Source organism: Bidens hawaiensis, unplaced genomic scaffold (assembly GCF_021521415.1).
Source record: "Bidens hawaiensis isolate Kalapana, Puna unplaced genomic scaffold, B.hawaiensis_p1.1 tig00011901_1, whole genome shotgun sequence".
Classification (NCBI taxonomy): domain Eukaryota; kingdom Viridiplantae; phylum Streptophyta; class Magnoliopsida; order Asterales; family Asteraceae; genus Bidens; species Bidens hawaiensis.
The window spans coordinates 352,800-407,733 of record NW_027491954.1 but is presented as its reverse complement, the minus strand read 5'-3'; the positions used below and the strand labels follow the sequence as shown (position 1 = coordinate 407,733).

The window sequence follows — 54,934 nt, the reverse complement described above, 5'->3', positions numbered from 1 at the left end:
CTTCAAACTCTTATGGTCTGTATAAATAGTACACTTAGTGCCATACAAGTAATGTCTCAAAATCTTGAGAGCATGCACTACTGCTGCTTGCTCCAAGTCATGCGTCAGGTACGCACTTTCATGAGCCTTCAACTGTCTGGAGGCATACGCTATGACCTTTCCTCGTTGCATCAACACGCAGCCTAACCCACGATGCGAAGCATCAGTACAAACTACTAAATCCTCATTACCATTGGGTAAACCAAGGATTGGAACCTGTGTGAGTCTTTTCTTCAATTCTTGAAAAATGTTTCTTCCTGATACTTACCCCAATTGAACACTACAGTCTTTCGGGTCATACCGATCAACGGTGCAGCTACCTTGGAGAAACCTTGAATGATTCTCCTATAATAACCAGCCAACCCTAAGAAACTGCGTATCTCAGTTGGGTTTTGTGGAGTCTTCCAATTCTTTATTGCTTCCATCTTAGCTGCGTCCACAGTAATCCCTTAAAGATTGATTTTATGACCTAGAAACTGTACCTCTCGCAGCCAAAATATGCATTTTGAAAACTTAGCATACAGTTTCTCTCCCTTCATAACTTCCAATACTTCCCTCAGATGCTCAGCATGGTCAAACTCGCTCTTCAAATAAATCAATATATCTTCAATGAAGACGATAACTACTTTATCTAACATTGGCCGACATACCCTATTCATCATATCCATACCGCGTCCGAAACGCTGTCTTAGGGATGTCTGCCTCTTTCACCTTCAACTGATGATAGCCTGATGTCACACCCCAACCTAAGGCGGAAATGCCTGGGCGTGAGCATGATTGTTCACAGCTCAAGGTAACTGTCATAAATAAATGTGGCAATAACTATTAAATTAATTTATTTCATTCAAAACACACTATCATCCAAATAAGAAAAATAATCCAAAAACAAACAATAATAATCCAAATAACTTAAAATAAATTGTCTTTTAATAAATCCTAGGGTCTCGACTAGTTGTCCATAACTTCAATCTTCAACTCAAGCGATAACCTGCATATGCATAGAAAATAATATAGAGTTGTCAACAATAAGTTGAGTGAGATTTATCACCAGTTTTGCAATGATATATAATATGAAAGATAAGCAAAACGTAAATAATTGCGGTAAATATAACCAAACCATGAGCAAGTAAAGTGTCAAGAGACCATTGCCAAGCGAATCGGGTGCCGGTTAACATGACAGTCGTATGATCATACTATAATGAGAATATGTTGGATCTCTCTGAATGCGTAAAAGTAAACAAGTAATCATGTAGCAAGTATGTTCGATTAATCACACACAACATCACGTTTTCTAGTTTAAGATATGTATATAACATTAAATGCTAATATGTACGCATACGTCCCCAAAACGTTTGAAAACATGTAAAATAGGGGAATGACAAAACTCACCTTAATTAATAGGCAAGTAATTAAAATAAGAATAAAACAAACGATCTTCCGTTAACGTGCCAAACGAGATAAATCAACAGAACCTGAAACTTTGAGATAAGAAACTATAAGTAAAAAATGAACTCGTTGCCACCGGAATCAATCCAAACGGATGAGTAGAACTCAAGTTATGTTAAATTTAATTTTAAACGAGTCGGTACTGACCAGAATCCGAACAGGGAGTTAGAAGTCGGGTTTTGGTCAGTAGCTTTAATATTTCGTTACGAAAATAAAAGTCTTTTGGACTGAACATTGGTTCTGACCAGAAGTATGAGAAAATGAATAGTCAAACTTGTTGACTGTTTTGCCCTTTAACGGGTTTTAAGCAAATTGACCAGTCAACACCCTTCAGCCATAGAAATTGGTTGAAGGTTATTGACTAGGGAATATGTATGAACAATTACTCAGTTTACAACTTACCCAAAAAGTGAAAGAATCAACAGAAACGAAGAGTCAATGTCCAAAAGCAAGCAAAGTCAAACGTGCATGCTTGTATCTTCAACAATAATGCAAAAGCCAAAGAGTTTTATGAAGCAAAGAGTGGGGTGATGGCTGAGAAGGCTCTATTATGGTTAGATTAAAGTTTGTGGCAGGTTTGAACGAGATGTTTATATAGGAATTACTAAAACGAACCAATTATGGTCAATATGCTCATTTAAGCAACCAAATATGAAATTAATGACTAAATCAATGAAATAATCTGTAGATTCCATGCTTGATTAGTAAGTAATGAATATGAACATGTATTTTAGTTATACTCCTTTTCTTGGACCTTAATTTACTCGATTTATGCCAAAAATAAGCGATTTACATGCTAAAAACGAGTTAGGAAGGTGTAACAAAGTTATAATCTGATCAGACATCTCATAGCGCCACGCGGCCACCTAGGGTGGCTGCCGTTGCGCGGTGCCTCAGCCTCCAGGGGGATCAAATTTCATTTTTGGCAAACTAGGTCCTTGTTGTTTGAGAATTGGGCAAATATTGAATCTTTTATGCATAAAACAAGAAATGAGCATCTTATGAAATATAAAGGGTATAAAATGAACACGAGAAACTTAAATACTCATAAATGCTTCATATTATTAAGAATTAAGATCCGAATAAGGTTCGCACAATGATAAAATGAAAACAAAACGAATACGGTGAAACCCGAAATGTTACACCTGATCTGAGGTCTATTCGTGAGAACCAGCTAGCACCTTGTAACTGATCAAACAAATCGTCAATCCATGGCAATGGATATCTATGCTTCACCGTAAGCTTATTCAACTCCCTGTAGTCGATACACATCCTCATACTCCCATCCTTCTTCTTACCCAATAACACCCAGTGCGCCCCACGGGGAAACACTCGGCCTTATAAAACCTTTATCGATGTTTTCTTGAAGTTGGGACATCAATTCTTTCATCTCTGACGATACCAGGAGATAAGGTGCTTTCGCAATGGGCTGTGCTCATGGTATCACTTCTATCTTAAATTCTACTTCTCGTTCCGGTGGTAACCCCGGAAGGTGCTCATGGAACACTTCTGGATAGTCACACACTATGGGAACATCTTTCACCTCTTTCGTCTCGGTCGTAGCCTTGACAACGTACGCCAGGTAGGCACTACACCCTCTCCTTAACAAATCTTTGGCTTTTATCATCGAAATGACGTTAAGCCCTAAGCTTTCTTTATCACCATAAACCGTTACCGTATCACCATCCAAAGACTTCAGTCTTATCAATCTACTCTTACACACTATCTGAGCGTCAAACTCAGACAGCCAATCCAACCCCAAAACTACATCTAACCCTACTAAGGTCATCACATACAGGGTAGCAGGGAACTCACATCCCTCTAACTCTATCGTACAACCCTTAACCATTCTCATTATTCTAACCGAGGTTTCACTAGCGGTTTCTACCGTAAAAGTTTCAGGCACACGACAACAAACCATCTCAACTATCTTACAAAATGACGTAGCTACAACACTCCTATTTGCACCTGAATCAAACAATACTGAAGTAGAAATAACGTTTACTAGAAACGTACCTGTCATAACATCTGGGATTTTCTTGGTTTATTCCCGTGTCAGCATGTAGGCTCTAGTTCTTGGCATGGGTTGGTCAGCATCCTTTTTCCCACTTCTTCCAGCTTCACCATCAGTGCACTACCTTGCCATATAGCCCGTCTTACCACATTTGTAACACGCGGATTTTGCACGGCATTCATTGGCGTAATGCCCCACTTTTTAACATTTGTAACAGGCATTAGACCCTAGCATGCATTCCCCTCTATGGGCTTTTACACACCTGTGACACACATCCGAACTAGCACCCCACTTGCATTCACCACCGTGTATTTTGCCACACGTCTTACAGGGATTTCTCTCACTCACCCTCTGCTTCTTATCCTTGGGATTCCACATCTGAGTACCGGGTCGCTAGGCAGGAGCAACCCATCTCTTCTTTTTCTTTTCTTCCACCACCACATCGTCCACCGCCAGATCATTATAAACCATTTCTGCGAGGTCAACAACGGAATCAAAAGTAGCAGGTCTATTAGCCCTGACTAGGTGCGGACGTTCCATGGAAGTCCTCTGACGTAACACTTGATCCTCTTTGCCTCAGTGTTCACCATATTAGGCACAAGTCTGGACATACGATTGAACTCAGTGGTGTACTTGTAACACCCCGACCAAAGGCGGATTATACATCGGGGCGCCACATATTGTTTCATTACTCGTGACACTATTAGGTGTCAATATTTAATAAATATATTCATTCACGCATGCGCAACGTATACACAAGATATAATTAAACCAACATAAATCAATATATTATAAGGCAAAATATTCGATCAACAATAACTTGTCTTGATACATTTTAATCTAGGTCCAAAAGTAAAAACGTCCTACGTGTCCACAAGCTCCAAAAGTAGCTACAGCAAACCTGAACATGTGTTAAAATAAACGTCAAACACTTGCGTGTTGGTGAGAAATCAAGTTTAATAGATAATAGATAACAATAAATCTGCGCGCAACACGTGTATGTCTGGTGTTTAACAAGGGTGTAATCAGATTGTGACCAAGCCTAAATAGATCATAGCTCATAGTTCAATCCGTGCTCCCAAATGAGCACAAAAACAAGAAAACATCTGTGCAAGTGTAAACAAAGAAAACCGTAAACGATAGGTCTCCCGTGTTCATCTAATGGATCCATGAAAACTTCGGAATAGGCCGAACAAAGCGGTTAATGATACACACATACAAATAAACAGCCAAGTAAACGTCCTCAACACATGGGATACTGCGCGACTAAAGATTATAAACAAGTTTAAGACTCTAAGTTTGTACGAACACATGAACATCCCAAAACATTAAAAATAAAAAGGGATTAGATACGAGATTACTCACTTGATAAACGATGCGGTGTAAGATAAAGCAAGAACCAACTTTAAACAAGCACAAGTTAACCTATAAATAAGAGTACTGTTTTAATGATTTGTTTTAAGTCTTGATTATAAGTTAGCATAATTAATAAGTAAATTATTATATATAATATATATATATTACCGGAAAAGCAGGGCAGAACAGGGAGGAAGACGGAGGCAGAGAGGGAGGCGGCTGAGGAAGAACAACGGCAAGGAGCAAGAGAGAACATGAGAGTTTAAGTGCCTTGTGTGTGTAGTGTTAGGAAATTAACATTATTATTTATAGGAAAACCCTAGGGAACACAATCCCTAGAAAAGAGGAAAAGATCTTTAAAAAGTAAAAGATTCCAAAAGCAAAAGATATCAAAAGATATGGCAGCTGCAGGGGGCAAAGGAAAAACTGACAGGGAACAGTAAAAAGGCATGGGCGGTTCAGATAAAGGTACTGGTCAAGCATGGAAAAGCAGATCTCAAAAGATAATGTCAGTCACTTTTTCTGCCAACCAATGGGGTTGGTGCGCATGCTGCGCCGAAAGTAACTTTTCAGACAAAGCAGATTAGGTCAACAGCTCAGAAGATAAGATAACACAAAAGCTAACGGCTAGTTTAAACAGGAGAAAAGACAAGGGTTAAGCGCGAGAAGGCATCGAGCGCGAAGGCAAAAGTGCGCGAGCGCGAAGGCAGACAGAACCAACCTTAACGCGTCGCGGGAAGAATTACATTTCTAAGCGCGCCGCGGGAAGAACTTCAATTCTAAGCGCGTCGCGAGAAGAACTATATTCCTTAGCGCGTCGCGGGAAGAACGGTATCCATAGCGCGCCGCGGGAAGAACTAAAATCCTTAGCGCGCTGCGGGGACAGTTCGTCTCACGTATCGCAGTAACAGGTGGTCTTCACGCAGGCTTCCTTGTAAGGAGTCTGGCGCGTGGAGCTGCGCAGACAACCTTAGGCGGGAAGAAACAAAGGACAAGGAGTAAGGAGAAAAAAAAGAGGGAAACAAGGCTTAAGGGCAGGACGGCGACAAGAGGGAAAAGAAGGCGGAAAGAGAGAAGAAGAGGGACGGGACGGCGGAAAGAAAGAGAGAGAAAGAGGCGGGAAGGAAAAATTATTAAAAGTAAAATATAAGTATAAATAAATCATAACAGAAAGAGATCGGATAAAAGAAACGGGTACCTGGGTCGGGTCGGATCGGGCAGATGTCACAGTCTCCCCTACTTTAAGAAATTTCGTCCCGAAATTTATCTCGAAGTAGGTTGCGCAGAGAACAGGTGCGGGTACTTGATCTTCATTTGATCTTCCCTTTCCCATGTAAACTCGGCTCCGCGCTTGGACTCCCAGCGAACTTTCACGATAGGGATACGACTGCGCTTGGTTTGCTTAACCTCGCAATCCATAATCTCAACAGGCTTCTCAACGAAATGCATAGATTCATCAACTTGAACTTCATCAAGTGGAATGTGAAGGTTCTCGTCAGCTAAACACTTCTTGAGATTGGATACATGGAACGTTGGATGCACATTACTGAGCGCGGGCGGTAGGTCAAGTCTATAGGCAACTTTTCCTATACGCGCGAGAATCTTGAATGGTCCAACATATCGAGGAGCAAGCTTACCTTTCTTCCCAAAGCGGACAACACCTTTCCAAGGCGACACTTTGAGGAGAACAAGATCACCAACTTGAAATTCGAGAGGCTTTCGCCTGCGATCTGCGTAACTCTTCTGTCGGCTTCTGGCAGTCAGCAGATGATCACGGATCTTGGCGATTTTATCGGTTGTCTCTTGAATTAGTTCGGGTCCTGTGATTTGAGTTTCACCCACTTCGCTCCAACAGATCGGAGAGCGGCACTTACGACCGTAAAGTGCTTCAAATGGGGCCATACCGATACTGGAATGATAGCTGTTATTATAAGAGAACTCGACCAGAGGTAGGTGCGAATCCCAATTACCTCCAAAATCAAGAACGCAAGATCGGAGCATATCCTCAAGAGTTTGAATAGTTCGCTCAGACTGTCCGTCAGTCTGAGGATGATATGCAGTACTTATGTCCAAGCGAGTTCCTAACGCAGATTGGAGAGATTTCCAAAAGCGAGATATAAAACGGCCATCGCGATCAGATATGATGCTCAAAGGAGTACCATGGCGGCAGACAATTTCCTTGACATAAAGCTGCGCGAGTTGCTCAACACGGTAGTTTTCACGAATGGGCAGGAAGTGAGCAGACTTAGTCAAACGATCCACTATTACCCAAATGCTATCATGTTTGCTTGCTGTCAAAGGTAACTTGGTAATAAAGTCCATCGCTATACATTCCCATTTCCATGTAGGAATTTCTGGTTGTTCGAGCAAACCAGATGGGCGTTGATGTTCAGCTTTTACCTTAGAACAAGTCAGGCATTTAGATACGAACACAGCAATATCCTTTTTCATACCGGGCCACCAATAAGTAATGCGCAAATCCTTGTACATCTTATCAGCGCCGGGATGAATAGAATATCGAGATTTATGCGCTTCACTCAGGATATCAGCGCGAAGATTCTCATCAAAGGGAATCCAGATGCGATTAAGATAGCAGAGAATTCCACTCAGATTGGGCACAAAATGCGCTTCCGCGCCACACGCTAACTCGGCGCGAAGGTTACCATTGCTGATGGATGCGCGCTGCGCGTCACGAATACGCGATTCAAGGTTGCTCTGAATCGGCGCAAAGTGAAGCTGGGTGCGCGGCAAGATATAGTTAAGCTGGCAGGGTTTTCGGCTGAGCGCATCGGCTACCACATTAGCCTTACCAGGATGATACCGGATCTCACAATCGTAGTCGCTGATGAGTTCGTTCCATCGGCGTTGTCTCATGTTAAGTTCCTTCTGATCAAAGATATGCTGAAGGCTTTTATGGTCAGTGTAGAGGATACACTTAGTACCATAAAGGTAGTGTCTCCAGATCTTTAAGGCAAAAACAACTGCACCAAGTTCGAGATCGTGAGTTGTATAATTCTTTTCATGAACCTTGAGTTGCCTTGATGCGTAAGCGATAACCTTGCCTCGTTGCATAAGAACACAACCGAGACCTTGGTTGGAGGCATCGCAGTACACGACAAAATCATCATTACCCTCAGGTAGCGCAAGAACAGGAGCTTCACACAACAATTGCTTGAGCGTCAGAAAGGCTTCTTCTTGCTTCGAGCCCCAAATATAAGGTTTACTTTGTGCGTTAAAGCTGTTAAAGGCAAAGCGATCTTCGAGAAGTTCGAAATGAAGCGCCGGTAATAACCAGCTAAGCCCAGAAAGGAACGGATCTCGGTAGGAGAAGATGGCGTCAACCAGTTCTTGATTGCTTCAATCTTGGATGGGTCGACATGAATACCCATCTTGTTTACAACATGACCAAGAAACTGTACTTCATCAGACCAAAATTCACACTTGGAAAGCTTAGCATAGAGTTGCTCAGCTCTAAGCTTCTGCAATACCAACCGAAGATGTTGCTCATGCTCGGCCTTGGTCTTAGAATACACCAGAACATCATCGATAAACACGATCACAAATCGGTCCAAGAAAGGCCTACACACCCGATTCATTAGATCCATGAAAACGGCGGGTGCGTTGGTTAAACCGAAGGACATGACCAAGAATTCAAAATGGCCATAACGAGTTCGAAAAGCAGTCTTCGGAACATCTTCATCGCGGATACGCAACTGATGATAGCCAGAGCGGAGATCAATCTTGGAAAAACAAGAGGCACCTTGGAGTTGATCAAAGAGGTCGTCAATACGCGGTAAGGGATACCGGTTTTTAATGGTGAGTTTGTTCAACTCGCGGTAATCGATACACATGCGAAACGAACCATCTTTCTTTTTAACGAACAACACCGGAGCACCCCAGGGCGAAGAGCTAGGGCGAATGAATCCTTTAGCAGTCAACTCTTGAAGTTGGCTTGCCAATTCTTGCATCTCAGCGGGCGCAAGACGGTAAGGAGATTTAGCTACGGGGGAAGCACCAGGGACAAGATCAATACGGAACTCGACTTCACGAGCGGGAGGGATACCAGGAAGATCATTAGGAAAAACTTCAGGGAAATCACGCACAACAGGGATATCGCGAAGCTTCTTTTCTTCAGCAGGTTTGACCACATGGGCTAAGAATGCAACACACTTCTTCCGCATAAGCCTTTGGGCTTCGGCGCAAGACATAAGCTTAAGACCGCGGGAGGGTTTCTCGCCGTAGATATGAAGATCACCATATTCTCGAGGTATGCGAATCATCTTCTTGGCGCAAATAACTTCGGCGCGATTATGCGAAAGCCAGTCCATACCAATAATAACATCAAAACTTCCAAGAGGCATGGGGATGAGATCGATCAGAAAATCGTTTTCGTTAAGGTTAAGCGTGCAATCCTTGATCACAGAGTTTATTAAAACAGTTTCACCATTAGCCAATTCAACTGAAAAATCTTCTTTTAAGTTATCGCGCGGTCGCGCAAGCTTCTGCTCAAAGGCGCGAGAGATAAAACTTCGATCGGCGCCAGTATCAAAAAGTATAGAAGCATAAAATCCGTTAAGCAAAAATGTACCATTAACTACGTCATTATTCGCTTGCGCTTGGTGCGCGGTTATGTTAAAAGCTCGTCCACGCGTTGCTTGGTTGGAAATCTGGTTCACCGGATTCGCTTGCGTAATCTGAACTTGTAGTCTCGGGCACGCGTTCCAGAAATGACTGGGATCACCGCAGTTATAGCACGACCTGGGTCGTGGGTTTTGGTATGTTGGTTGTGGGTTCTGCGGGTAGGCTGGTGGTGTTTGTGCGATTGGGTTGACGGGAGGGACTCTACAGAACTCGGCAGAGTGACCAACGCGGCCACATCGGTTACATTGTCGACACGGGACTTGAGGTGGGTGGTGAAGTCTACAGGTTGGGCAAAAGGGTTGAGTTCCTGTGTAAGGTTTCTTGATTGGCGGGGCAGGGAGTGCTGGATTGGTTAAGGCATAGTTGTGGACTATAGGGGGAGTTGGGTAGGCTGACAGGGGTTGAGGGGCGTATACTAGAGGTTGGTAGGCGGGTTGCTGGGCAACAGGCGGGTTGGTAAGCGCGTAAGCTTGTCTGCGCTTACGTTTCTGGTTATGGTTTGAGGGTTCTGGTTTGGTTTGTGTTGGTTCAGGGGCAGTTTTGGTGGGTTTGGTCTTTTCAGCTCCCCGCAGGAACAATGTTCCTGCTCTGACATGGTTGTCGCTGAGCACAGCGGCCAACTCAATGGCGTCAGGGAGGGTTAGTGGGTTTCTGGCCCATACAGAATCTTGAATTTCCATGGGGAGACCCCCAAGGAATTTCTCGATTGCTCAGCGTGAAGGGGTAACAAGGTGAGGGACCAGTAAGCTTAGCTCGTGGAAGCGCGTCGCGTACTCGCGCGCTTCTCCACCATATTGCTTCAGGTTCCAAAATTCTTCCTCCAGGCGCTTAACTTCGTTGGGAGGGCAGAATTCTCGCGTCAGAATTTCCTTGAATTCCTCCCATGTCATGCTAGAAGCAGCTTCTGCGCCACGCGCATGAGCTACTCCATTCCACCATGTAAGCGCTCTGGATTCCAGGACACTGGAGGCATATAGGGTTCGTCTGACTGAGGGGATTGGGTATGGAGGAAAGTGTTTTCAATTTTCTCAAGCCACTGGAGCATCACGGTGGCTCCTTCAAGACCTGTGAACTTTGGAGGGTTACCCGCATTGAAGGATTTAATGTTGTAACCAGAGGTGTTGGTATTGCTTTGGCTCAAAGCTTGGGCTATTGCGGTGGCCATTTCCTGGGAACGTTGCTGCGAACGTCTGCGCGAGGCTTCTCTCTGATGACGGCGAGATAACGGAGGCATTCTATAAAAGTTTTAATTTTAGTTAAAGTCTTAGTGCAAAGTAAAATCTTATAAAGCTTAGTTTCGCGGAGTTAGATACTATCAAAAGTTAAAGTAAAATAAATGACTTTAAATGCAGACTTAATAAAGGTAACAAATTCGAATCGAGAATCGACAATTCATGTATCACCATGACCTTCCAAATTCTCAATTTAAAATGTACGAGCAAACGGGTATTGGAGATTGACGATTCATGTATCACCATGACTTTTCAATCCTCAATATAAAATATACAAGAAAATGAGCATTGGAGATTGACAATTCATGTATCACCATGACTTTTCAAGTCTCTAACCTCAGAACATAATCGTAATTGAAATTGAAAATCAACTATTCATGTATCACCATGACTTTTCGGATTTTCAATCCCAACAAACGAATATGTAAGCAAAATCTATAAAAATCGAAATATCGTGGAATAAAACATAAAATCATATACTGCGTCTGCGCAAGCATATTTATAAATAACGAGTAATTAACAATAAGCGCGCAAACATGAGATTTCTCTCATGCGCGAGAAGGGACTCTTAGGTATTCTAGGCCGTTACGTCTAACCACCTATCCTAAAGTCAACGAGCTCTGATACCAATCTGTAACACCCCGACCAAAGGCGGATTATACATCGGGGCGCCACATATTGTTTCATTACTCGTGACACTATTAGGTGTCAATATTTAATAAATATATTCATTCACGCATGCGCAACGTATACACAAGATATAATTAAACCAACATAAATCAATATATTATAAGGCAAAATATTCGATCAACAATAACTTGTCTTGATACATTTTAATCTAGGTCCAAAAGTAAAAACGTCCTACGTGTCCACAAGCTCCAAAAGTAGCTACAGCAAACCTGAACATGTGTTAAAATAAACGTCAAACACTTGCGTGTTGGTGAGAAATCAAGTTTAATAGATAATAGATAACAATAAATCTGCGCGCAACACGTGTATGTCTGGTGTTTAACAAGGGTGTAATCAGATTGTGACCAAGCCTAAATAGATCATAGCTCATAGTTCAATCCGTGCTCCCAAATGAGCACAAAAACAAGAAAACATCTGTGCAAGTGTAAACAAAGAAAACCGTAAACGATAGGTCTCCCGTGTTCATCTAATGGATCCATGAAAACTTCGGAATAGGCCGAACAAAGCGGTTAATGATACACACATACAAATAAACAGCCAAGTAAACGTCCTCAACACATGGGATACTGCGCGACTAAAGATTATAAACAAGTTTAAGACTCTAAGTTTGTACGAACACATGAACATCCTAAAACATTAAAAATAAAAAGGGATTAGATACGAGATTACTCACTTGATAAACGATGCGGTGTAAGATAAAGCAAGAACCAACTTTAAACAAGCACAAGTTAACCTATAAATAAGAGTATTGTTTTAATGATTTGTTTTAAGTCTTGATTATAAGTTAGCATAATTAATAAGTAAATTATTATATATAATATATATATATTACCGGAAAAGCAGGGCAGAACAGGGAGGAAGACGGAGGCAGAGAGGGAGGCGGCTGAGGAAGAACAACGGCAAGGAGCAAGAGAGAACATGAGAGTTTAAGTGCCTTGTGTGTGTAGTGTTAGGAAATTAACATTATTATTTATAGGAAAACCCTAGGGAACACAATCCCTAGAAAAGAGGAAAAGATCTTTAAAAAGTAAAAGATTCCAAAAGCAAAAGATATCAAAAGATATGGCAGCTGCAGGGGGCAAAGGAAAAACTGACAGGGAACAGTAAAAAGGCATGGGCGGTTCAGATAAAGGTACTGGTCAAGCATGGAAAAGCAGATCTCAAAAGATAATGTCAGTCACTTTTTCTGCCAACCAATGGGGTTGGTGCGCATGCTGCGCCGAAAGTAACTTTTCAGACAAAGCAGATTAGGTCAACAGCTCAGAAGATAAGATAACACAAAAGCTAACGGCTAGTTTAAACAGGAGAAAAGACAAGGGTTAAGCGCGAGAAGGCATCGAGCGCGAAGGCAAAAGTGCGCGAGCGCGAAGGCAGACAGAACCAACCTTAACGCGTCGCGGGAAGAATTACATTTCTAAGCGCGCCGCGGGAAGAACTTCAATTCTAAGCGCGTCGCGAGAAGAACTATATTCCTTAGCGCGTCGCGGGAAGAACGGTATCCATAGCGCGCCGCGGGAAGAACTAAAATCCTTAGCGCGCTGCGGGGACAGTTCGTCTCACGTATCGCAGTAACAGGTGGTCTTCACGCAGGCTTCCTTGTAAGGAGTCTGGCGCGTGGAGCTGCGCAGACAACCTTAGGCGGGAAGAAACAAAGGACAAGGAGTAAGGAGAAAAAAAAGAGGGAAACAAGGCTTAAGGGCGGGACGGCGACAAGAGGGAAAAGAATGCGGAAAGAGAGAAGAAGAGGGACGGGACGGCGGAAAGAAAGAGAGAGAAAGAGGCGGGAAGGAAAAATTATTAAAAGTAAAATATAAGTATAAATAAATCATAACAGAAAGAGATCGGATAAAAGAAACGGGTACCTGGGTCGGGTCGGATCGGGCAGATGTCACAGTACTCGCCCTGTGTGTTTTTCCCCGCCTTTAAATTCAAAAACCTCATCTTAGCCCGTTCAACCTCAGCATCAGCACAAAATCGCTTCATAACCATATCCTTCAAGTCATCCCACCTCATAACCTTGATCTCTGTAGGGGTCTTTCTTTGCTCAACAGTCTCCCACCAAAACATGGCCTCGTCACCAAACGACTGGGTAGCATAGCCCACCGCTTGATCGGGATGCCACTCGCTAATTCGGATAGCCTTGTCCATTGCGGTTATCCATTGGAGAGTAGCAATTGTATCCCTCATACTAGTCAGCTTCGGTGGGTCACAACCCTTGAACGACTTGTAGTTGCACCCACCCCGGCCCGTTTTTCCTTCACCAACTTTCATAGACCGAAATTCACTTGACTCCTCTTTCTCAGTCTCATCATCCTTCTTACTACTTTCCCATGTCTTCTCAGTGTTCCTTACATGGCTTTCAACCGACTTATCCTGTTGTAGATTCTTCACTGCAGCAGCTACCGCTTGGGCAATGGTGGCTTGAACAGCAGGATCAAGTTGATACCCTTTGTCTCGCTCAGCTACACTTATTTCCTCTTTGAAGTCAGTAACCGGTTCTTTAGAGAGTTCTGGGTCAACACGTGGCCTACCACGGCGTCCCGTGCACCCTCCTTGTCCAGTAACCTTTCTCGCGCCAGCCATTCGAATTCTATAAGAAAACACAAAGGTCGTCACGCTAAAAACTATTTAGTACAAGGATAGTAAGGTAAACAGTTAATGGCAGTGGCCAGCTGTGATTAACTAATCACGTTATTTTTCCGTGTCTTAAACACTTCCCTTTGTGATTCCACTTGTGCTAGGGTCTACTTATGAACAGTTAGACAATCAATCAAACATTTCGTATTGTTACATATAAACACATATCTCTATTTCTAGAAATTAAGCTAACTTTCTTATTCATTCTTTACACTACACATGAAGTAAATCATGTATCTTAACTTTACTAAGCATGCTTGAGTGACACATGGCTTTCTTGGACTGACATCTTTCTTCTTATCTTTCAGTTAATCTCATTCTCTGTTCGAGTCTAAACACATAGATTCTTATTTCTCTCAAACTTATGCTCTGATACCAACTTGTAAGGCCCCGAGCCCGGTGCCCTACATTGGGTGTTGGGTTTACTCAGAAATACAGTTCAAAATATCATATTGAACTAAAACTTGCGCGGAATAATAAAAACTTCAACCAATATATTACAAAACATAAATCTTTGTCTTAAGCTTTCAAATTGTTATAACATAGTGTCATAAAATAAACACCATAGCATTCTCTTCACAGGAGTCAGCCTCCACGGTCCATACCATGTGTCTCCCTCAAGCTAGCGGCCTCAACCTATTTGCCTGCGTGCATACTAAAAGTCAGCTACACTGAGTGAGTTCTAGTTAACCAAACAACATATATTTCATTCACACAATTACATATACGCATCCGAAGATACATATTATATACTTAACCTGTTCATCTTTCATTCATACAAAATTACATAAATACATTCATTCATTCATTCATTCATATTTTCATACTTTCTTTCTTTTTTATACTTTCATGCTTTCATACCTTTCGTACTTTCATGTTTTAACTCATTTAGTTCATACATACTATCTCTACGTTTTAAAGAGCATTTCGCCTTACATACCTCGGATATTATTAGGGTCAGGTTCCCCACGCACCTCAGATATTATTAGGGTCCGGTGCCCTTCATACATTGGATATTATTAGGGTCCGAGGCCTTTCATACCTCGGATATTATTAGGGTCCGGTGCCCTACATACCTCGGATATTATTAGGGTTCGGTGCCCTTCTTCTCGTTCCATACAACCATACATATCTTGTCATACGATCATACATACTTTACCATAAAACCATGCATGCTTTACTTATATATATATATATATATATATATATTCGTATACATCCACGTACATACTTTTAACTCTTTCTATATCATTCATAAACATTATATCGAATACACTTACCACTTAAGGTAAGTGTATTTACTAAACACATAGGAGTATGCACACAACCCCGAAAACATAACAGAGAAAAGGGCTAGAAACTCACCTGAATCCGGTTTCTTTATGAGTTAAATGTAATACCCCTTATTAGCTGTGCACGGCTAACTGTGTAATAATTATAAGTATTAATTAACTAGTTTTAACTATCTCATACTTCTAGGTTAGTGAAACTCTCAACGAACGGGGGTCCGAGGGCAGCGCCCCTAGAAGGGTCCAAGGGGCAGAGCCCTTGGCTGGGGTCGAGCTGCCAGGTCAACTTGGAAAAATTTTAGTTTCATTAATAAGGCTTCATTAAAAATTCATCAGAAAACTGACTTTCCATGATTTTTAGCTAAGTCCAAATGAGTCGAATCGAGTCTTACTCTAGTCGAGTTTCAAACCAATCGAGTTGAGTCACCAAGTAATCGAGTCGAGTCAACCCTATCGAGTCGAGTCATCCCAATCGATTCGAGTCAACCCATTCAACTCGATTCGTTCCAGTCGAGTCATCCATTCGACTTGATTCGTTCTAGTCAAGTCGAGTCATCCATTCGGCTCGATTCGTTCCAGTCGAGTCATCCATTCGACTCGACTCGAAACTTGTTTTTCCAGTCTTTCCATTCTGGTCACTTCCTTACGTCCCGTTATGCCCGTTTTACTGCTAAATGAGCTCTGGGCCATAACAAATTCATTCTCTTGCTTTATCAAGGTCTGAACACCACTAGATCATCCCGACTTAACCCAACAACTTGTTTACCAAAAGTTTATATTTTTCTTATCCTATAGTGCCCGATTTGTTAGTATTTTAGTGTAATTGGATTAACTAGTTGATCAATTTAATCATAATAAACATTAAGCAAGTTCGGGGATGTGTGAAGTACACACTTGCTTTAGTTTATTGTGATGTTAGGGGCGAAGCCCCTAACGAACGGGGTCCAGGGGCAGCACCCCCGGTTGCAGGGTTCTAGGGGCGGCAGCCCCTAGCAAGGTCCAAGGGGCAGCTTCATTAAAAATTCATTAGAAAAATGAATTTTATTATTATGTTACACATAATCATAAGTATTATTTGAAGTTATTTATTAATGATTTTTAAATTTTGAATAGATAACTACTTGAAGCAGTTATCTTGAATACAACTGCCCTGGTGATATATATGTTATTGGATTGATCGATAGACGCTCTGGTTCATCTTCCTCACAAAAATTCCAAACGAAATTTTTGTCTCAATTTAGAGTTTTATCCGATTAAAGTGTTTTGGAGAACCACCAAAATAACTTTTAATCTGAAAGTTATCACACGACTCTCTAAATAATCCAGGTTGCTATATTGAAATCCCCAACACGATTTGCCTTAGTGTCGGATCTTAAAACAAACCAATATCAAAAACCTAACCTTTATACTAAAAACACACCTTTCTTGGATTTCGGTTCGGATATGGACCAATACGTGGATCTAGACGTGTTTTATTGTTGTTGATGATGCTTGAACACAAAATCTTCTTGGTTTCTCTTGGATCTCGGATCCAGATGAGAGGAAGGAGTGTTTGTGTGTGTTTTTGAGTGTGTGTATGGAGCCAGAAGGTGATGGAATCAAAATGTTAAAGTTTTAGGAGGATTTAAAGAGTTTAAATACTCCAGGCCTATGGACCTTAGGCCCGTAACCATTCATAAGTCCATGTATTATTTCTAAGCCTACCACTCAATTTGATTCTTATTTAACATACTTAAATAACAACACATATTTTAAATAATAAAACTTTCGTTAGTTATTATTTTCAAACGAAGGATGTTACAACTGGTGATTAAATGTTGGAATTGGTGTTCTCGGAAATAAATCATGACAAAGATGGTTTTGGAATCCTCATCTTTTCATGGGGTATCCTCGGTTCTCAAACAAGGCGCTACAAATCTACAATGATGGTCTTGGAATCTCCACTTATACTTGGTGGATCACTTTGGTGTGGGTGAGTTACTGGGTACGAGACTTCGAGCATATCGTATTAGAGGTAGCCCATCAGTTTTTGTTGGGATATTTTGGTGAGCCCTAATAAACGAAAGCCTGCACAATAATACTAAACTTGCATGTGGCTTCTTATTGTTCAATAGAGGATGAAAGGTTTTTGGATAGTGCTAGAATTTTCACTGAATAATATCTTAAAATAAAAGTAAGGAGAACGTTGTTGATAAGTGGTTTATTGAAGAGTATGGGGAAAGCCTTGGCATGAATACCATAGTGCTCCTGCTTGAGCTAGCCACATTGGACTTCAACATGGCACAAGCAATTTATGAAGCTATTTCGAATCATTCAACATGTCTATGAAGTTCTACCATTAAAAGGCTACATGAACCATTAAGAGGTGTTTTTTTAATGAACCAAACACACTTTACCCCCTATCAATTTAGATATAGTCTCTTAATAGTTATAGGAGCTTGAAATAATACAAGTGAAAATCTCTCTTCTTCTTTGGGAGTTTGAACTTATTATTTACATAAATTGAAATATTAAAAATTTATTATACTTTGCATTTAATTGCAAAATTCGCTAGAAAAATTATCTACGTTCGCAAAGCGGCCACAAAATGGGATTACGATTGAAGGTTTTTGCCACCGCAATTTTGATGGCAAAAGGCCATTTGCGACATATTTGTGGCCAAAAATACAGTCGCAAACACTAAGTAGCTAAAAAAATAACAAAAAACCATGGCAAACGTCGTAGCAAAAAAAAAATTATCAACAAAATGAATAGCAACGAGCCAAATTTATAGTGAAACTTGTTGCAGGTTTTGGTAGTTGCGATAATATACTTTTATCAAATCTTCTAATTGGTCTTTTAAAAGTTCGTCATTCGGTAATTCGCATAACTGTAAATTTATCTAAATTTCATACTTTTAACTAGGTTTCTTATTTTTAAGAGTGTTTAAAACTCAAATGTAGATTCATACGAGAGCTAGTTTGTTTCTCATTTGAAACAATAATTTGGATTCACACATGAATTTGTATAGTGGCGTACCTTTAGTTAACATTAGTAAAACAGTTTCAATTCAAGTATGAATTGTGGATTTAGTTACACGTTCTCGTATTCATGTGTGATCTCTGTTTAGAAAATATCTTGTATTTTGAGACCCGCCTGAACTTACAGTATCTTGAAAACAACATAACCAAACTTGAACGGCTGTTGAGATATAAAAGTTACGCGCATTTGCATTACTAGGTGAAGACGCATCATCTGAATCCGATGAAACGTCACTGTTACGTGCATATCTGTTATGCGCAACCTTTGAACTAGATGATGAAGGCATCATCTAAAGCAGAATTGATAAATTAAGTGTTAAAAAAATATTTGAAGTATACTTTTATAAAAGCTTGAAACATAAAAAAAGAAAGCAGCCCTTGCTTGGGCCAACCATATGCAGTAAACAAATCAAGAACAGCGTAAGACAGATAGATATACAAAATGTTAAACAAAGTAACAAACACTATCATATAATCCCATAGTTGATATAACACAATATAAACAAAAGGTAGCATAAAATTGTTCAATGAAAAACTACTTAAAAGAAATAGTTGTCAACTCACATTGTATCACCTAGAAAGTAATGAGACTCACAAAACAAGAAAACATCCACCATATGAAGTTTCAAAGCTCAAATTCTTCATCCTTTAGAGCCAACTCAGCTGCTTCTTCATCTTCCTCATCAAGAACAAAGTACTCGTTTTTCTCAACCGGTCTAAACATATAAAACATCACCAAATAGAACGCAAAACTAGCTATCTCCTCTGCCGCATAAGCCACCCACTGGTACTTATAAGCAGCAATCGTCCTCAGCGCAAAAACAACAATCCTTGTAAAGTACAAATAGCCGATAACCACTATATAAAACTGCCTAAAAAGCGTCAATTTCGCCAAATTCCTAGCAGCTTTCCCATCAGTCTTAGACGTCTCCCTCAACGACCTGATCGACCACACAATCGGGAAGATAATCGCGCAACAACAAATGATATCCACCAACAAAAACACCTGGTTCCAAGTAACCCAATCCTTAATAAACGGTCCCGTCTCCCCAATCACTATTGAAGCCACATTAGCCAAAACCTGAAGCGGGATCACAATCATCAAAACCTTCTTCTCCTTCTCTTGCAAGAACGGTTTCAAAAACGACCATCCGGTCCCAATCAACACAATCACCGTAAACAAAAGCACACCCCTAATAAACTGAAACAAATAAAACAACACATCCCACCCATGAGGCGTCCCGGTAACCTTCACATAATGTTTATCCTCCGCCCCGCAGATCAAATTAAGTGCTTTCATAACAAGCAACCCGCCCATTAACAAATGAACCCGGTGAACCGTTCTCCGGTTTTTAAAGCACACAGAGACCCAAAACCCTAGAAAACATAAATAAATTATAGAGAATATAAAATACAAAGAAGGCAACTGAGTCAACCCGGCGGATAGATAATCCTTAGTGGTCCCATCATCGAAGTTATACAGCTCTGTACGAACATCCATGGTGACTAGCGATTGAGGATTACAATTGGCGAAGAAGAGTGAGTATTCGTTAGGGTTAGTAACAGGAAACGATTTATGAAATGAGGAATGAGGCGGGAGCGATAGATCTCGGAAGTTGAATAAGATTGAGATGAATTTGGAATACATAACGCAGAAATTAGGGTTTTGTTGGTATTCGAATTGGACTTGGATGAGTGATTCTTCGGATAGAAGGAAGAAACCTAGGCGTGATGGGTCGGGTTGGGATGCGGGTGAAGTGACGGATACGGAGGTGACGGAGACGGTGACGTTGCCGGTGTGGGTGAACCCGAACCGCTCGAAGAGGATCATGGGGCGGTCGTCGGATCGGATCTTGAGGGATTTGATTTCGGCGGTGGATGGAGTGGTGTGGAGGATGAAGAGGAGTAGGATGGGGAGGAAGGTCCTCATTTTGGGTCGCCGGTGGTGGATTATGGTGGCGGTGGTCCAAATGAGGAGTGAAATAGAGATCGGAAGGTGTGATGTAGATGTGAACCGTTGGATCAACAAGCCCACCAAACTTTATATAATATAAATCAAGGAAAATGGCGAAAATAAACATTTTGACCTATGTAAAATTACTAACATGGGACATTGAATTTTAGTGAGAGGTGAATCCATGAATGTTCGTTAAGGGTAGGGGCGTTTAAACGTTTGAACTCGTTCGTCGCTCGTTAATAAATTGCCCGGAAAATGTTTGCTTGTTTTTTCATATGATTGTAAACGAGCTGCCCTGCTCGGTTTGGTTTGTAAACGAGCCAAGCAACGAGCGAAGGTCTATTCGGTTCGGTTCGGCTCGGCTCGAATATATTTTATTTATTTTATATATAAATAAACAGACACCAAATATAAAATATAAGCATACAATTTTTTTAAACTCTTTTAAATTTTTCATATTCCGCTAATTTTATAGTTTCGTTAGTTCGATTCAAGTTTTTGGAATACTAGAAGTTTGTTTATATGCTCATTATATCTCACTTAAAACCATTTTCTCCTAAATTTACAACTTTCTACACGTTTGTTAAAAAACTGCTAACTTGTTTACAAAATATATTATTTACATTTAAACTTGTTTCTTATTGAAACTTCTAGAGTGAAAAAGAAATAAAAAAATGCTCGAATATCGCTCGATGTTCGATTGAAAAATGGCCGATTCGATTTTCGCTCGTTTCGGTTTTCGCTCGGTTCTAATTTCAGTCGTTCGGTTGTAAACGAGCCAAGCAACAAGCAAGCCTTCGCTCGGTTCGGCTCGGCTCGGCTCGTGAACAGCCCTAGTTAAGAGGGGAAAATGAATTGGATAAAAAAATGGGTCGTCTTAAAAGAGAACTGGGACAACCCATCATTCTAGAGCCCCAAAGCTTAATGAACTTTCGGAACCCTTTTCCGAACTTCATTATTACAAACATACATGACAAAAAGAACGGTTCCAGGTCGGACCGCTTTATAAATGATCAAAACAATTATATAAGAGAATAAATAAACGCTTTGTTTTTGTTGTGAATACATCACCAATTCACTAAACGAGTAAATAATTAAAAAGAATAAATAAAACTTAAAAAAGTGATAACATTAACAACGATTACATAAAAAAAATCATTATAAGTAAGCTTAAATACAAATAAACCAAACCAACACCAATTTAGATGGTTTCATGGTTTAAAACTGAACCATAAACACCCTTAAATATACTTCACTATACTAAACAAATAGAACTAAACCAAGAAAGAAATAATAAATAAACAAATTACAAAACGTTCGGGGATAAATATGACACAAAGTATAATTAAAGATGGGAATATAATATAGTTAAATGCCCTAAAACATTAGTTTAAAATTTAGAAAAAACTTAACAATGTTAAGTTTTTTTTTTTCCTAACAGATGTCCAATGAAAACAATTAATGTGAAAGGTAATACCGCTAACAACTATTTTCTGATTTGAGATTATTATCGGTCAACTTTAAAAAGATTAGATTGCGTATTTACACTCATGATTCCACACTTTAATTGACTTGACGTTGAAACAATCAGGCGGTTGCCACTTGTCAATGGAGAATGGGTTGGAGTGGTTATTTAGATGATTTTTCTAAATTTTAGAAATGAAGATAGATATAGAGAACCTATTAGGAATGCTCTAAGTTCCGTATTTCTAGTCTCTTGATAGATTTTTGAACCATATATAGTCTCACTGTTAGATTGAAGTAATTCAAGTTAATATGCAATCTTAAGCAGATATGAAGTTCTCTAGATAACAAGAAAGTGGGTGAACCCATTAGGAATGTTCCTTTTTGTGAAACAGCAAAGTTGTTGTTTTCATGTGTTAAACGCACCACATGATAATGAGTGAACCATCATAATGATTGTGGTGAAACATATATAATAAGTACTAAGGATCGCTGCATCTTAGCTAAGCTATTACAGATTAACAGAATAACAGTAACTTATTAGTTATCATCAACCTAATTTAATCAACTCTTCTTCCTAGATTTCAAGTATACGGTTGGCGGGATTAACCCTCCAAACCCAACTCGAACTAGCTTTACGTCTGAAACTCTTAAATTTTTTAAAGATCCATATGCTGAAAAGTCGAAGTCGTGTAGACCCAAGATATCATGGTGTACATTAACAACCATTTAATTCTCAGCCGTCCAAAAAGTAGAAATAAAACATTTACTTCGTAAGTTCTGCTGTACATCTCTATTTTAAGTGATCAATGGTATCTCCCTGAAGTTTGATTGCTTGAACCATTGCCTCACTTCGGCGGACGCCACCGGAGAATTTAAAAATGAGGGTTTTATGGTCAACTGTCACCACTTTCCTCCTCATACTTTTCACTGCTCCGTCCACATCGATCAAAATTCAATCCAATAACAAACCTATGATCCTCCTCGAGAAGTTTCCATTCACGCATACCAGCATTATCACTGTCTCCATCTCCAACGTGTCGGTATCGCAACCTGACCCCTCACGCCAAGGTTTCTTCCTTCTCTCGGAAGAATCACTGATCGAATTCATTCTCGAACTTAAACAAAACTCTAGTTTATGCGTCTTGGATTCCAAGCTGGTCGTGCCTTTTTTCAGTTTGCGTGAATCTTTCAACGGATCATACTCGGTGACCTACCACGGAAACTACTCTCTCTTCTTCGCCAATTGCAACCCCGTATCACTCATCACCATGGACGTCCACACGGAGATGATCAATCATGATTTTGCCACAAATAACTATCTACAGCAGAGCTTAAACAGCTTCCGTCTTTATACTTCATCTTCTCCTTACTTTATCTGTGTTTTCTAGGGTTTTGGATCCTTGAGTGCATTAGAAACCAGGGATCTGTTCACCAGCTTCATTTATTAATGGGCACATTTCTTTTCATGAAGTCACTTACCTTGTTATGTGCCGCGGAGGATAAACATTATGTGAAAGTCACAGGCAATTCTCATGGATGGAATGCTTTGTTTTACATATTTCACTTTATAAACTCTATGCTTTCGTTCACTGTGATCCTGTTGGTCGGTTTCGGATGGCCGTATCTGAAACCATTCCTGTTGGAAAAGGAAAAGAACCTTTTGATGATCGTGATCCCGCTTCAGGTTTTGGCTAACGTAGCTTCCATAGTGATCGATGCAACTGGCCCGGTTTTTGAAGACTGGGTGATGTGGAATCAAGTGTTTTTGTTGGCAGACTTTATCTGTTGTTGTGCGGTCATCTTCCCCGTTGTGTGGTCGATCAGTTCGTTTTCGACGACTGATGGGAAGGGTGCTAGAAATTTGTGCGTGGCGGTTGTTGGTTATTTGTTGTTCACAAGGTTTGGTGTTTTTGCACTGAAGATTATTGGTGAAGTTTATAAGGATCCATGGGTGTGTAGTGCAGCGGAGGAAATTGCTAGGATTGTGTTCTATTTGGTGATGTTTTACATGTTCTTGCCAGTTGAGGACTACTTTGTTCTTGGTGATTTAGGTGACCCTGAAGAAGCTGGTTATGAGATGATTCACGGATGAAGAGTTTCAGCTTTGTTCTTGTGTTCGATTTATTGGTGTTAAACTTTACTTTTGTATATGGTGTATAATAACATTCAAATTTTGGATATGTACATGTTGCGTGATATGAACTTTAGAATCGTTTGTGCATCTAATGGTTCATTGTCGGGTAGCTAAATGGTTTTGATCAATTATTCATGCATGGGTTAAGTTGCCCGTCTCATCTTATTTCGTTACAGTGAGGAAAATATTGGAGAATCCCAACTAACGTAAGAACAATTAGGAATGTGTGACAATTCAAGCAATTTCGATAGTAACTTGGATGATTTGGATATCAAGGAATCATATTTTTGATAGCAAACCTTTCTTGTTGGACAATTTGGTGAATGATATCAAAGCTATCTCATTTTTTTTCTGGTTCAAACAAAGGAGAAAAAGATTGAGTTCGGAGTGAAAGTAATTGTGTAAATTTACTTTTATCAGTTTTTGTTTATAGTATGTTTCTTTTTCTGTTTAAATTTTTTTTTCTTTGCTAACCGTCTTTTTTTTGGTTTTATAATATTGGCCTTTAAAAGAATGTACCGTGCAAAGTTACGTGCATGTAGTTTAAATAAGGTAAGCACATGTGGACTATGGGTATGTACTTTCACGAACTATACATGCATACATACATGCGCGTTTGCGCGCGCGCACACATATATATTAGATGGGTGTCTGCACGATGCAAAAGGAAATAACCTTGGTAATCACGTTATAGATTTATGAGTGCTTCTTGTTTCGTTTGTAACCGTGAAACCATTTATTGGGATAAGTAGATTCATAGTTCTTATTTTAAACTCAATTTAATATCGAAGTACAAACAAAAACAGAACCTAACCATTGTTAGTGGTTTGGTTTTTGGGTTTCAATTTTCAAAAGTTTAGTTTCAGTTTTCGGTGACCAAAAACCCGTTAATAATGGCTTTGCTCATTGTTTAATTTAAAACCATCAAAACCGGACGGCAAACGCCTATACGTATAATTTTAATTTTTTAACTGAAAAGAAACTATGACAATATCATAGTCAAATTAAGGAGAATTAAATGCTCGTTTTTATAGTGCAATTTTTTTTAAAAAAAAATATTAACCTACGAAAAAGTTATGGCCGTTTAAAAATTGTGAGTGTATTTGGGTTAAAAATAAAATTATAAAGAATAAATGATTATAAAATGAAACACCAAAGTTATAACTATTCTTTAAATTTATACAAACTGATTAAAGTTAAAGGGCAAGGTTGTAACTATTTTGGAGAAAAATGAAGAACACGTAGATTGAAGGCTAGAATGACCACTTTACACTCATTTGAGGTTGTACCATGAGTTTAAACAATTGTAAATTCCTTAAATCTACGTCTTAATTTGCTCATTACTCTTATATTATATATAGTATAGATATATATTATTTTCGGTAATTATTAACAAATAAAAAATGAAAAAAATAAAAAATTAAAAAATTAATTTTTAAAGCAGTTTTCAATTATTTTAGTGGTTTTTTCATCATGGGGTAAAAGAACTCCCAACAACTTTCTCCCTTTTGCCTATGCGGAAGACTTAGGCCATCCAGATGATTAAACAATATATCCTCAACTTTTCAGTTCTTAAAGCCGGCTATAGTTAAACAATTATCATCGGTTCAAACAGCTTATCTTCAAAAGAATATTCTTTAATCCAATGATACTTTGCATCGATTTGTTTTGTTCTTTATAAAACACAAAATTCTTTGTTGGGTGAATAATACTTTGATTATCACAAAATTCTTTATAAAACACAAAATTCTTTGTATGACCTTTATCTTTGCATAGTGATGTTGAATAAAGCCGGGCTCTATGAGAAATCTTTTCAATACCGGACAAAACAACACACTTTGTAGTGACTTCCATAACATAGCTCCTCTTACAAATTCAACAAATATCCATATCCATAAGTGGATTTTTTGGTGCCCTTATTTTTCTCCATATTAGAATTCTAATGACAAGGATCTTTTTCTCGTTTCCAAATATTGTACCCAATTTAATATATAAAGATCCTCTTAATCGCTTTCAAATGCTTAATTCTTAGCTGGACTAACCATGAATCGACTAATGACACTTGCTACAAAAACAACATCAATGCCCGGTACTAAATTTGTATTAAGTAGGGGCTGAGCGGCTGAGGCTCTTGGATCTCGACAAGGCACTGCCTCAAAATCCGTCAAACGATAATTGGTTTTTTCTTTTTCCCCGGACAGAAGTGACAGTTATCTCATATTTATCTATCGATTGATTATATGTAAGTTAGATTTATCAAAATTATCTATATTAAATTTATCAACTTTTCTTCCTACACTTGATGTTCATGGTTGACGAGATTGACCAAATCCAAACCAAAATTCACGTCTGCAACCCGTAATTTTCAAACATGACGACAAAGTGTAGAAGTGTATAACTATAACATCGAAAAGTCATAAGTCAACTTGACCAAGTTCACAAATTATCATCGTCCACTTAATTGCTTAGTTACTTCTCGATTTGATCCTGCGGTCCATAATATTCTGCCCACTGGCCAGTGGCCACATCTCTATTTATCTCCCTTGTTTTGTTTAATTTGAACAACCACCTCACACCATCGTCACCCACCGGAGACTTCAAAAAAATGAGGATTTTATGGTCAACTCTCACCGGTTTTCTCCTCCTCTTCTTCCTTCTCACTACTCCGTCCACCGCGGAGATCAAATCAATCAAAATTCAATCCGATAACCGACCTATGATCCTCTTCGAGAAGTTCTCATTCACACACACCGGTAACATCAGCGTAGCCATCTCCGGTGTGTCCGTCACCTCCACGGTATCACAACCCAATCCCACACGCCTAGCTTTCTTCCTCCTCTCGGAAGAATCACTGACCCAAGTCCTCCTTGAATTTCAACAAAACATTAACTTCTGCGTCGTGGATTCCAAGTTCATTTCACTTCTTTTCACGTTCCGAGATCTTTCTCCTCCGCCTAACTCGTCGTTTCGCAAATTGTACCCCGTGACCTACCCGAGTGAGTACTCGCTCTTCTTCGCCAACTGCAACCCAGAATCACTAGTCTCCATGGACGTACATACTGAGATGTCCAATCATGATGGTGCTACAAATAACTATCTATCACCCGGGCTTACACAGCTTCCGTCTTTATACTTCATCTTTTCGTTACTTTATCTTTCTTTTCTTGGCTTTTGGATCTATGTGTGCTTTAGAAACCGGCGATCGGTTCACCAGCTTCATTTAATAATGGGCGTGTTGCTTATTATGAAAACGCTTAGCTTGCTTTGTGCCACGGTGGATAAACATTACGTGAAGGTTACAGGGACTTCTCATGGATGGAATGTTTTGTTTTGCATATTTGAGTTTATGAATTCCGTGCTTTCGTTTGCTGTGATCGTGTTGATTGGTTCCGGATGGCCGTATCGGAAACCGTTCCTGTTGGAAAAGGAAAAGAAGGTTTTGATGATTGTGATCCCGCTTCAAGTTTTGGCTAACGTAGCGTCCATAGTGATAGGTGAAACTGGTCCTTTTATTCAAAAATGGGTGATATGGAATCAGGTGTTTTTATTAGCAGACTTTATCTGTTGTTGTGCTGTCATCTTACCCGTTGTGTGGTCGATCAGGTCGTTTGTGAGAACTGATGCGAAAGATGCTAGAAATAATGTGAAAGAATTTAAGGTGTTCTGTGTTGCGGTTATTGGTTATTTGTTGTTCACGAGGATTGGTGTTTTTGCACTGAATATCTTTGTAGTTTATAAGGATCAATGGGTGTGTATTGCAGCAAAGGAAATAGCCAGTATTGTGTTTTATTCGGTCATGTTTTACATGTTCAGGCCAGTGGAGGACTTTGTTCTTAATGATGGAGGTGATTATGAAGAAGCTGCAGAGTTGGTTAAGGGATGAAGAATTTCATCTTCGTTTTGTGTTCGATTTCACATTTACTATCCTTATCTTTGATGTATAAAATTGTGTCTATATTGTTATGATAGTATATTGAGGATGGTTCTAATGAGAATAATGATAACATAACTCATTCCTAAAAAGAGTATTCATTGTTGTAACTAAATTTTGTTCTAATTTTAGTATGCTAAAGGAGTAAAGGGTATTATTGACCATTTACCGTAGCGGATCGAGATGTGCTAAGAAACTTGTTGAAACTTTAAAGAGTCGGCCTAGATGCTCTGTAGCCTTGTCTAAAAGTAAAATAAACGAAGATAGCTTTTGAAGGAGCTTGCAAACCCGCCCATTAGTGTTGCTATGCCTCGGGTCCTGATATTCAGTTCTATGGTGCGGTAAAGTCTATGGCAATCCAATTATATGAAGTGACCAACAATAGCTTAAGCAATAGTTAACACGGATCAGATTACATTCAAACTCAAAAAAAATCATAAATATGTAGTCAAGATGGGTCTCAATGAATCCCATATGTAGATTGTTAATACTTAATTTAGTAGTTGCTATTAAGTGGCTAAATAATGTATTGTTTTTGGTTTTGCAATGAAATACTTTGCATCCAGAATAAGATTCATCATCGTCGTCATACTCAGTATATCCCACCAATAGCAAAGCTACGGTAGGGTCTGAGAAGAGTAAAATATAGACAGTCTTATCTCTACCCCGTAGAAATAGAGAGGCTGCTTCACGTGAGACCCCTGGCTCGTAAAACTGTAGGAATAGAAAGGCTGCATCCAAAATAAGATTGTCATTAATAAAATATAAATAACTTTCTCTGTGGACACCATGAAGGAGGGCAACACTATAACTTTAAGAAATGCAAAAATCGACATATACAAAGGGTCCATGAGACTTGCAGTCGAGAAACGGAGGCGTGTTGAGGCTGTTGAACCAACTTTGTTGTCTGCTAAGAGAGACAACAATCTGTCGCTTATCGACTTTGAACTCATCACGATTGAAGAGTAGAATTTACCCTTTTCCCTTGCCATCGGCTTTCTAGATGCATGTGTTCGATCTTGCATTAACCGGTGGTTTTATTTACAACATATTGTAAGTTTTCTTACCCTTTTACAAGAAATTTCATAAATAGGTATTATAAACTAGTCGTGACGAGTAGTTTGTAGAACCAATTAAAACTTGCCACGTGTCCTTAAACTAACCATAACGAGCACGTTTACTAATCATTTACTCGTCACGACAAGAACCAGTTAAAACTTGTCACGTGTCCTTAAACTAACCGAGCACGTTTACTAATCATTTACTCGTCACGACTAAATAAGTTTCATGTCTCGTAATCAACGCCCACAAGTAATTCATAAGTCCTTTGGTCGCGACGAGTAGATTGTAAGGTTAAACTAGTCGTGACGAGTTAACTACTAATAAACTACTCGTGTAGGGAACGTAAACAGGGTAAATGAGTCATCGCAACTAAAGGACTTATAAATTACTCGTGGGCGTTGATTACGAGGCATGGAACTTATTTAGTCGTAACAAGTAAATGATTAGTGAACCTGCTCGTTACGGTTAGTTTAAGGGCACGTGACAAGTTTTAATTGATTCTACAAACTACTCGTTTGTTATCAAAATTTACTCATCACGACTAGTTTTTAATACCTATTTCTGAATTTTTTTGCAAATGACACCTAAAACTTGAAATTTGTTTTCATAAACGCTTATTTTCGAAAGTTTCCTATTTATCAAAAACAAAATCTATACTCAGTCAAACTCTACTCTATAGGTGATCAAATCGGGTTGGTCAAAGGAACCGGAACCGGTTCAGAACCGGTTCCATTAGTCAACATCACTGTTTAAACCGGTTCCATGGTCGAACCGGTTAGGGAACCGAACCGGTTCCCCAACCCTCGGACCCGGAACCGGTGGAACCGGTTCTGACCGGTTCCTAAACCGGTTCTTACACTGTAACCGGTTCCAACCGGTTACAGTGTAAAATATTATTTTTTTTTTCGTTTTTCGTTTCCGCTGCTTGTGTAGGTGATGATTTGTGTTCTTCTGATTTCTGAAGAGGCTCATGCTACTTTTTTTGTTCACCCACAGAGCAATGGTAAACAACATATTGAACTTAATGCTATGAGTGTCAGCGTGTTTGAATTGATTAGTCTGTATCGTGTATCGTGTAACGGTGAACTTAAATCTGTATCGTGTTACATTTGTTGAGTTTGCTATGTATTATAGTCTTTTGGCTTACGCAAGTCAAATGCTGAATTATAATCAAGAGCGGTGTTATACGATTCGTATTTGTATAACATGTTAAATAAAAAAAACAATTAACATAAAATTCATTTTATTTACTTTAAGAAGTTCAAAAAAAAAATGTTACATGTTTTAAAATATTCAAAAACAAACTAACAAAACATTAAACTTATAAATATAAAGTTGTGACATATTATTTCTAGAAAAGCCTTCTTGTTCGTCGTAATTATTGAGTGGCGACTTATTCATCAGAATTACTTGTAGAAACGCCTTCTTGTTCGTCGTGCACTCGAACATCAAGTGGTGTTTCGTCTTCCAGAGTGGTTACGTGTTGAACACGATCGATTGAGTCCAAGTGATCCTTCAAGCAAATGCACATCTCCACCGACTCCGAATTCAGTCTTGTTCTTCTCACCGATATTACCCTGCCACTAAGAGAAAAAGCAGATTCCGAAGCTACCGTAGAAGCTTGGGCGGTTAGTAAATCACGGGCCATGGTGGCAAGAATCGGAAACTCGGTTTCCTTTACCTTCCACCAAGCCAAAACATCAAAAGTGCCATATTCCTCTTCGGATAAACCGGTAGAGAAATCATATGCACTATACCTTCCTAGTTCGCTTGAAGGGGTGTTACCCCTTTGTTTTTTAGCCGTTACGTTGCGAACGGTGTTCATAAGGCTAATCATGGGGTCTCGTACTCTAGTAGCACTTGAACTTGATGAAGACTCCCCCGGCGTAGGCATGTGTATGTTTGACCCATATTTATTTATATAAAAGTCATACATAAATTTAAAATTCAAGTTAAAATCATTTTGTGCCTCTGTTGAAAAGTTTGGGTCAACTTCATGCATATCTAAGGCTGAAAAAATTTCGTCTATCACACATTCAACCCCCGTAACATTTAACATTGGGTTTAAAGCGGCGGCGCAAGTAAAAATCGGTGGCAATTCAAGAAAGTATTTTTTTAATTTAAACTTCATTGGTAATATGATGTTTGAAAACATTGGACTTTTATTTTCAAATTCTTTAAGATTGTTAACGATTAAAAATAACTCCGAAAGAACCAAGGGACTTGTCGGATAATACGTTCCCGATAGTTTCGTAGTTGATGTTTTAAAAACTTCAAGAAAAGTCGATAAGTCATTGATAATTTCCCATTTCTCTTTTGAAAAGGGGATTGCCAGATCATTCTCGGCAAGACTAGAATGAAACATTTGTAAAGTTTCTCTTTGTTTCAAAGCACTTTGAAACATTATGCAAGTGGAATTCCATCGATGAGGTACATCCCAATTAGCTCCCAAAGCTTTTCTTCCCGTATCTTTACAAAATTTTCTATAATCCATTTGTCTTTTTTTACTTTTCTTAAAAACTTCATGTAGCATTACTCTAAAATCGTTTATAACCGATGTAACCTCATCCGAAGCAAGTCCGTCTTGCACGATTAAATTAATGATATGTGCAACACACCTTGAGTGAAAAAATACACCATTGCAAATCGGCGTATATTTTAATTTTAATTTATCAACCGCCGATGTATTATTCGACGCGTTATCAAATGCAATTGAAAATATTTTATTTTCTAGTTTATAAGTTTTTATAACATAATCTAAAATTTCAAACAAATTATCTCCCGTATGTGGATACTCAAAGAGTTCGAAAGCAATGGTGCGTTTCATCATTTCCCACGATGACGGGTCTACCCAATGAGCGGTGACACAAAGATAAGATTCGGGTAGACCATGTGGAGCCGACCAAACATCACTAGTTAAGTTTATTCCCGTATTTATATTTTCAAAATATGCAATTAGTACCTCTTTGGCCTTCTTCCACAATTTTAAACAATAACGTTTAAGAGTATGACGACTTACGTGAGTGTATTGTGGTTGAAGCGTATCTCGAATCATGGCGGTTAAGCGAGGGTTGTCGAAGTGGCTAAACGGCAAAGCTTCTTGACTCACAAACTTCGCCATACGATCTTGAACTCGATCAATTTGGTATGTAAATATTCCGCCTTCACTATCTATTTGCGTTTGTTGCGACTCGACGTTCTGTTTCAACGCCCTGCAATACGGTCTTTCGATGTGTTTCTTCAAATTTGAATTCGAAAGTGGGTTTAAATAAATCCCACAAAACTTGCACCGAGCCTTCAATGAATGGTCACTCAATTCAACCAAATCCCAATTGCACCAAATCTCTTGATTACGATTATGAGGTACAATACGAACGAAACTTGGTCCGGCGGTGGAACCTTGACCAACCGATGATTGTGAGGCAGCCATAACAACAAATATGAATATAGAAGAAGAGAAAACAAGAGATTAGAGAACTCAGAACGTTGTAATAGCGTTTTTTTGTATTTTTTTGCGTTCGGGTTTGCGTTTTGAGTGTTGTGATGAACCCACTACACCAAATACCTATTTATACTAGTAGTGGGGTGTTTGGGGAGCCAAAAAAACGGCCATTTTTGACCCAACGGTCAAAAAACGGCCATAAAACCGTTTCCCAACGGCTAGAACTACTCCAACGGCTAGAACCGGTTCCGGTCGAACCGGTTCCAGAACCGGTTCCGGTTCCTACCCGGTCCACCTCCAAAAATGTCAAACCGGTCCCGGATCGTCGGGTTGAAACGGAACCGAACCGGTTCCTACGAAAAACGTTTAGGAACCGGTTCGGTTCCGGTTCGGTTTCACCGAACCGGTTCCAGGAACCGGTTTTGTTGTCCACCTCTACTCTACTCCCTATATTTAATGTACATGGTTGGCGAGATTGACCCTCCAAATCCAACACAAACTTCACGTCAAAGTCCCAAAATTTCCAAACATGAAGACAAGATATCATTGTCCACTCACTTCTCTATTTGATCCTGCGGTTCAGACTCTGTCAACTTCTCTATTTATCTCCCAAGTTTAATTAAAACCACTGCCTCACTCGGACGCCAGCCCGGAGACTTAAAAAATGAGTGTTTTATGGTCAACTCTCACCGGTTTTCTCCTCCTCTTCTTCCTTTCCACTGCTCCGTCCACGGCGGAGATCAAATCAATCAAAATCCAATCCGATAACCGACCTATGATCCTCTTTGTTAAGTTCTCGTTCACCATGTTCAATCATGATGGAGCTACAAATAACTATCCATCACCCATGCTTACACAGCTCCCGTCTTTATACTTCATCTTCTCCCTACTTTATCTTTCTTTTATTGTGTTTTGGATCCATTTGTGCTTTAGAAACCGGCGAGCTGTCCACCAGCTTCATTTATTAATGGGCGTGTTGCTTATTATGAAAACGCTTAGTTTGTTTTGTGCCGCGGTGGATAAACATTACGTGAAGGCTACAGGCACTTCTCATGGATGGAATGTTTTGTTTTACATATTTGAGTTTATGAATTCCCTGCTTTCGTTCACTGTGATCATGTTGATCGGTGCCGGATGGCCGTATCTGAAACCGTTCCTGTTGGAAAAGGAAAAGAAGGTTTTGATGATCGTGATCCCGCTTCAGTCTTTGGCTAACGTAGCATCAATAGTGATCGGTGAAAGCCTTTTTATTGAAGACTCGGTTATATGGAACCCAGTGTTTTCATTAGCCGACTTTATCTTTTTTTGTCCCGTCATCTTGCCCGTTTTGTGGTTGATCAGGTCGTTTTTGAGAACTGGCGCGAAAGATGCTAGAAATAATTTGAAAGAATTTAAGGTGTTCTGTGTTGCGGTTATTGGTTATTTTTTGTTCATGAGGATTGGTGTTTTTGCACTGAAGATCTCTGTAGTTTATAAGGTACAATGGGCGTGCATAGCAGCAGAGGAAATTGCCAGCATTGTGTTCTATTTGGTGGTGTTTTACATGTTCAGACCAGTTGGGGACTTTGTTCTTGATGATGGAGGTGATTATGAAGAAGCTGCTGAGTTGGTTAAGGGATGAAGAATTTCAGCTTTGTTTTGTGTTTGTTTTCTTGATGTCACTTTACTTTTATATTTGGTATATAAAATTGTGTATATATAAATATTAATATCAATATTTAATATATAGGCACGCCCGGTTCCAGGGTTTTCAAGATCATGCGTAATGGATGAAGACCTTATGTGGACGTTATGCGTCATGTGCCGCCACGCCACTGTAGGAGCTTTATGGTTAGAATGGGTATAGTGGAGGGAACACTAACGAAAATTGGTTTGTTAAAACAACATAATTATTAAGCTTTTTTCAAACAAAGAGAAGTATTATACAATATAAATTGATAAACTAACAGAAATGAATATCGCGTTGCAAGTCGTCACCGCCGCTACATCGCTTGTGCTTCATACTAATATATACTAATATAAGAGTAAACTGACATCACCAGATAGAACCCAAGATAAGATCCTCAATATGCAATTTCAAAGCTAAATTATTCATCCCTTGACCATCTCAGGAGCTTCTTCATATTCACCTCCAGTGTCAAGAGCCAAATCCTCAACTGGCCTGAATAAGTAAAACATCACCAAATATAATACAATCCTGGCTATTTCTTCTGCTGCACTACACACCCATTGATCCTTATAAACTGCAACTATCTTCAGTGCAAAAACAACAATTGAAGAGAACAACAAATAACCAATAACCGCGACACAATACACCCTAAACACTTTCAAATTCCTTGCACTTTCCGCATCAGTCCTGAAAAACAACCCGATCGACCACACAACGGGGAAGATAGCAGCATACCAACAGATGAAGTTTGACAACAAAAACACCTGATTCCAAGTCACCCAGTCTTTGTAATAAGGGCCGGTTTCACGGATCACTATAGATGCTACATTAGCCAAAACCTGAAGCGGGATCACGATCATCAAAACCCTCTTTTCCTTTTCCAGTAAGAACGGTTTTAGATACGGCCATCCCGCACTGATCAACACGATCACTGTGAACGAAAGCATGGTATTTAGAAACTGGAATATGTAAACGGAAACAATATTCCATCCACTAGGGGATCCTATAACTTTCAAATAATGTTTATCCTCCGACTCACAGAATAAGCTAAGGGCCTTGGTCATAAGCAAGGCACCAATTAGTAAATGAATCTGGTGGACAGTTCTTTGTTTATGAAAGCACAAATATATCCAAATAGCAAAAGCACACTGATAAATGACGTAGAAGACGTAGTATAGAGACGGGACGGGAGCGGCCTAAGCCCGAGTGATAGATAGTCCTTGGTAGCTCCCTCATTATTGAACAGCTCTATGCGGACGTCCATGGTGACGAGTGATTCGGGTTGGCAGTTTGCGAAGACGGTTGAACGAAGCGTGAGGCGGAGGAGAGAGATCTCGGAAAGTGAAAAGAAGTGAGATGTACATGGAATGCAGGACGCAGAAATTAGGGTTTTGTAGAAGTTCATGCAGGACTTGGATCACGGATTCTTCCGAGACAAGGAAGAAGCCTTGGTGTGAGGGATCGGGAGGCGACACCGTATCAGAGGTGACCGACACGTTGGAGACAGCCACAGTGGTGAAACCGGTATGTGTGAATCCGAACTTCTCGAAAAGGATCACAGGTCGGTTATCGGATCGGATTTTGATCGATTTGATATCCGCCGTGGACGGAACAGTGAAAAGGAAGAATAGAAGAAGAAAAGTGGTGACAGTTTCCGTTAAAGTTCTCATTTTGTTTGATTCTCGGTGGCTGAAATGAGCTGTTATGGTTAGCTTAGACTAAAATAGAGATGTTAGGATAAATGGCTATTGGTTAAGATGGTGGACGAGGATACTTTGTCTGGATGTGCATGGATTGGTCTGTGTGACTTATGAATTATCGATTTTGTCATTATGTTTTGAGATTTAAGGTTTCGGACATCAAGTTTGGAAGGTCATCCCACTACCCAAATTGACATCTCCTAAACAATTTTTATGAAATTATTACCAAATATTAATGTTTAGTGTCTCAACTATTGGTCTCTAAAATCTCCAGTATTGTCTTTCTTGCAAGGAATTAGTAGTGTATGTCGATGGAGTTCAATATTGTACATGTTTGATGGAAAATGAAGAAAACATGATGTAGAATAAATGATCTCACCTAGGGATGCAAATAAGCTCGATCGAGCCGAGCTTAATTGAGCCCGAGCCCAAGCCCGAGCTTGAGCCTCAAAATAAGCTCGTTTAATAAACGAGCCCGAGCCCGAGCTTCACTTATCGAGCTCGAGCCGGCTCGCGAGCCTAAACGAGCCTGCCATTTATATAATTTTTTTTAAATATGTATTTAATAATTATTAATTAATATATATAATGTTATGAAAAAATAAATAAAAACAACTAAATAATATATATCATTTTATACATAAAATTATTATAGAAAAAATATCTAAAATTAATTATAATTATATAAAAAAATAAATGATCAATAATAAACGAGCCGAGCCCGAACTGAGTTCGAGCTTCAAATCCACTCACAAGCCGAGCTTAAGCTCTGTGTAAGTTAAACGAGCCGAGCTCGAGCCTAGTCGAGCTCGAGCTTGGTTCGGCTCGGCTCGTTTACACCCTTAATCTCACCAAGAAATATAAAGGGGCCACTTTTGGAGAGTTGAACCGAAATCTTTTTGCGACCGCAGATAACTGCTACGGCTACCAATTATTTATTAAAAGAAAAGAACATAATTTGAGCTTACCTAACCTGGTTCATCTGAAATCTGTTGACGTATTAGTGCCATAATGAACGAGTTTGTCAGCCTTGGTGAGTAGACTAACGGATGTAATGGAGGCTTTATGGATTATGCATTTTTGCATAACCAAATTGTGCAAAAGCTTCTAATTCTGGGAGTTGTGTCATATCCAATTATTAGCAGCATTCCAAAAATATTGGGGTCGAAATATGGTTTTCAAATTAAGTTATGAATAATAGGAAAAAATTGGTGGACTTCATAAAGAAGAATAGTATCCTTATATCATGAGTGAAGGGGGATATGTGATGACCAGAAGGTAAACTTTTTAAACCTAAAAACCTTATATAGGTGTGTATTTAAAGCATAGGACACAATGATTTTACATGATTTTGTACGTAATATCATAGGACATATCGGAAAAGGAAACAATAAGCGGGTATCATTATGTACCACATAACAACGAACAGTTTCTTGAAGGCGCTTGCAAGTGTTGCCATTGAAACCTTGGGTCGCATATAGTGAGGTACTAAGTATGTAACAACCCATTTTTACGAAGTGACCAACAATAGCTTAAACAACAGATAACACAAATCAGGTTGCATTCAAACCGAGAGAAATCAACCAATAAGTCAAGAAAGGTCACAATATATCTCATTGTTTAATACTATATTGGCTGATTGTATTTTAATCATCCCAACTATAAAGGCTATTGGCCGATAATAATCACAACTGAGTTTATCACCGCTGACTGTTCCAAATTTAAAAAAAAAAATTGGCTCTCGGTGGTCCCCCGTTAAAATAACTTAACGACGTTAACTTTTTTCTAAATTTCAAACTGATTCTTAGGGTTTTAATCATAAGGATGATACGAGTCGATTGATGTAAAACTTAGCTTGATTTACCATCCTTCTGATTAAAAGCTCTAAAAATCGGTTTAAATTTCAGAAAAAAGTTAATGCTATTAAGATTTTTTTTTTAACGGGGGACCACCGAGAGGGATTATGTAAGGCCCCCGACCCGGGTGCCCGCTGGTTGGATTTACTCATTCACATAATTCGTAAAATTAGAGTTAATTAAAACATTTCGCGGAATTAAAAGTAATTCTTTCATACATATCATAAACATCTTGTCTTAAATATCATAACATAAATCCATAGAACATAAAACATTAAACGACACGGTGTCCTCTTCATAGCAATGTCAGTCTTCCTCTTATTTGCCACGTGTCCTCATCTAGCAACTTGCCTCATTCTACTCGCCTGCGTGCATACTAAAAGTCAGCTACGCTGAGTGAATTCTAGTTAATTAACATACGTTGCATCCACTTATTTATTAATACGCGTCCGAAGATACGTATTAATTAGTTACCTGTTCTTCTAACATTCATTCATACATACATACAATCTTCCATACTTTATCTGACTTTCTTTAATTAATACCTACGCGTCCCTTCTATATTTAACGAGCCTTTCATCCTATAAACTTCGCATATATTATTAGGGTCCGCCACCCTTTATTCTTCGCAGATATTAGTAGGGTCCGCAACCCTATATTCTTTGCAGATATTAGTAGGGTCTGCAACCCTATATTATTCGCAGATATTAGTAGGGTTTGCAACCCTATATTCCTCACAGATATTAGTAGGGTCCGCAGCCCTTTACCATCCGTTCAAACATACAATCATACAGTCGTTCGTTTCATACCTTTATCTTTCAATTATAATATACTTAATTATAACTACGGGCATACTAAATTAATAAATCCTTATCATTCATATTTATACGCAAACATATATCTAATATACACTTACCATTTAAGTTAAGTGTATAAAACTAAACACATTGTAGTATGAACACAGCCCCGAAAACACAACACATAAAAGGGGCTAGAACTCGCCTGTAGACAATTCCTTTCCGAATTAATAGTGATTCCCTTCTTCAACCGAGCTCGACTAACTGTTAATAACGTACACGTATTGATCCTCTATAATTTCTTATTATTCATATCTTAAGTTAACGGATTTAACTTTTAAGTTAACCGAACCGACATGTATTCTTCTTTATCCGTTCATATTGATTTAATATTCTTAACCTTAACTTATTAATGAACCGTCTTTATTAATTTGTATTCTTAACGACATTTATTATTGTCGTATTTATATTTATTATTATATCACTTCATTACTATTCGTACTTATTATTATTATATAATTATATATTTGTTATATTTGTTTCTCCATTATTTATATTACACTCACTTCATTATTATTAATTCACATTCTTAACGTGTTTGTAAGTTAACTTTCTTAAGCGAGTTCGGGTCGTGTCGGGTCTATACTTATCCTTATTAAAGGTTTCACTGTTTTAACGGGTGGGTTCATGTTTAACTTTCATTCCCTTGCTCGAGTTGGGTCACGGGTTCGGGTCTCACTTAAGCTTCATACACAACTTACATTTATTATTATTATTATTAGATTTAGCTATCATTATTGTTATTATTATTATTATTATTATTATTATTAAATTTAGTTTCGCTTGGCATACCGGAATTTTCGCTTCGCACGGAAATGCGAATTCAGTGTTTCGCTCAAGATGCGAATTTCCCTGTTTCGCTCGGGATGCGAATTCGATGATTCGCTCGAGATCTAGGTCGGTTCTGGTTGAGCCGTTCGCTGTCAATACGGGGGCAAAGGGGCAGGTCGCACCTTGGGTCTGTTTCGGGTTTGGCTTCCCACCTCGGGTTTCGTGCATCTTCTCCATTCACCGGAAACGAGTTTCAACTCGCCGGAATTTTGCTCGCACCGAGCCTCTGTTACGGCCTAGGATGCACAGAAACGTCACTATTATGGAGTCCCCGTCCCGGGGACGGCGGGGGGAGGGGTACGCCGGAGAAACGCCGCCGGGACGTTTCACGGCCGCTTCGGAAAATCTGGGACGGCGCATGGAGGTTTCGTAAACGTATCGTCGAATATTTTGGGGGTATCGTTGAATATTTTGGGGGTTTTTTTCTTGATTTATCTGCTTCCAAAAATAGTGTGATATTTAATATATATAGACATATTATGGAGTATGCCGGTGAGCCGGTGAGGCAGATGTATATTCAAAGATTCTCTTTTTCTTTTCATGTATGTATATATTAATATATTATTATGTCAATGTTTACTTGCCTAGCAATTCTCCAAATCAGCTACTAATTTACGAATTAGGAATTTACGATTTTACAATCAGCTTATAATACAATTATTTTGTTTATCAATATTCATCAATTGATCATAATCAATTAATTGCACTTTATATTTATATAAATCTGTTTTGGACTTTGTTTACTATATTTATATTATATATATATATATATATATATATATATATATATATATTTTGTTGTACCCGTATCTTTGGATTTTTAATTTTTGCCGTTTCCCGTACCCGTAACATCCCCGTATCCTAGTCCCGTACCCGTTTCCGTGCTACTTATGTTACGGCTGTGACAGCCTCAAGCTGTTATGTTTTATTATTATGTGTATTATTTACTTTCTTCGTGTCACATTCCTTGTTATTGTTGTTGCTAATAGATTCAATTGGACCTCGTCCACGACGAGTTCATTAATGTCGGTTTGGTCTCGGTTCAATGTGTTTGTCTTTTAGACTCGTTTGATTATGTATTATTAATTTTCTTAACGAAAAGAGAACGAAATGAACACGAATGAAATGTTTACCTTTCAATGCGATTGAAGAGGTAGGTCCCAGCAGAGCCCAGTTGGACCCGCAAGACTCACATTGAAGAGGGACGTCTGCGCAAAGACCAACTGGATCCGCAGGACCCACCATGCTCAGAGAGATGAAGACCTTACGCGTAGTACGCCAGCTGTTCCCGCAGGAAAAGCCTCCCAGTGGTAAAGTACCCCGCCTGTTCCCGCAGCTGCGGATACAAGCCATGAGGGAAGGCTACCCGCACTAATAGTAAGGCTACACGCACAAGGCACTAACTCTTAATAATTCAGTAATGTCACCTGAAGAAGGAATGAGCAAGGCGGGAATACTCCCGCCCAAATGAGCCAGTCCGTACGCTTCTGGAAGATCTTTTGTATTATACCTGCCAAGGTATGGACAAAATAGACAAGATCTGACCAAAGCAGCCCATGAACCAATCACAGGGTGACAGCTCACCGACAACAGTACGAGGAGGAGCACGCTCTAGTACAAAATGTCACTATCAGCCGCTGCCTACCCACCAACTCCCATCGTGGCACGTACACAGCCCATGGTTGGTGAAAAAGGAATAGTACACAGCCGGCCATGTCACTATCAGCCGCTGCCTACTCACCAACTCCCATCGTGGCATGTGCGTAGCCTGTAGTTGGTGGAAAAGGAATATTATACAGCTGGCTGTACCTGCTTGGAAACCTACCTTCGGCTATAAATACTCCAACACCTTGGAACGGTATCATTATCTTATATGATCTCATATCATCTGATATTATCTTATCTTCCCTAGCTATTTCTCTCAATATATATTTATATTCAGAGCAATCTAGTCTGATTCTCACGCCGGAGGGTGGTCACAAGAAGGAACCCCCCCCCACTTCTCAGTGACGAGCTCACGGTGTCTGTTTTACAGGTCATCAGAAGAATAACAATCTTTGCAGGACCTAACCCTCGTGGGAAACATCTACTTAACCCTAAGATTATCCATAATCCGCCGGGGTCACTTAGTGTTTCTTCATTGGCGCCATCCGTGCATAAAAGCTAGAACTAATTCTTTTTCAGTTTTTTCAAAACCTCTGGAAAGATGGTTAAGGTTACTCCGATGCCAAGGCCAACGAGTGACCAAGAAACTCCGGTAACCACAACCCCAGCTACTGGGGGGAACACCGGCGAGTACACAATTTTTACGAACACTACCCCGGTTACCCAAGCCGGGGCAAGTGCAGTAAACAATCCTTCACTGGGATTCACCGATACCCAGTTGGAGAGACAACAGACGAGGCTCCCCCGCCAAACACTTGATCAAGTTAAAGCGTGGGCGGAAGCACGTCAGAAGGAATTCCAAGCTGAGTTGGATGAACGCTTACGTTCACTCCAACAGGCTGACGAATTCGGAAGCACTCGACAACAGCTCAACATGAGCAATGAGTGCGAATACTTGGACGATGATTGGGAGGAGTCCAGTGACGCAAACCCTCGTCATAGGGCGAAAGGGAAGTGCAAGGAAACGGACTTCCAACCGAGAAGGAATTTTGGAGAAACCTTCAAACCAAGGAACGCGGGGGGAAACCCACGTGACTTCTCCAAAACCTTTATGGACGTCCATGACAAGGAAGAAACCTTTATGAACGCGGGGGGAAACCCACGTCTTTGTGGACGTCCATGGTGACGAGTAATCCAGGTTGGCAATTGGCGAAGAAGAGTGAGTACTCACTGGGGCAGGTCACAGGGTATGTTTTGTTGAAGGAAGATTGAGGCGGAGGAGAGAGATCTCGGAAAGTGAAAAGGATTGAGATGAACCAGGAATCGAAGACGCAGAAATCAGGGATTTGTTCAGCTTCATGCCGGACTTGGATCATGGATTCTTCCGAGACAAGGAAGAAACCTTGGCGTGAGGGATCAGGAGGCGACACTGTTTTGGAGGTGATCGACACGTTGGAGACGGCCACAGTGGCACGGCCAGTATGTGTGAATCCAAACTTCTCGAAGAGGATTGCAGGTCGGTTATCGGATCGGATTTTGATCGATTTGATCTCCGCAGTGGACGGAGCAGTGAAAAGGAAGAATAGAAAAAGAAAAGTGGTGATGGTTTCCCATAAGATTCTCATGTTTTAAATTCTCGGCTGGTTGGATGAAATGGTTAGCTTAAGACTAAAATAGAGATATGAGAGGAATCCGAACTGTTAAGATGAAATGGTTAAGACGGAGTGGACGAGGATAGTTTGTCTGGATCTGCATTGGTTGGTCTATGTGACTTATGAATTATCGATTTTGTTTTCATGAAGTTTTGGACATCCAGTTTTGGAGGGTTAATCCGCCACCCAAATCGACAACTCCTAGGTAATTTTAATGAAATTATTATCAAATACTAGTATTTGGTGTCTCAACGACTGAACAAGGAACCACGATAGATAATAAGAAAAGGTTGAAATAAATAGAAAGCTAAAACCTTATTGGAAGAATTTAATCCGGTTCGTTGTTGAAGATACAAAGTTTAGGATTTGGGTTTATTTAGTTATAAGGTTGTTCATTGTGGAAGGGGCAGCGTTGCTCTTTCACAGTTCCACATCACCGTCATATAGGTTTGTTGTCACTCTCTATAGTGATCAACTGTGGTTTGTCGCCCCATTACACACACACACATATGTGTGTGTGTGTGTTTGTTTGTATGTGTGAGAGAAAGATTCAGACCCCACCACATCGCCCCTTCTTCACTATAACCCCCCCCCCCCCCCAAACAAAAAAAACACCCCTCTATGGTGTTCCTCTCCGATGGTACCCCAAAAATCGCTCCCATGTTGCCCAAAACAGATTTTCTAATGGGTCTAGTTAGGTTGTATCAGGCCTACTTGGTTATGTTGGGCCCATTCCTGATTTATTGAGCCATGTTAATTGTGATGGGTCTGCTGAAACAACATTCGGCCTACTTAAACAGAGGCGGGCCTATATAATCGGTAATGGGTCGGCGGCCGGCCACACAGTATTCGGTCGAACTTAGTGGACCCAGCCCATGCTTCACTATATTAGTAGTTGAGTACACTCTAACATACAAATATAAAATCACAAGTTTCATAGTGACTAAGTGTTATTTAAAAAGTTAAATCGACCTCAAATTTCATGGGTTATAGATTTGGAATCAACTGTATAACTTTTTTTATTTATAATTTTTTTTCGTTTTGAAGAATATGTAGTTTATGTATACGTATTATATTCATGATCCATCTTTGTCATAATATAGAAAAAACACTCATCTAAATAGTTAAACCTTCGAACAGGTAGAACTGAATCGTTGAAAAGCTAGCTCCATGGTCTTAACACGCCATTTTGCCTTGAATCTTATCATTATTATTCTTATTAAGTTCATGTTGGCCGGTCTAAGTCATGTGCTACAATTCGTGTCTCATTATCCAGACCTATCATTGGGTGAAATATCCAAGATTTAAAGTATCAAAGACTCAAATTCCAGTGACATTAATGAAGCGGTAGGCAGTAGTTTAAGATGCAAAATGATCGATCGTTGGTGTTCTAGTTCGGTCAGGAGGAACAGACCATTTTTTTATATGTTTAATTAACAAGGAAGTTAGCTGGGCATAACTAACGTATATGCCTCAACTTGAAAAAAAATGTTAATTAGTGGTTTATTAAAGTTTACTCATATGTAACCTACGAACCAAATGTGCTTTCTGTAAGTTTTTTTTTACTGTTTCCTGTAATTCAAAAGACAATCCGTTCCTTTTAATGTTTAAAATCTTAATTTGAAAGCTTTCACAGTGAACCATTATTAAGACATGTTAAACAAGCTTTGACAAACAAGAAACAACAACTTGTGTGTAAGGCCCCCGACCCGGGTGCCCTAATTTCTCGTTGGTTTGATTTACTCATTCTCATAATTCGTAAAATCAGAGTTAATTAAAACATTTCGCGGAACATAAACATCAATCGTCAATACAACATCAAGTACTGTTCTAATCAAAATAACGTAAGTTTTAAACATTCAATATAAATAACATATGACCCTCTTTCTTTTTCTTCTATGCCAGTCTTTCTTGATTCGCCACGTGTCTCCCTCAAGCAATCCGTCACATACTACTCACCTGCGTGCATACTAAAAGTCAGCTACGCTAAGTGAGTTCTAGTTAATTAACATACATTACATTCGCTTACTTAGTAATACGCATCCGATGATACATATTAATTACTTACTTACTAATACGCATCTGAAGATACATATTAATTACTTACCTGTCCTTCTAACATTCATACATACATACATACATGCCTTCATTCGTACAATCTTCCAGACTCTCCCTAATTAATACTTACGCATCCTTTCTATATTTTAAAGAGCCTTTCGCCCTAAAATCTTCGTAGATATTATTAGGGTCCACAACCCGTTATTCTTCGCAGATATTAGTAGGGTCTGCAACCCTCTATTCTTCACAGATATTAGTAGGGTCCGCAACCCTCTATTCATTCACCCATACAATTCTACCTTCGTACACTTCCTTTCTACTTTCTTCAATTATAACTAAGATAACAACTACGTACATACTAGTTAATCTATTCGTACAATTCACATTCATTCGCAAACATATATCTAATATACACTTACCATTTAAGTTAAGTGTATAATTCTAAACACATCGTAGTACATTCCCTCGCCGGGTGGCCCCTTTTGCCACATCGGAAACATGCTGGTTCTGCATCGCACTCATTGGCGTAGTGTCCCATCTTACCGCATTTATAGCAAGAATTCGATCCAAACTTGCATTCTCCGCCATGAGCCTTCCCACATTGCTGCACACATCAGAACCAGTTCCCCATTTACACTCCCCACCGTGCATCTTCCCACATATTTTGCACGGCATCTTCTCCCCTTCCTTATGTTTCTTATCTCTTGAATCCACCAACTGGGTACCGGGTCGTTTAGCAGGAGCAACCCACTCCTTTTCTTTCTTCTCCTCTATCACCACTTCACTCACTGCCAGGTCATCATAAATCATTTCTGCCAGTTCGACCGCGGAATCAAAAGTGGCAGGTCTATTCCCCTTGACCAATGTGCGAACGTGCTATGGAAGTCCCCTGATATAACACTTGATCCTCTTGGCTTCCGTGTTCACCAATTCCGGCACAAGTCGGGACATACGGTTGAACTCAGTCGTGTATTCGCGGTGTGTCATTTTTCCCGCCTTCAAGTTTAGAAACTTCATCTCTGCTTTCTCGACCTAAGAATCAGCACAAAACTTCCTCATCACCATCTCTCTTAGATCATCCCACCTCATAGCCTTAATCTCAGCAACAGACTTTCTTTGTTCCACAGTTTCCCACCAAAACATGGCTTCATCAGCAAACGATTGGGTAGCGAAGCCTACAGCTTGGTTGGGACGGCACTCGCTGATGCGAATAACCTTATCCATCGCGGTTATCCACTGAAGAGTAGCGATTGCGTCACCAGTACCAGTTAGCTTAGGTGGGTCACAACCTTTGAAGGTTCTATAGTTGCAACCACCTCGGCCTCGCTTACCTCCATTAACCTGCACAGGAGGAGTTTCACTTGATGCCTCATCCTCAGTCTCGTCATCCTTCTTGCTACTTTCACCAGTCTTCTCAACAGTCTCAGTACGGCTTCCAGTAGACTTATCTGACTGGAGATTCTTCACTGCAGCAGCAACAGCTTGAGTAATCGCAGCTTGAACAGCATGATCGAGTTGTTGCTCTTATTCTCTCACAATCATGCTTCGTTCTTCGCTATGCTCATTAACGGGTTCCTCAGAGGGTACTTGGTTAACACGTGGCCTACCACGGCGTCCCTTGCGTCCCCATTGTTTAGTAGTCTTAGCACCAGCCATTTGATTTATAAAGGAAAAACACAAACATCGTCACGTGAGGAACTATTTAGTACAGGGATAGTAAGGCTGCAGGTAATAACAGTAGCCAGCTGGGATTAGCTGCTCACGCTACTCTCCGTGTCCTATACCTTTCCTTTCGTGAGTCTACTCGTGCTCGGTTCTACTTAAGGCAGTTAAACAGTCAAACATTTCAAATACAAACGAACAATTCTATCACTTAACAATTCATATAACTTTCCTTACCTATCCCTACGTTATACGTAAGGGATTCACGTATTAAGCTTGCTTAGGTGACACATGGCATTTTCTGACTGGCATCTTCTTTCTTTTTTCTTTAAGTCTCATTCTCTGTTCGAGTCTAAGCATGTAGGATGCTTATTCTCTCGAACTTATGCTCTGGTACCAACCTGTAAGGCCCCCGACCCGGGTGCCCTACTTTCTCGCTGGTTTGATTTACTCATTCTCATAATTCGCAAAATCAGAGTTAATTAAAACATTTCGCGAAACATAAACATCAATCGTCAATACAACATCAAGTACTGTTCTAATCAAAATAACGTAAGTTTTAAACATTCAATATAAATAACATATGACCCTCTTTCTTTTTCTTCTATGCCGGTCTTTCTTGATTCGCCACGTGTCTCCCTCAAGCAATCCGTCACATACTACTCGCCTGCGTGCATACTAAAAGTCAGCTACGCTGAGTAAGTTCTAGTTAATTAACATACATTATATTCGCTTACTTACTAATAAGCATCCGATGATACATATTAATTACTTACTTACTAATACGCATCTGAAGATACATATTAATTACTTACCTGTCCTTTGAACATTCATTCATTCATACATACACACATACATACATACATGCCTTCATTCGTACAATCTTCCATACTTTATCTGACTCACCCTAATTAATACTTACGCATCCTTTCTATATTTTAAAGAGCCTTTCGCCCTGAAATCTTCGTAGATATTATTAGGGTCCACAACCCGTTATTCTTCGCAGATATTAGTAGGGTCCGCAACCCTCTATTCTTCGCATATATTAATAGGGTCCGCAACCCTCTATTCATTCAACCATACAATTCTACCTTCGTACATTTCCTTTCTACTTTCTTCAATTATAACTAATATAACAACTACGCACATACTAGTTAATCTATTCGTACAATTCACATTCATTCGCAAACATATATCTAATATACACTTACCATTTAAGTTAAGTGTATAATTCTAAACACATCGTAGTATGCACACACCCCCAAAAACATAACACATAAAAGGGGCTAGAACTCACCAGGATTCTGTTACGTTCACCGTTAATAGTAATTCCCTTCCGGAGTTGAGCGCGGCTAACTGTTTAACATATATATTCATTAATTAACCGTTTACTAACCAACATAATTATTTAAGTTTGTATTTTATAAATCTAAGCTCGTTTGTTTGGCCTAACGTATCAAACGGGATTACTTCGTTTAACGACGATCTTTATTTCCCGTTCACATTTTCCAATTATTATATATATATATATATATTTCTCCCCTTTATAATAGTGTGTTCCTTTTTGTTAATATATTATTATGTGTGTGTGTGTGTATGTGTATATATATATATAGATACCTTTCTTTTAATTTAATATTATATATTACTTTGCTTTAACGGATTATTTATCTCAAAAAAAAAAAATATATATATATATATATATATATATATATATTTCTCCCCATTATAATAGTGTGTTCCTTTTTGTTAATATATTATTATGTGTGTGTGTATGTATATATATAGATATATGTATATATATAGATACCTTTCTTTTAATTTAATATTATATATTTCTTTGCTTTAACGGATTATTTATCTCAAAAAAATATATCGGGCCATACAAAGGTGACGAGGTTGGTTGGTTGGTTTGGTTCATTTTGTTGGATTAACTTGGACTAACTAGGAATAGCCCAGTTCACATCGCATGACTCAGTTCGCTTCGCCAGGATTCGAACCCGAGTCTCTCGGCCTACAACCTCAAGTGTTAACCACTCCACCATTCCACTAGGTTTGTTATCCATATTGTTGTTGGTATTAATATACTAATAATACTTTCTAGACATATGCTGAGTGCTACAACGCTGCATAACTGCTACTGCCCAATCATTATTATTATGTCTATTATTATTGTTATTCATTTTTAAGCTATTATTTTATTACTATAGCTACTCACGTTGTTGCTATTATTATTATATAATACTCTAGCCACTTTTCCTTATTATTATTATTATTATTATTATTATTATTATTATTATTTCTTTACCATTATTAATCAAAATCCAACTTGATTAGTTTCAAGTTCCAATCTTTTTTGTTAGATCTATGAATATGAACAAGTCGAACTTAACGAATGAGTCAAACGAATTCGACTCCTAAAGTTCATCTTTTAACATCAAGTTAATATTTTTATTAGCCCTTAGGCCCCGATCTATGGTTCTACAAATTTTCATGGAGAACCGACACCAAATGAACCACCTTTACACTACAAACGCACCTCTAGCGAAATTCGTTTTAGAACTTAATCTTGACACGAGCTAGATCTTGATTCTTCTTGTTGTTTGGATGCGAAAATCACTAAAACGACTTGGATCTCGTTCTCGGGTTTCAAAGTATGGAGAGTGTGTGTTGGTAAAAATGAAAAGGTATGGAATATGAGATCTAGTGTTTTAGGAAAGGTTTAAGGGGTATTTATACCCTTAGCTCATGGACCTTAGGCCCATTAATTACTAAGTCCATGTTTTATGGTTAAGTCCATAACCATTTAAGCATACCATCTCTCATTTTAATTTTATTTATTTATTCTATGGGAAGTAAATAACAAAGTTTATTTAAATGTTACTTCATTTATTATTTTTAAAAAGTCGGACGTTACATTGTGTCATGAGATTGTATTATTGCGTATCGTGTAGGTTGTGTATTGAAGACTTTAAAATACATTGACTTCTCAAGGATATTCTTTCAACTAATAAATTAGTTACATATACCCTATATTTGGTTGTTTTGTTTGACTTGATTTTGTCGATAAAATATTATCAAGCGGAGTCATAATTTTACGCCACGAAAAAGAAATAGAAAATATACTAAATAAATATAAAACATATTAGATTTTATAAAACATTAAACTGTTATATAAAACTATAATTTGTTGTGTAAAAGTATTACTCTTAATTAAAGTTGTTTCATACTTAAGTTCTAGAAAATTTTAGTTATTAAAATTTTGTCTATGTGATTACTCAAGAATGAGCACATGGTATTACTCAAGAAAAACGAGTTGTTTTTAAAATCGGTGCCGGGGAAGCTAAGCATGGTACGCATGGTATTACTCAAGAATGAACATTGCAACCACCGGCAGGCCCGGCTCAAGGGGAGGGCAACCGACCCAGGCCCACTCTCTCGAAAGGCCCATAATTGTTGAAAAATGAAATTTATATTTTATATATGATTTTGTTTTAATACAAAAGCTTACAAAATGATTCTCTGGTCATGGGCCACTTTAGTAAGATTTTATTATTTGTTTGTTTTAGGCTTTTAAAAGACAACATTATTGATAAAATTGTAAAATTATCTATTACATAATTGAGAACGCGATTTTAGGGGCCCGTTTTTTTACTTGTCCCAGACCCCAAAATTTTAAGGGGTTCTCGGAGACGGCCTTGACAACCAGAGCAATGAAACAAAAATTAATGACAAGTGAGTTGAGGGTGATATATACATACACAAATTTTATATATATACATATTCGGAAAACGCCGTGAAGCTGAAGTGTATCACCAAATCTGCAACTTCAAAGCCCAAATTCTTCATCACTTCGCCATCCTAGCAGCTGCTTCTTTACCTTCAAGAACAATATACTCGCTTTTCCCAACTGGCCTAAACATGTAAAACATCACCAAATACAACACAAGATTGGCCACTGCCTCTGCTGCAATAGACACCCATTGGTACTCATAAGTTGCAATGGTCATGAGTGCAACAACACCAATCCTTGTGGAAAAGAAATAACCAAAAACCAAGCGATAGAATCGCACATATAGAGTCAAATTTCTATCAGCTTTCTGATCAGTCTTAGAAAGCTCATTCAGCGACTTAATCGACCACCCAATGGGGAAGAAAATAGCACAATAACATATGGCATCAGACCACATGTATACTTGATTCCATATCACCCAATCTTTATTATAAGGGCCGGTTTTGTCGATCACCATGGAAGCTACATTAGCCAAAACCTGCCAAGGAATTCAAAGAAATGAAACACTATCGTTGAATCATATTTTCTGTATATTTGAATAACCGAAAACCAAATATCTAATCTAACTACTATATTAAAGCAACACATAGTTTCCACATAACCTTTAATTAAGCATCCACATAGAATTCCAGCACAACAATTTCCAAAATTATAATTTACATCTAATAAGCTATTTAATTTTAATCTACTTATTTATACTATTAAAACAAAATCATTCTTCCATATGGTATGTTATTATGAATCTATAAGATAAAGATATAAATATAAATATATTTTAATATGCTTTTGGATGGCAAGGTATGCTATTACGTATATTATTAAATTTAACTTTTTTGTTATATTTTTTTAACCTTTTAACCACCCATGTATTACACGTGCTATATCCTAGTCTTATAATAAAATGATAACAATAAAAAAGATAACGATCATAACATTTTGATAGAAAAATAACTGACAAACAAAATTTGAAAATAAATAATAATCAATCTATTGATGGTGATAACACTTTAGTAACAATCTTACTATATTCAAAAGATATGATAGAATAATATACATAACAATAACCTGAAATGGGATCACGATTATAAAGACTTTCTTTTCCTTGGCTTGCAAGAACGGTTTCAGATACGACCATCCGGCACCGATCAAGATGATCACAGTGAACAAAAGCGTAGAACTGATGAACCGGAATATGTAAAACAAAACATTCCGTCCCAGAGGACCATTACCTGTAACCTTCACATAATATTCATCCCCCGCTGCACGGAACATACTATGTGCCTTAAAAAGAAGCAACAAACTCATTAACAAATGAATCTGGTGAACAGATCGCTTGTTTTTAAAGCACACAGAGAACCAAAACCCTAGAAAACACAGATAAGTGAGGGAGAAGATGAAGTATAGAGACGGGAGCTGCGTTAACCCGACTGAAAGATAGTTTTTGGTAACTCCGTGTTCGGTGTTGTAGAGCTCAGTGCGTACGTCCATGGTGACGAGCGTTTGAGGGTTGCAGTTGACAAAGAAGAGTGCGTATTCATTCGGGTTGGTCACAGGGTACCAGTTATGGTAGGAAGACTTTGAGGGAGAGATATCTCGGAAAGTGAAGAAGAGTGAGACGAACATGAGATCCATGAGGCAGAAAGTGGGGTTTTGTTGCAAGAGTTGGATCAGCGTTGCGTCCGAAAGAAGGTAGAAGCCTATGAGTGACGGATCATATGAGGAAGCTGTGGAAGTGACTGACACGTTGGAGATGGTGATGGAGAGGTTGCCCGTATGTGTGAATCCAAACTTGTGGAAGAGGATCACGGGGCGGTTATCGGATTGGATCTTGATGGATTTGATGGCCGCGGTGGACGGAGTAGTGAAAAGGAAGAGGAGTATGAGAACCGCTGTGACTGGTTTCCCTAAAACACTCATGTTTAGTGAGAGGCGTCGTCCAAATAACGAGTGAGAAAAAGGCGAACATGGCATATGTAGGTGTTGACGTTATATACTTATCGATATATAATGTATATGTTTTTATTGTAGCTAAGTTAGAGTTGACATTACATAGTTATCTTGATATATACATGACTACCTGGCATATGTAGGTGTTGGTCTGGTTGACTTATGCATCTATGATTCTATACTTTGTCATTATGCTGGTATGGTTTATTTGATTATTTGACGAGTTCAAGATGTGAAGTTCGGTTTTCAATCCATTCTAGGAGGCTAAAAGTCTTATTAATTCTAGGAAGGGTAAGCCACTCAAATTCTAGATCCTAATTAACACCGTCCATAGTCGAGACGGTTTCCGGCGTTTTGAGTCTACAACAACCCCCCCCCCCCCCCTCTCTCTCGGGGTGTTTTGGGCTTCTTTTGTTGATCAAGCGTTTCCTTAATAACTTTGGTTGGCACGAATTTTAAAACATTTGACTTATGGTTAAACGGTTATATTAAAAAAGTAAAAATAATAATAATTTTTTTTTCTATATAATTCATCTATTTCCCAATCAAAACTCATACTTTTTATAATATTCTCTTTTCAAACTCTATACACAACCAACTCTCTACAAAATCAAACCTCTGAATTCTCCTACTACATACAACCATTTTTTAGACCGACCAACAAGCCGATGACGACGCAGAGGAAGGGGCGATTATGAGTGTGGTTTTGCTCGCGGCAAATTATATGAGTTCTCTTCGTTCTCCTCCACCCCTGGTTACGAAAAGAGCATATATTGAACGAGACCGTTTGGGCGCGAACGCTCGTTTGATGGTAGATTACTTCGATGAGTCCCCGAGATACAAGAACCCAAAGATTTTTAGGCGTCAAATACGGATGTCTTAACGTTTATTTTTACGAATTGCCGAATATTTGGAGCACGAGTTTGATTACTTCAAGCAAAAATCAAACGGTCGAGGGACGCTAGGATTCACCACAATCCAAAAGGTTACTTCAGCTATACGCGTGCTTGTCTACGGTAACATGACCGACATCAATGACGAGTACCTAAAGATAGCCGATAAAACAACTCGAAACACCTAGGAGTATTTCTGGTACGCTATGTAAGGCCCCCAACCCGGGTGCCCTACTTTCTCGCCGGTTGGCTTTACTCATTCACATAATTCGGAAATCAGAGTTAATTAAAACATTTCGCGGAACATAAACATCAATCATTCTTGCATAACATAAGTACGTGTCTTAAACAGAAATAACATAAGTCTTAAACATAAAACATAATAACACGTGTCTCTTCTTTTCTTAGATGCCAGTCTTCCTTTATTTGCCACGTGTCCCACTCTAAGCAACCTACCTCCTTCTACTCACCTGCGTGCATACTAAAAGTCAGCTACGCTGAGTGAGTCTAGTTAATTAACATACATTGCATTCGCTTACTTATTAATACGCATCCAAAGATACGTATTAATTAGTTACCTGTTCTTCTACATTCATACATACTTACATACATTCGTACATACATACATACATACCTACATTCATATAATCTTCCATACTTTATTTGACTTTCTTTAATTAATACTTACGCGTCCCCTCTATATTTAACGAGCCCTTCATCCTATAAACTTCGCAGATATTATTAGGGTCCGCCACCCTTTATTTTCTTCGTAGATATTAGTAGGGTCCGTAACCCTTTACTAACCGTTCAACCATACAATCATACATTCATTCGTTTCATACATTTATCCTTCAATTATAATATACCTAATTATAACTACGGGCATACTAAATTATTCATTCAATAATATTTACATACATACACAATTATATCTACTATACACTTACCATTTAAGGTAAGTGTATTAATCTAACACGTCGTAATATGCACACAGGCCTGAAAAACGTATCACAGAAAAATGGGCTAGAACTCACCTGGATCCTGTTGTGCTCATCGTTAATGGTAATTTTTTCCTTCAACTGTGCATGACTAACTGTTAATAATACACACGTATTAATCTCCATATTTGCTTCTTTACTTATTTTATTAAGTTAACGGGGTTAACCTTTAAGTTAACTGAACCGACATGTATTCATCTCTAACCGTTCTTATTAATCTAATATACTTTAATCCTCATTCATGGTTATTATATATTTATATCATATTTACTTTCTCATTATTAACTCATGCCCTTCATGCGTTTATGGGTTAATCGTCCTTTAGCGGTTTCGGGTTCGTGTGTTTGGCACATCTCCATCTCATATTCTTTACTTGAGGCGTCTCATGGGTTGATAGACGAGTCGAGTCTCGAACTCGGATTTCACTTACGCTTTAAACTAAGTTGGGTTTGTCCAAGTCCTTATTTCCATATATTATTATATATATTATTATCAATAGCATCATTTATTATTAATAACACCTTATTATTATTATTTAGGTTTATTAAATATTTATTATTATTATTATTATAATAATATATAAGCATTCTCATCCACTTATTTATTTAATATACTTTAAACCCTCATTTATGGTTGTTATATACTTAGATTATATTATAGGTATTTACCTATTTTACGGTTTATCCTTAGCTCGCCCATTTCCTTTCATTCGTTCACTTGTTATAACGAGTTCTCAATTCTAAGTGTTGTCTGCGGTTTTCCATTAGTCTAGCATGAGGCGGGTTACGAGTTATTAAACGAGTCGGGTTTCGGGTTTTGTTTAAGTTGGCATCCAAGTGTCTTTATTATCCATTTTAACTTTAATGTTATTAATAATAAAGTTTTATTATTATTATTTTTATTATTAAATCTTCACTATAAAATCCCAACCCTATACCCCTCCCCCCCCCCCCCCCCCAATTCATCTTCTTCCCTTTTCTTCTTCCTCATCACGACGTGACCGTCGCCGCCACAAGAAATCCGACCACCGGCGCCGGCCACTCACACCACCCCACC

General features: G+C 38.9%; 6 pseudogenes across 1 annotated transcript; 3 read left to right on the top strand and 3 right to left on the bottom strand.

Moving 5' to 3' along the window:
• Window positions 1-18,813: 18,813 nt before the first annotated feature.
• On the bottom strand, window positions 18,814-20,349 carry LOC143539557 (protein CANDIDATE G-PROTEIN COUPLED RECEPTOR 7 pseudogene; annotated as a pseudogene).
• Window positions 20,350-22,626: 2,277 nt separating this feature from the next.
• LOC143539538 (protein CANDIDATE G-PROTEIN COUPLED RECEPTOR 7 pseudogene) lies at window positions 22,627-23,968 on the top strand (annotated as a pseudogene).
• A 2,529-nt stretch (window positions 23,969-26,497) lies between these two features.
• Window positions 26,498-27,867, top strand: LOC143539537 (protein CANDIDATE G-PROTEIN COUPLED RECEPTOR 7 pseudogene; annotated as a pseudogene).
• Window positions 27,868-33,020: 5,153 nt separating this feature from the next.
• Window positions 33,021-34,123, top strand: LOC143539501 (protein CANDIDATE G-PROTEIN COUPLED RECEPTOR 7 pseudogene; annotated as a pseudogene).
• Window positions 34,124-34,373: 250 nt separating this feature from the next.
• On the bottom strand, window positions 34,374-42,500 carry LOC143539536 (protein CANDIDATE G-PROTEIN COUPLED RECEPTOR 7-like; annotated as a pseudogene).
• Window positions 42,501-50,076: 7,576 nt separating this feature from the next.
• Window positions 50,077-51,957, bottom strand: LOC143539535 (protein CANDIDATE G-PROTEIN COUPLED RECEPTOR 7-like; annotated as a pseudogene). Its single transcript, XR_013136459.1, has 2 exons — window positions 51,106-51,957; window positions 50,077-50,518 (listed from the first exon to the last, which is right to left on the bottom strand). The product of XR_013136459.1 is annotated as a protein CANDIDATE G-PROTEIN COUPLED RECEPTOR 7-like (transcript).
• Window positions 51,958-54,934: the final 2,977 nt, after the last annotated feature.